Source organism: Rattus norvegicus, chromosome Y (assembly GCF_021556685.1).
Source record: "Rattus norvegicus strain SHRSP/BbbUtx chromosome Y, alternate assembly SHRSP_T2T, whole genome shotgun sequence".
Taxonomy (NCBI): domain Eukaryota; kingdom Metazoa; phylum Chordata; class Mammalia; order Rodentia; family Muridae; genus Rattus; species Rattus norvegicus.
Window position 1 is genome coordinate 68223852 of NC_141555.1, and position 69791 is coordinate 68293642.

Below are 69791 nucleotides of genomic sequence, written 5' to 3' on the forward strand. Positions count from 1 at the left end.
GTGCAGCCTGTAGGTGCCGGTATGTGTGAGTTCTTGAGTCGCACACTCAACAGAATCAGGCTTGATCCTTCTGTAGTTTTATTTATGGCTGGAACTCTGGCCTAGAAGGATGGGCAAGTAAATAAGAAATACCCAATTGAATAAAGATGGAATAAAAAAGACACTCCTTCTGGAAGAGGAGAATGTATGATTTCTTTTCAGGATCTGTGGGAAGACTTTGGACACCTGGGCAAATGTGGAATGACCTATAGATCCTTGGAAACATTTGGATAGTTACAGAAACTCCTGGAAAAGTGGAAGATCCAAGATCTCTATGGCAAGAGAGGAAGGTTTATGTGAACCTGGAATGTGTGAGGGAATTACCTGTCCAAGTTTGTCAGTAGAAGAGTCAGCAGAAGGAGGCCCAGGCACAGTGTGATCTTCTTTGAATCTTTCCCTGTTCTCTCCAGTACTGTGTTTTGTAGATGTTGCAGTCACTCTGGCTACCAACTCATCAAAGTCCACATGTTCTTCAAACAGAGTAGACATAACCCGTTTTTTTTGTTGTTGTTGTTGTTGTTGTTGTTGTTGTTGTTTTTTGATCTTTTTTCTTGTTTTTTTTTGTTTTGTTTTTTGTTTTTTTGTTTTTCACCTTCCCAAGAATAGTCACTAAAGATGAGGCCACTCTTTTTCTAGTAGCAGGATGTAAGGAGATACTCTGATATCCCTGGTCCTTAGCATCGAGATGTATTAAAAAAAAATTAAAACACTTGTTTTATGTGTTCCCACCAGACCTGGTATTTACAATGTGTGTCAAAGAATCCAGATTCACCCCTAGTTAAATACTTCTTTAGTTGTATTAATACGTAGCCCGTGGAATCTTATATTTCCAATTACTCCTTCCCATCCGCTCTATTTTTCTGTCTATTTTATATTTACTTCAGATGTGAACATATATTGCTATTGTTTCATGTTACAGAGCAATTATGACTGAAAATGTTAATTTTAGTCTTGTTTTAATTACTCTGTTCCTCATGCACTGATTTCTGTGTATGGATATGAATTTCTCACACATTATTTAATCTCCTTAAATGATACTTCTGTAACATTCTTTTTCAAAGTCTACTTTTTAATTTTTAATTATCTCTGTGTGTCTCTCTGTGTGTGTGTGTCTGTGTATGTGTGTGTATGTGTGAGTGTGTGTGTGTGTGTGTGTGTGTGTGAGTACACATATGAGCACGATGTCCAAGAAAGCCAGTAGGGGGAAGTAGATACCCTGGAACTGAAATAATAAAGTGGTTGTGGGTCATGAGACATGGGAGCCTGAAACAAAACACAGTTCTTCTGTAAAAGCAGTTTGCATTCTTAATTAATATGTAGTGACTGTGGCACTCTTTTAACATCTCTTCAATTAGTCCAGTTGGTTTAGCAATTCCATGAGATGTTGTCTGGAAAAAAAAAAAACTTTTTAAAATTTTTATCTTTAATAGGCACTTTTTTTTCTTCTGAGCACAGAATTGGACCTTTAGAGTTACTTATTTCGAAAGTGAACTTGTGACACCCTGCCTGTTTTGCAGTGGGCGTGATTTCAAGTATACACACAACTGTACCTTCTGTTTTGATTCTCTGTCCTTTTCCTTGTTTTTTTTTCCTCTCAAGCTTTTCCACTATCAAGTTCTTTATTATATAAATATATGATGATATTACTTATGTATCTCTCCAAGCTCAGCTTTTAACTCTCATGAACACTAAAGTCTGTGTCTGGCTATATTCTGAGTTCAGCACCTAGGACAGCTTCCGGGTCTCAGCAACATTAAGTGTTTGTTAAACAAAGGGGCTTTTTATTCTTATTTTACAGATGAGATGCCTCAGGCAGAGAAAGCTTATTGTAACGGAACACACTGGGATTCCTAACTTGGTTTCTGAGAGACTTAATGAGTTGAATACAGAACAGGAGAGCCTAAGGTTTCTTAGGGTTGTTTCTTAGGGTCTTAGCCATAGAGGATGAAAAGTAACACGTTCAGTAAGGCGAGAACAGCTCAGATTTAGGTTACTACAACTCAGTCTGGATCCACTCACATCAGCCCCTCCCCGTATGTGTGGCTTGCCTGGAAGAGTGTTAAGACAATTGTACATTGAATCCTGTTCTGACATGCAAGCATAAAAGTTGAGGACAAATAATCTTTCTATTATTATAGCTATAAAATTTTATTTTTCTTGTGTTTATTATATTTTATTGTATTTATTGTATTTTGTTGCACTTTATGTCTGAGACAATATTTTACAATGTAGCTTTTGCTGGCCTGGAAGTTGTTTTGTAGACCAAGCTGATTAGAAGAGAATCTTTAAAAAAAAGTCTGATTGATCTAATATATATGGTTTAAACCTCTATTGAGATTATTTAGAAAATATCAGGTATCCATTCTCTGTAATTAATTGCTTATCTCATATGATAAAGAAACAATAAAATTTTATTCTAGTCAAAATAATTCTCTATAATTTTAATATCTAAAGATACAGAAGAACATTAAGTTAATGTGGAATATTAGATCAGCTGAATTACAAGTTCATTTATTTAAGAATAACCAGAATCATTGAGATGTTTCTGGAACATAATATAGGAACAAAAAACAAAGCATTGAATAAATAGTGGCAGAAGAAGAGGGTCATTTTCTTAAATGTAGCTTACCTTCAGATCCACTTTATTTTCTTTTATTTGGTAAAAATTCAATTTAAATACTCCTCTTCAGTGTTTTTCATCCTGTCATTGACTCTATTTTCAAAACTCTATTCCATAACTAGCATGATTATTAAGTTTAAAACAAAGAATTTTGCGTGTGTCAATCACTTTCTGCATTTCCTAATTTTTGGTTTATTCTGTACCCAATGACCATTTTGTTTTGAAGTCAGGAAGAATTTCTGGCTCATTTGATGAAAATTTTCTGAAAGCATATATCATTCATAGTTGTAAAATGTAGTGCATATGTTTAATAGTACTGGATATTATAGTTAAAAATCATCTGGATAAGGAATTTTCCATGAATATCAAAGCACGCTAAACTACTAAAGAGAAAACATAGAAGAGCTGGATTTTATTAAATATTTTTACTCTTCTAGAGTTTGTAACTTTACAAAATATGAGCAAATCACTTATTTCTGTGAAATTCACATTCATGAGCTATTTTATTCTAGTCAAATTGCTGTGCCAGCTCCCACAAAGTTGGATTAAATGCTAATTGCAATCCAAAATGATTGCAGTAAGTGGGCAAATTATTTGTCCGCATGTACTAAGCAAGCATGTAATGTAAGCATAGGTTTGCTCTTATTGACATAAGAACTACCAGATATAATGTGAAAAAATACATCTATTAAGGTAAATTTTTTGTTATATAACATCTATTAATTCATGGTCTGAGTAATGGCTTAAATCACCAAACCTTGATCAGTAAATAGGAATTTCTAGTGAGTTAGAGGTTCTCTCAAGCATCTTCAAGTAAATCGATCTAAAATATATTCCTTTAAAATTCTCCTAAATACACTTATCATGAAATATTCCACATCACAGTAAATAACTCCAACATATTTTATTTGCTCAAAACAAGACATTTTCTTTCTTCCGGCCCTCTCCATAATAAGTCTACTACCAAACACATAAATTTCCAACATAGCTGTCTGATATGAATCTTTTTCTTTATCACTGACACTACTTCCAGATTGACTTCAAAAACATTCTTCAAATCATTCTGTGTATCATTCCATAATACATAAGTAACCAGACTCCCTTAGTATGTACATAGAGAGTTAAACAAACTTATTCAAAACTATTCAATGATTTCTTAAACATTTTCCATAAATAAAAATGTACATCTCTCATATTGTTTCTGTAAGCCCATATGTGATATCTAAGCTTCAGCTTTATTTGGTCCTCTCTTCCATTACTTAATCTATACAAACTACTTTTCACATATTCTTTTTCAATATGCAAGCTCTTTTCCTTTTATTGACCTTATATTTATAGTAATATTGCCCAAAATATAGCTCAATTATTTTTCATCTAATTTAACTTAGCTGTTATTTCCTTAGGACAATCTCCATGACCTTATTTCTAAGATAGATTCTTCAATTATTTCCATACAATCAATTCAAACACACTGATTTATGCATTCATCTTTCTTTTTTCTTATATCGTAATGTAAATTTTATAAGAGGAAGATCATAATACCTTTCATTATTTCGGAATCTATACCACTATTATGGAGCCTGGTACATTAATGGAGACTTATCGTTTATTACATGATTCAGTAAGCTGTAAAAATAAACTTTATACTGTTCTTCGTTTTAATGAATATGCATTCCATGCATTGGTTAAACCATCAGTAAGCATTTATGTGAGTTCTTCAATATATTACAATTCAATGACCTAGATGACATTGTGTAAATATTTTTATTTGTCAATGATAGTCTATTTCATATTCAACAAAAATGCTTAGTTGAGTGAGCAATTATCTCAGTTAAGAATAAATTTGACATGAAAGAAAAAGATGCCTAATTTTAATTGATAACACCCATGTAAAAATGCCAGGTGCCAATCATTTGTGGTCCCATCTCTGAAAATACAAAGAGATGATCATTCCTAGGGGCTTACTGGTCACGGAGTCAAATTTCATTTGTGAGCTCTTTCAGTGAAAGATTAAAAAGCAAGAGGACCCAATGCTGTGTTTACAGAGCTGAACCTTTACCTCATCTCTCTCTCCCCATATCCCACCAGGAAATGGCTGGACTTCCAGGAGTGATGACACACCCAAATTCACAAGAGACACTACCAATTTTCAGGGGGAACTGCCTGGAGCCCTCAGAACCCAGGAACAGTCTGTTACAGGACACTTCTTGTTTCTTTCTATTCCTTGTCACTGACCTGATCCACAGCTCTTGGTACACAAGATCCTTCAGGAGAGAGCTAGTGTCCCTGGAGTCCTGACACATAGGCTTACAGAAGGATCAATCCATAATCAGAGTCAGTAAAACCAGCCAACCCGAGAGATAACGAGATGGTGAGAGGGACGTATAATAGCCTAAGCCATATAAACCAAGGTTACATGACATCATCAGAACCCAGTTCTCACACAAGGCTAGGATACCCTCAACACAACAGTAAAGAAGAGAAATGTTTGTACTTCAAATCACTTAACATGATGATGTTAAAGGATTTTAAGAAAGACATAAATAATTCCATCAAAGAAATAGAGGACAACAGATGTAAAGAGATAGAAGGGGGAAGAAAATTATCATTGGAGGCAGATGGAGGAAGGATGCTATGTGGGAGAGGGGAGTTAAATGGAAAAACAGGAGAGGAGGATAAGATGAGGGAATAGACAGGAGAGAAGCAAAGAGGACCAGGAGAATGAGTATAGAAAGAAAGAACATTGGAGGATGGGGGTAATCTCAAGAAAGTCCCAGATACTAAGGATGCAACAGGTTCTCTGGACCCAACAGTGATGACATTAGCCAACATCAATAACAACAGTGAAACTGAACATGAAGATACCACCTGGAGTAGATAGACATGACCACAATGTAAGGATGGGACCACTCACCCATCTCTTATTAAATCAGAGATATCCCTGCCTAGTTGAAATGCAGAGGTAAATATGGAGCAGAGGGTGTAAGAAAGGTCATCCAGAGATCTGCAGACATCAAAATGGACACTGTTGCTGATGCTGAGATGTGCTTGCAAACAGGAGTCTGGTATGGCTGTCCTCTGAGAGTTTCTGCCAGCACCTGACTGATACAGATGCAGATATTCACAGCCAACCATTGATATGAGCCTACATATCCCAATGGAAGATGTAGGGGAAGGGATGATGGAGCCGAGGGAGACTGTAATTAACAACAATATCAATTAACCAGACCCCCTCAGTGCTCCCATGGACCTAACCACCAACCATAGATTATACATGGTCTGGTACCCTAAATATGTAGCAGAGGACTTCCTCATCTCACATCAGTGGAAGGGGAAGCACTTGCTCCTTTGCATGCTTGATGTCCAAGAGAATAGTGATTCTAGAGGGATGAGGAAAGATTGAATGGGGCTTGGAGAGTCACGACCTTAGAGACAAAGAGGAGGAATATGTGGAGGTGGGGTTTATGGAAAGGGGGTAATATTCGAAATATAAACAAATACAAGGGTTAATAATACTACTAATATAGGAGTGGTATTTTCCAAACATTACTTACTGCACAGGTAAACTTGGAACATATATTTTTGCCTAGATGCATATTTCTTCCTAACGTACCTGATATCTTGTTCCTCTGAGGAGTGTAGCCTTAGTTCTTCCTCTTCATTCAAAGAACGCATAACACTTAACTCATTTCTCCGAGCAAAGGTGATTGTAGATATGTGTGTAAAAGGCAGGAGGCATTTGTACAACCTAATTGGGGGTCACCAAAAGAATTATTCACAAGGAAAGCTTGTAACACAAACAGTTTGTGTTAAATAAACTTACCAGTATTGAAAGCATCGCAGAACTTCTGGCCAGGCAACTGCATACATGTGTATTCATCAAGACAAGACACAGGAGCAGGCCACAGAACTGAAAAAGAGTAATCAATGCTTGTGAGCCACCATGTTGGTGCCAGGGTCTGAACTCAGGTCCTCTGCAAGAGCAGTAACGGTTCTCAACTACCAAGACACATCTCCAGTCACATACAATCATTTTTTATACAACCCCCCAAACACAGCACCACTTGATGTGTGTAAACAGGCATACTAGAATTGCTGTGTGATTTATTTGAGTTAATGTTCAGTCAGGGTGATACAAATGCTCTTGTATTCATAAATTTTGTCATAGCCGTTTACCTTAGGAGGTTCTCTTCATTCTCAGCTTTGGTGTTTACTTACATCTTCAAGAGAGGAACTGCCCTGACAGCCTACACCTGCCTCCCTCCCCCTTTGCAGCTATGTCTGCCTTTCTTCACTAAGTTAAACACCACCTCAGACTCTACTCTTTCATTTTGTTCAGTGTAGTAGACTCTCCAAAACCATAAAATGGAATTCCAGATGTCATTTCTGTTTGTTTTTCTGTGTTTTACTTTGTTTGCTTTTAGTTGCTTTTTCCCACTTCCACTGGTTTGAACTTGTGTCCGATTCAGTGGCAAGTACTTAATTCAGCCACCATTTTGAGGGGGCTTTGGGTGGAGTGTGATAAAAGGAAAATTACTGGAGAGAACTCACTGGGATTTTGACAATAAATACAAAGTGTTTATTGACTTGGTTTTTGAGTTACACAGAACACTGGACGGCACTGACTCGAACTAAAACTTCACATCTGACAATTTGCTCAGAGGAAAAAAAAGCCTTAAGACAAAACTGATCCAACAAAATAACCTCTAAGTTGTAATGATTGACCCTCTATAAAGAGAAACTTTAATTTTTTTAAAAGACGATTTTGATGTTTTTGTTTAAAATTTTCATATACTTATATAATGAGTTTAGTCATTTCCTTTCTGTATTTCCCTTCCCAACTCCCCTCCCTCAATCCCCTCCCTCATTCTCCCATCCCGTCCTTCAGTTCTCCCTTGCTTCCTCCATCCTCCTCCTCCGTAAACGCCTTGGTCAACCCCTTCTATCACACCATTCCCTCTCCAATTGACACCTATATTCTGAATAAGTCCCCCCTCCTATTTCATGTCTACTTTCTGCGTGTAATCCCTAAGTTTAATTAATTACATGATTACGGAGGAATTTGACAGAACAACTTATCTATGGGTATAGGAATGAAGAAGGTAGTGAAGCAAAATTTTCAGGTTTCTTTGGAGACTCAACTGTGTCATGGATATTGATCTGGAAACTGTCTTAGGAGAGGATATTTTGCTGAGAAAAAACACATGGTGTTTCTGGTAGCTGCCCGGGAAAAGGGCATGGATGTTTAGAAAGGGTACGAATATAATCCTGGACAACAGTGGACAACACCGTGGCATTGGCTTGCCTTGCTGCCCTTTGCTGATGCTCAAAGGACTTTGATGACTCTGGTCTTCATTGACCATGCTGTGGCATTGGTTCATTTTTCCTTCTTCACTGACCATTGTTTGTCATGAATTTGTAGAGAGAAAAGCACCAGAGAACTTCTTGTGTTGACATTGCGGTGGCTTCTTGTTGCCTCCTGGAACCCAGGCCTATTGGAAGAGCTCAGCAATTTCTTCTGGGTTGAACTCTCCTTGGTGATTAGTGAATGGTGTTTGCAAGTAGATCGAACTAGCTCTGCTGATTCATGTCAACTGAACTGATATCCTGATGATGAAGATTGAAATTGCCCCAGAGTACTATTTCTAAGCAGGTCCACATCATCCTTTCTTTGCCCTATTATCCTTTCCTTTCCACTACCTCTGGTGGGTGGCGGGCTAGAGGAAGGTTAAAGGGTTTAAGAACTCTTATTAACGTAGGTCTTGAAAAATCTAAGCTTGCAGGATAGAACACCTACTCCAATAAATGTTGGTTGCCAAGGGAGCGGAGGTTCTTTATGGCCTCTCCCATCTGTAATGAAGTGTTGAGGGGCCCAGTCTTTTGCCCATGACCACAGCCACCATCAGTTTAAGAGTTCAATGACTAGGTTCTATCTCAAAGATATCCTTTTGCTGTCCACTTCCTCATCTTCTGGTTCTTCTATATATCCTTCTACCCACTCTTTCATGATGTTCTCTCAGCTGTGGAGGAAAAGACTTAGCTGTCCTATTTCGACCTGAACAGTTCAACACTACTGATTCCCAGCACTTTGTCCAGCAGTACGTTGCTGCCCATGGTAGTCAGAGGCTTCTTCTCTGATGAGAGCTGAGTGCAGCACTAATCTATAGATACATATATGGATGTTTGGAAGGAAGTTTGACAATGAATTTACCATTAGGTTATTTCATAGGGCCTATATCACCCTAACCATGGGTTCTTGACCAATTTACAGAACCTGGTGTGTATTCCATCGTGTGGAATATGCCTTGTATCCAATTGGAAAGCCACTGGTTACTCCCATGACTGCGATGCCACTAACACATTAGGGGCACATCTTGCCTGACATTTTAGCTTGAATGGTTCACCCCCGAATAAGGTTGTAGATGATTTTCTCCACTGGAAGCCTACATAGCACTTTCTTGAACCAGGAAGGCTAGCCATTATAGAGGATGCTTCCACCTCAACTTCAGATTGACTCTTCTGTGACCTGTGACCAAAAGGAGTCAGTGTCCTCAGCAATAGTGTCTTACCATCAAGTTCTGGAGGGCTACGAAGAACAATGGAAACAACCTGTAAAGTAGTGAGGGCTTTTGGGAACTCGCTGGTCCGCAAGTTTCAGGAAGACATCCCACATCTGGCACTGTGATTTTTGCTTAATTTTGGTTTTCTGTGGCTCTGATAAATACACTCACCAAAGCCAGCTTGGGAAGAGAAAACTTTATTTTATCTTATCTGTTCCAGCCCATCATCAAGGAAAACCAAGACAGGATTGTGAAACATAAACTACAGAGACTGCTCAGTGGCTTGCTTCTAAGCTCACATTCAACTACCTTTACAGAGTCCAGACACACCTGCATAGGGCGGTGCTGCCCACAGTAGACCAGGCCAACATCAGTTAACAGTCAAGGAAATGCCACCTAGACATAGTCAAGACCAATCTGATGGAGGAAGCTCCTCAACCGAGGTTCTTTCTTCCAAGACTAGCCATCACAAGATATCAATGAAAATAAAAGAAAAAAAAAAAGAAATCAATAGCTTCAGGGGGAGCATGGCTTATCCATGGACGGTGCCTCCATTTGAGCTCAACAGTTGATCTTGTAGATATAGTCTGTAACACTACGTTTTATAATCCCTCTCACCAAACCCTGTCCTAACCTAATCACCTAACTTGAGATGGAGTGGAAAGTAAGTTTAAAAAAAAATAATTGGAGCAGAACGAAATGCTTCTTGGAAATAAAGCAAAAAAGGAAGCATTTCTGTATCCTAGATGCTTTCCTCTTATCATCTGTGCAAAGATAATTAAAGCATTACATTCCAGGTACAATAATTTTCAATATTACAAATCATATAAATAATACTGCTTATCATTCATAAAACACATTGGCACTAATCGTTTTGATGTGTTTTCCTAACTAACTCCTAATGTAGAACTGAGGAACTGGAATTGTTCGCCTGCTCATGTATACATGAGGGAAGTGAGGTTTAAACGTCGAACCAATTTCCCAATACTCTAAGCTACTAACTGGCAGAGTTAGCCAGCCACACTTTCTCTGGATTCATGGTATGGCCTCGTGAGAAATCCAAGTCAGGTTACATTGGCAGGAAATTCCAAGTATCAGTACATGGCAGCTGAAAGTTTTCTTGGATGCAAGACTGGGAGTAAGGATCAATTCAGCCAAGCCCCAGCTCAGGATTCCAGAAACAGAACACCAGAATAAGTTAGAGAGACAGGAGACTAAACTAAACATCTGGGAGTCCTCATCAGATTGTACAGATACAGGGCAGAGGATTCATAAGTATGTTGGTCTTTGTGGGGGTGGAAAGGAACACTTATTTAGATCCCCACCTCCTACTATGTGCTACTGCAGTAGAGGCAATGCCTTAAGTCCAAGGTTTTTTGTTTTGTTCGTGTGTGTGTGTGTGTGTGTGTGTGTGTGTGTGTGCGTGTGTGTGTGTTTGTGTGTACATACATGCACATGGAGTGTATAATGTAGGGACTAATCCATTTTCTCTTCTACCTTATTCATTGAAGCAGCATTTATCAGTCAAACCCAGAGTTCACCATTATGATTAGTCTTGACAGCTATCTTTCTCTGGGGGTCTGCCCGTTCTCTACCTTCCTGGACTGTGATTGTGTCTGGGCCACAAAGCCTACCCATCATTTACCTGAGACCTGTGAGCCATCTCCTCAACTGCTAAGGTTCAAGTCCCGGTGTTGGACCCATCTCCTTTACTTTTGTTTTCTTTTATTTTTTTTTGTCTTGGTCATAATATCAGTACCAGGATAAGGTATGACTGGCTCACTCAAACAATCACTCAAATTCCTCCAAACAAATGTGTTCTAATAAGGAGGAGGACCTTGCTAACTCTCTGTTCAGTAAAGTCTTACCTTAACAGATGAGTTAAAGGATGGGATTATTCTAGTAGGTGATTGTGGATGCTGTTGTTGATGTTGAGGGAGGCTGGCAAATGAGAGGCCACAGCTGAGTCACTTATAATAACAGATACAAAGCTGAGTGTGGTAGTGCACACCTATATTCTCAGTACTCACGAAGATCACAAGTTCAAATCCAGCCTGGGCTACATAGTAAATCCAAAGACAGCCTGGGCTACATCGTAAATCCAAGGCCATCCTGGGCTACAGAGTAAGTCCATGGCCAGCCTGGGCTACATAGTAAGTCCAAGGCCAACCTGGCCTACATAGAAAGTCCAAGGTCAGCTTGGCCTACTTACATCACTCTTCTCCAAAGAACAACAGTTTTTTTCCCTTTTTGTTTCTGTCTCTCTTATTTCCTCTACACTGATACCAGTGCTGTAGTTTGGGGGTTTGAGGGAGAACCTTCGTCATGTCTGATGGACCGGGATCTCCCAAGCAGCACGCAAACCAAACAGTGCAGCAAACAAGTCTGTTTAGATATTTTCAGAAAAATATGACACAGCTGAAGTGCTGTCTGAAGAAATGGCTCTAAGATGGGACAATGACTGGGGAGACTGGGCTTGGATCTTGTGCTAGTTTCCTCGTGATAAAAACAATGATGTTCCCAACCAGAGTCTTTTTTGGGAATACTATGCTGTGCTTCCATTTCAACACTGCATATCTCCATATGGTAACCCTGGAAATCTTGTCTGATATTAAACTGATTATAGGAGAGACAGGTTGAGAATAAACACTGTCATTAAAAAGGGTTTAAACGATGATTTTTTTTTAAATTTTTGTCTGTTGTATCAGGTTCTGCATAAACTCTAAAACACGGCAATTTCTTTTTTTGTTATTTTAATCGCCAAACAGAATGGACCTTATATTTTTCTACCTAGGTCTAGTTGACACGACAAAATACCATTCTTTGCTTTAAAACAAGAAAACTAATTGTGTTTCATTGGCTTTTTTTTTGTTAATTTCTTATTTTTAGTGTTTTGTTGTTCATTTTAACAATTATTTTTTTCATTGAATTAATTATTTTCTTATTTTCTAGTGTAGATTAAAATTTTGGTTGCTGGTCTTTGTTTCTAATCTTAGAATTAGTGTTGTAAATAAAGTTTCCTCTTAGCACCTTCATAGTTATGTCTCACACATTTTGATAGTATGTTTCCTATCTTATTCTTTTTTTCTTACTGTTACATAGTTTCATTATTTCTTGATATATGTATTACTTGTGTATGTGTAATTTAATGTTTCTGGACTGGGAGACAACTGTGGTCTCTCATTGAAGACTTTTATTTTAGTTTTGTTGTAGTAGCAGAACACATCACAAGGGGCTGGAGATGCAGCTCAGTGGACAGAGTGCTCAACTGGCTCTCACACAGATCTGGGCTCCACCTACAGTACCTCATAAGCCTGGTGTGGTGGTACATGCCCATAGTCCCTTTACCAGGATGAGAACCAGGAGTTCAAAATCATCCTTGGGTGCATAGTTTGTTTGAGGCTAGCCTGGGCTACATGAAACCTGTATAAACAAATATGTCCCACAAGACATGTTTCTTAGGCATTTGCCACACTTTGTTATGTGGTTTCTGAGTGTCTGAAAAGTCCAGGGGTACTTGAAGGAAAAGAACATCCTGGTGCTATTAGAGACTGTCAGTCAGAGACATTGGCTGGTGAAGCCATTTCATCCTAGCTGGTTTTCTGCCTGCTTCTTTTCCTGATGGGCTGATCCGTGTCCACAGCTTTACTCATAATCGCCCTGCTTCCTTTTTAGCTGTACCCATTCTTGCTTCCTGCTGAGGCTGTGATGGAGTAGTGACACAAAGAATTCGGGTCTCCTTCCAGCCCACTGATTCTCTCAACAATAAGTTCTTTCTCTGTAGAAATAGTTTCTCTGTTGCCTACATTATCAGAAATAAATATAACACTCTTTTCTGTTTTATTTTGACACTGGGTTTCATTATGTAGGTAGGACTGTCCTGAAACTCACTGTATAAACCAGATAGGCATTGAACTCATAGAGATCAGTTGCTTCTGAGTGATGGGATTAAAGGAGGATACCTGGGTCCTTCTTTCTTTATTTTTTTTTAAATTTAGATCTATGGGCTGTGTGTGTGTGTGTGTGTGTGTGTGTGTGTGTGTGTTTATGTGTGTGTGTGTGTGCGTGTTTTGACCAAAGAGTCCATCAGATCCTCTGAACCCTGGTCCTCTGCAAGAGCATCCAGTGTTCCTAAGCAGTGAGCCATCTCCCCAGCCCCTTCTGCCTGTTCTAAACTACACTTCATTGTTCATCTTGCCAAGACATGTCTTTAATTCCTACTCTTACTGTTTGTTTTAATTCAGTGAGTTCCTATTCGATTTTCTCTTGTTTCTTCTATTACCTCAGCAAGATTATGTGTATACTTTGTTTTGGAAGTTTTTCATTAACGATGCTTGAATCCTGGCTTTAAAATACTTGCTGACCATTCTGACAATGGTTTTCTCTTGGTGCCACCACCAGGGAACTAGTTTTTCTCCTCTGCTTTTCATTTAGGGGGATCGTCATGGTGTGATGTGATTTCCATTTTGACATCATTTTTCTAAGATGCCATCAATCTTGACACTGTGGGTACTGTGGCTGTTTATCCTTCATAACCTTTTGGAGGTGTTTTGGTTTTTCTCTATTTGTCTGATTGAATAAAAGGGATTTTACCTCCATTCCGTAACAACAGGCATATTTTAGAAGGTTCAGGAAGAATGGTTCTCAACCTTCCTAAACTAACCTTTATATACAGCTCCACCAACTGTAAAATTATTTCATTGGTACTTCATAACTATAATTTTGTTATAGTTATGAATTGTAATGTAAATGTCTGATATACAGGATATTTGATATGTGACTCCTGTGCAATGGCCATTTGAGCTCCCAATGGGGGTCTCAATCCAAGGTTAAGAACCACTGATCTGGACTTAGTGGGATGCCCTTACCGTCATAGATGGGTTACCCAGTGTTGCCGGGGAGAAGTCTCCATCTCTTGAAGGCAAAGGGTCTTCCAAGATCAGTCTTTTTCTGAGTCCCTCTGTAATAGTGGACACATTCTTGATGGTTACTGATGTATCTGCTGACTCCAGGCAGTTTTCTTTTACATCCTCGAAGATGAGGATTCTAAAATGGGTTCTGCGAGCCAAAAGCAGTGGCTGAAACTATCTCTAGCAATCCTCCCCTTTACCTAATGGCTCCTTGTCCCCACAAGGCCAACAGTAGATGTCTGAGTGCCTCCCAAGCTGCACCTTTCCAATCTACACACTGTGCTGTTCCTTTCACGAAGAGCACACATGCTAACCCTGAAGCCATCTTGTCTTCAGTCAGCACTAACAACCTAGTCCTCTCTGCAAGCTTTGATTTTGCATATGACCCACTGCTCCCAATTCTGAGGCATGTTCACGCTTGTATGGACAAACAGAATGGCACCGATTGGCTAGTCTATAATACCCCAGAATCTGTATGATTCTGATTCAGAAGCCTGTAAATCCAATATGAAGAGACCATCGGCAGAGGAAGAAGTTCTTGTGGGATGTTGTCACGACAGAAGGGATCCAATGGGCTAGGATGACAAGAGAGGGAGCCATACTCCCTTTCATAATTTAAACTTTTTCCACAATAGCATCATTAATGGATCTTTATTTGTAGGTTGCACCCCTCTTGACCTAATCAATTCTTCACAACTACATTCCCAATGGGGATTAAACTTCAGAAAATTATTTTTGAGTGAACACATTCAAACCAGAGATGAGAGTGAATATGTGGATATCTATAGTGGGGGTGGGCATTATTCTTCCCACGTCGTGTACCCGTAAGGTCTCTAAATATCTCCTTTCCCATGGTAGCCTCACTGATTGACCTGAATTCCGGGTGATTATTGAGGTACAGACACCAAAGCTCATTGCCATATCCTGTCACCATTATCAAGCTTGAAACAGCAAGAGCCACCTGTGGGAAGGAAAAAATGAATGAACTTTACGGTATCTCTAAAGTATAAACCCCCAATTTAATCAAAATATTTTTTTAGACTCAGTTCTCTTATATCAATGTGCTTTAAATGTACAAGTTAGTGGGCTTGCTTGTGACTCCTTGTACAAGTTTATACTGTACATTAGCCATCTTCATCTTCACAACTCACCTCCATTTCTACCTGCACACACACACACACACACACACACACACATACACACACACACACACACACACACACACACACACACCCTGCTGCTCCCCTTCCTCTTCCTAAATCCCCCCTTTCACTTAATATCTCTTACTAAAATCTAAATTTCCCAATCGTCTGAGTCTGGCTTGTTTTACTTAACATATTGTATTTTACAGTTCCTTCCATTTTTCTGAGAACAAAACCCTTTGCTCTTACACATAGATGAAAATCACATCAATGTATATCACATTGTTTAGGCCATTAATCCAGTGATCAACAGCTAAGGTTATTCTAATGGATTGTCTATTGCACACAGTGTGGCAATCAGAATGGATGTATAGGGGTCCTGGTTAGTTACTATTGTCAGTTTGACTCAACCTGGGAAGAAGGATCCTCAGCTGAAGAATTGACTCCATCAGATTGGCCTTTGGCCACATCTGCAAGGAATTTTTTTTGATGGTTGATGTGGAAGTGTCTAGCCCACTATGGGTAGTGTCATCCCCTATGAAGATAGCCCTGGATTGTATAAGAAGGAGAGAAAGCTGAATAGGTCATGGATAGCAATCCAGTACTCAGCATTTCTAAGTTGTCTCTGTTTCCTTTGTTGCCTCTAGAGTCCTGCCTGTGTTCCTGCCCCAACTTCTCTCAGTAACAGACTGGTACCTAGAAGCCAGAGTGACACAATATCTTTCCTCCTCAAGTTGATGGCTATGATGAGATTATTCTTCTTGTTGCCTACTTGTTCTTCACTTTTTTGAAAATTGTCTCTGTTTATTGTTCATAGAAAGATTACATGTTTTCTCATGGGCTCTTTGTCTCTCTCTGTGACTCTCTCTGTCTCTGTCTCTCTCTGTCTCTGTGTTTGTTTGAGTGTGTATATGTTTATGTTTGTGTGTGTGTTTGTGTGTGCATGTGTGTGTGTTTCTGTGTGTATGTATGTGTGTGTTTGTGTGTTTGTGTGCTTTCCAGACTTAAAAAAAATTCCCAAGGCTTTAAATCTCAGCAGGTGCCTAGAGAAGGAAGTTGAAGGGGTGAAAATAGGGAAAAATCATGTATTTGAGTTAACCCCACATTGAGGTCAGCCACATAGTGGACCAACAGGCACATAATGGCAGAGAAGTAATAAGAGCAGAGAGAGAGTAAAACTCAAAGTGTGGTGGAAAATGTGCTTGAAACTAAGATAGAAGGAAGGAAAAGAAGACGGTGCACTTAGAAAAGTGGAGAGATTTTAAAAAGCTGCCATAAGTTGTTAATCTCTAAGTATATTTAAAAAATTTATAATGTTAAAGTGGAAGGGAATTATTGGGAAGAGGGAAGGGATGGTCAGAGTGTAGTGGGGACAGTGGAGGGTTCTGAAAAGAATCCTTTGGAAGATCTGAAGAAATATGTGACACAAACAATTAAAGTGCCCTGTAATTTACAGGTAAATTCCATACTTACCTGCACCCAGTATTCTGTCTACCCATATTTCAAAAATAAAATAACCTCATCTATTTCATCCTGTTTTGCTGCATTTATCTAATAAATTCCTTGTAACCAGAAGTGCTGGTAAATTTTAAAAACATTTAAAATATGACTGGTGGATATCGGGTTTGTCATCAGTTTATCCCGACTTTGGAAGAGGGTCCAGGAGCTAATATTTTCTCGCTCTTTGCAAAGAATCCATAATTCATGATTGCCATTGACTTCAATACAAGATATTTAATCCTGGCAAATTCCAGCTTTGTTTGAATAAAAATGGCTCTCCTCTAATTGTGGGTTTTGATAAAGCTAATTTTGGTGTACTCTACAGTGGGCTGCCTCGGAGAGAGAGAGGCTAGCAATATTTCTGATACAGAGAATGGCTTAAAGATAACCAAAGGAAAGATAGGAGCTGGGAAAATAACCACCAAGGATGTTGGTGACTCAGAAACCAAAGAATTTTTCAGAAAAAAAATGCATGAAAAGAGCTATTTGGGCAGATTGTGACTCGATTCATCAGAATATTTGGGTGGGGACTTTATTTTGGGTCTCCAGGAGGCTACATGAGAAGCTAAAACCTAGATGCTGGAAGTTTCTAAGCGTTACTAGGGAAGGAACTGGCCTGAGAGGGCTTCTATGACATAAGCAGAGCCTGGATGATGTCACAGAGCACTGGGCTGAGGTTGCACATCTCTTCCACTTGGGGCGCTTGACTCCTTGAAGGTGGGTTCACTAGTTTCGAAGTGGTGTGTGAAAGCCAGTTCATCTCCTGAACCCCACAATTGTTCCACAGGCTTTTAGTGCCTGACCGCTTTCAGAAGACAGAATCTGGACGACTAGGACATTTTCTTTCGGTAAATACGTTTATGAAGATAACTGGGACCCTGTAGCACAGAAAGCTAATAGTTTTCCCTCATACAGCGAGTAACTTTATGTTCTAACGTCTTCCTCGTTTGAGAGATAGGCAGATGGTCTAGGCTAGTCAGTCTCCAGAGTTTATTATCCTTTGCTAACAATATCTAATTCATAATTCTACTAAAATGCCAAAGCGCCTCTCTGTGCCTGTGCATTTTAGGAGATAATATTTCTTTTTTGATGTTGTTTTTTCTTTTTTTTTTTTTTTTTTCGGAGATGAGGACCGAACCCAGTGCCTTGTCCTTGCTAGACAAGTGCTCTACCACTGATCTAAATCCCAACCCCAGGTGACATTATTTATAAATGGCTGTTGTTGCCTAGACAAAAGACTCTTGTTGCGGTCGAAGATGCAACAGCTTCGTGGAATAAACCTGGGGGGGCGGGGCTAGGTATGGAGGCACAATACAGAAAGTCAGTGGACTGGTGTGCTGTGTCTCTGGGCAGATACTTGTGGATGTTGCCACATAGCTCACAGTTAGAGGGTAGAAGAGGGGTGTGGCCACCCTTCTGGATCCTTTGTTATCCTTTCTCCTTTGTTATCCTATTGTTTCCTTGCTTAAAGTGGGGGACAGGGATACTTAATCCCACACTGACCTAGCCATTGAAGGAGAGGTTCCTCAGCAGAGGCAAAGTCTGAATATGTTATTCTGAGCTGTAGAGAACTATTTGTTCATTTCCCTTTGAACTTTAGATTTTGGTTTTTGAAACAGGGTTTTTCTGTGGGTAGCTTTGGCTATCCTGGAACTCACTCTGTAGACCAGGCTGGCCTTGATCTCACAGAGGTCTGCCTCCCTCTGCCTCATGAGTCCTGGAATTAAAGGTGTGCTCCACCATTGCCCAGCCGTCCTATGAACTTCTGATTATGACAGAATGAGATTCAGATGCTCAAACCTGTTTACCATCACCTTCTTCACCTGCTCCAAAGTTCTCTTAGACAAGAGCGTTGGTCCAGTGCCCTCCCCACCCTAGCCCCATTGTTCTTGCAGGCACTCATATGACAGAGGCAACAGCATTGTGTCTGGTTTAAGCAGGGGAGCTCTTCAAACCCAGACCATGGGCAAGTATGAAGCCTGAACACAGAACGATAGCCACAAGACAGTGGACCAGGAGTGCCGTGGCCTACCACACTAGGTCTACAGCCATGAAGAAGCAGATGTCTCTGAGGAGGATGAGCACACCATCCTTCCAAAAGCGGAGGAGGAGGAGGCCTTCTCCCCAGGCCCTGGGGAACATTTTGGGCTGCAGAATTTCTCATGGATGGAAGGAAGGTGATGATACCATCACTCAATGGAAGGCCATTGTTTTAGATCAACTGCCAACAAATCCCTCTCTCTATCTGGTCAAGTATGATGGAATTGACTGTGTCTACACACTTGAACTTCAAAGCGATGAGAGGATTTTAAACCTTAAGGTCTTGCCTCACAAAGTAGTTTTTCCTCAAGTGAAAGATGCCCATCTCGCAGGTGCCATGGTTGGCCGAGCTGTGGAGCATAAATTTGAGGGCAAACATGGCTCTAAGGACATCTGGAGGGGGGTGGTCCTAGCCCAGGTGCCGATCATGAAGGACTCGTTTTACATCACGTACGAAAAAGATCCACTCCTATACATCTACCAGCTACTGGATGATTACGCAGAAGGTAACCTCCGTATCATTCCAGAGACTCCTCCAGCAGAGGTGAAGTCAGAAGTTGACAGCGATATCTTAACAGGTCAATGCGTGCAGTACACCAGAAGTGACGGGTTCAAAAAGATAGGCAAAGTCATTTACCAAGTTCTAGCCAAGCCTTCTGTTTACTTCATCAAGTTTGATGGCGACGTCCACATCTACGTCTATAATCTGGTGGAAAAGATCCATTAAGGTGAAATTCACAAAGTGTGGGGGACCTGGATGGGAATTTATAGGATTGGGGGAAAATGTTTGTTTATCTGTGTTTCAGATAGCCAAGGGACTTTGACAACCCCAGTATCTTTTCCAGTGGAATTTGTTTTGCTGTAAAAATTAAAATGTGAGATGTGACGTGTTGTTTGTGAACACTTTGGTGGAGGTGACGGGCTTTGGTGGTTGGAACATGGAGGGGAAGCCGGAAAGGTCAAGGCTGTAACAGTAAGTCTAATGTCACATAGGCTAAAACAAGCAGGACTGAGCTGTTCTGGTATTTAGGGAGAGAAAAGAACTGGAGATGAGGCTTAGAGGAGAAGGGATGGCACAGGAAAAAAAAAAGATGGATGTTTAGGAAGCAGTGGAGAGGGCCCCGAAATAGATAGACTCTCTGTGGTGACGTTTGAGGGAGAAACAGACAGTTGGGGAAAGAGCGGCAGGTAACAGGGAGGTGGTCTTGGAACTCAAGTGGAAACCCAATAAACTGATCCAAGCAGACTCAGAATCAGAGAAGATCAGGTTTTGTTTACTAACGAAACCTAATGAAACCTGTTTCTCATATGTAGATGTATTATTTTTAATTATGTGGGTGGGGGCAGGGCATGAATAGAGGAGACCACAGAGACAAGAATAGTCAAGTCCCCTGGACTGGAATTAAAGGTGGTTGGGGCCCATTGGACATGAGCTCAAAGAACCAAATCCAGGTCCTATTTCAAAGCAGACGAGCTCTTGATCCATTGGTCAGCTCTCTGGTCCCCTAAAGTCATCTATTTAAATAAATCAAACCTTCACATGCAGAGAAGAGACCATGAAGAGGGTAAGAAAGATTAAATTGATGGTGTTGTGGAAGAAAGACTAAAGATACATGAGGGAGTAGAGGACACTGAGGGACGAAGGAATTCCAAATGGAGTTCTCAATAAGTTTAGCAGGAGACCCAGGAAGAACAGAAAGGGTCTAGAATTAGTTGAACTTGGGCCGCATCCATATTGGTCTCTTTGGTTCCTTAAAGAACAGCCACGCCATCACTACAGAAGGTGGATGTGAGGTGGAGGCTTCCCCAGAGGACATTTTGACGAGGATAACTCAAGAGTAGTGAATGCCAAACTAAGTTTATATCTATCGATACCTGAAAGTATCATAACGTCCATTATTTTGTATGATCAGTAAAAGGAAATTTAAAAGGGAAGATGAGGATGCTGTGAACTTCTGTCAGGTGTTACGTGGATCCTGTGTTTAGCTTCGCTGAGCACTGTTTCCCTCTGTTGCATCCTGTAATATGTTTGAGGTCTCTGCTCAATGCCCCTAGATGACCACAAAGAGCTCCTGCACTGGCTTGTCTTGCCTGGCTCTTCTTCGACTGGTTTCCTTCCTACACACATGTAGGACCTGTTACCCTATCTAGCGCAAGGAAGTTCCCGTCTTTTACTCACATGTAAGCTTATCCTCAGAAAACTCTTGACTGTGCCTCCAATGCAGAGGTGCTGAGGTCTTTCCTATGCCATTTGTTGTGATTTTAAAACGCTTTGTGGTTCCTGACCATATAGCTCTCTCCTCCAGAGAAGCCTCTGTGCACTCCATGGGGTCACCCTTAGCCACATCTACACTCCAAGAATGTATTTCGAGGCATCCTTTTCATGGACTCATTTATTGCTATTTCTTCTCTCAAGAATAAGTTTCTCACTGCAGGACTTGAAAATACTTTCTATCGTTGATTATTTCTGCTATTTGGTGGTTTTTATACTGGCTGGTTGTCTGATGGTTTCAGTGCTGCGAAAAGACATCATGACAAAGGCAACTTATAAGGGAAAACATTTAATTAGGGCTCGCTTACCGGTTCACAAGTTCAGTCTATTTTCATCAAGGGAGGAAGCATGGAAGCAGATAGACAAACATCATGTTGGAGAAGAAGCATATCACCCCCACAGTGAAATGCTTCCTCCAACAAGGCCACACCTACTCCCACAAGGCCAAACCTCCTACATGTGCCACACTTCCCATGGAACAATCACATTCTAACCACCACCCTGATTATGCCAACTTGACACAAGCTAGATTCATGAGAGAAGAGGGTGCCTCAGTTGAAAAAATGCCTCCATAACATCCAGGTGTAGGGCGTTTTCTTAGTGTTTGGTGGAAGAGAGCTAAGCCCACTGTGAGCGGCACCATTCCTAGGCTGGTGGTCATGATTTCTATAAGAAAGCAAGCTAAGCAAGACATGAGGAGCAAGAGAGTAAGCAGTGCCACTCCATAACCTCTGCCACAGTTCCTTCATCCAGGATCCTGTCCTGTTTGAGTTCCTGTCCCAACTTCCTTTGGTGATGAGCAGGAATGTAGAAGTGTAAGCTGAATAAACCTTTTCCTCCCTAACTTTCTTTTTGGTCACAGTGTTTACTTACAACAATAGAAACCCTAAGTAAGACAATTTCTTATAGAAACAATATGTCTAGTAGAGCAACAGATGCTTACCTCATAACCACAAATAGAAAAGTACAGACACTTTGTTTTAATTTAAAGGTAAATGTTGCTCATGAACTCTTTTGTGAAGTTCTAATTTGCTTCCTTCTCTCTTTGATGAATGCCATGATCAAAACTAACATGGGGTGGAAAGGGTTATTTGCCTTACAGGTTACAAACCATCACTGAGGGAAACCAGAACAGGAGCTTGAAGTGGTAACAAGGACCACTGCTTGTTGGCTTGCTCCCTGTCTCAGTCATTGTTCTGTTACTGTGAATAGACACCATGGTCAAGGCAACTACTATAAATGAAAGCATGTCATTGGAGGCTAGCTTACAGTTTCAGAAGTCTGGTCAATCATCATGGCAGGGAGCATAACACTGGAGCAATAGAGAGCTATTGCTCTGTAAGCAGAGAAAGAGAGAGAGAGAGAGAGAGAGAGAGAGAGAGAGAGAGAGAGAGAGAGAGAGAGAGAGAGAAACACTGGCAAAGCATGGGGCTCTTGAAAACTCAAACCCCACCCTTGTCGACGCACCCACTTCCTCCAATGAGGCCAGACCTCTTAACACTTCTAATCCTTGAAAATACAGTCACTCCATGCTAACTAAATATTCAAATATATGACTGTGGGAGCCTTTCTTATTCAAACCACTACACTCCCCATGGCATGCTCCGATACTATTTCTTACAGCCTTAAAGACTATTCTTTTTATACATAACTACTGATGAACTTGCCCACAATTGTGGGCCCTCCCACAACAATCATTATTGAAGAAAATGTTCCATAGACTTACCCAAAGACTAATCTAATGGAGGCAGTTCCTGAATTGTTCTCTCTTATCAGTTGACTCCAGATTGTCAAGTTGGGAAAAAAAAAAGAGTGAGAGACCCAGCACTGTAATGTTTCTCTTACTCCATGTTACATACTCACCACCAGCCACTCTCTTCTCTCAGTGTATAGACCCACTTCCCTGTATGGCAGAACTGAAGAGTAACTACTGTCACCAACATGAATACTCGAGGGTATGAGACAAGAAATGAATACATTCTACAGATCCCAATGCCAAGCAAAAGAATTTTAGTGTGTGTTACACTTACTGGGAGACTGTCAGTCACTGGCCATTTTATGGGTCACAGTAGACCACAGAACCAAAAAGTCACAACATATATATCATCTCCTCTCAGCAGGAGACATAGCCCTTTCCCAAATCCCATGAATCTATCTGTAGGCTTAGATTTATCAAAACCTACTTTATTTAGTGTTCTTAAACACTTCAAACACCCTTCTATCCCACCAACCAGAGGTAGCAGAGAGAGAAATTTAATAGGAAAAGGCAGAGAGTTGTGGACCTATTTAGAAGTAATTCTTTGGGGCAATTCCAATCTTCATTGTGCAGTACAGTCCAATAGCAAACACAAAACACGAATCAGTAACAGTGGCTTGATCTGGCAGAGACCACAAGGCTTTACCACACCAACAAGAAGCAGCAGAAGCAACCAGAAGCAGCACAAATAGCACAGGTTCTTTTGTGCATTTCTCATTATTGAACGAAGACCAGCAAAGACCATCGAAGCCTTGCAAGGTGTAGCAATGTAAAAATGTCCTCTCCCTCTCTGTGGGATTACATTTATGTTCTCCATAAACATCCTGTCCCCCTTCAAGCATGTGCTCCAGCGAAATATCACATGCCTTTTCATGTGTCTGCTTCAGCAAAACATCCTCTCCTAACATAGCTTCCAGAAAAACATCCTGTGACACAAATGAATTTCCAAAGAAAACAAAATATTTCCACTTCATCTAGCCTTATCTCACACTCGGCCGTGACATCACAAAACATATAATGGCAGTCTTGCAAGGGTCCTAGCACCCAGCTCCATCAGCCGCTGGAGCTTCTGCAAATGCACTCCATGAAACTCAACCCCTTTCATGAGCACAACCTTTAGTTATCCCCGTAAACATTTTGCTCTCTCCATCTTTGCTCTCAGGCAATAGCTGTCCAACTTCTAGCCAACTCAGCTGTGATGAGAAAAACCCTCATAAGAAAGCCAATGAATTTGACCTGATTTTTTTTCCCTGACAGAACGGAGTGTTCTCCCTGCATGGTTACACTGGTTTCTGAGTCATCTGTATTAAAACCCACTACTATTAAGAGCAAAGTCACAGGAACTATGACAAAGAGCAAATCACATGACAAGCATCACAGTTGACCAAGCCTTTTCTGTAGCTTTATTGAAGTATAATTTACATACTTAAAAAATCCTTTATTTTAAGTGTAATTTAATGATTTTAAAGCAAAATTCATAGCTTCCTTCTTTTTTTAATACTCATTTCCCACTAGTTCATATGATATCGAAGTCTATTAAAAACACAGAAATGAAGTCAGGAGAATGATCAGAGTGGGAAGCAGCAAGGTCTTGATTTGCTAAGACAACAGATACATTGGCAGAATCGTCTGGATAAAACCACTTGGGAAACATTGGGTCTTCTCTTAGCGTGCAGCCTCCAGACAAAGAGTTTAAAGGATTAAATCATGGGTCCTCCTACACCATATCCGGACCTGAACTGGTATGGTCAGCAAAACTTTTGGCCACATTCATGTTAATCCCATTCACCACTCTAACAAGTTGCCTAGCAACTCACATAGTTAACAAACTTACTTTGGTTCACAGTTTTATAGGTTTTGGTCCATGGTCACATGACCATGAAAGGGGCACGATAGAGCTCAACTGCTAATCTCATTGGCAACCAAGAAGCACCAACACAGGAAGAGACCAAGGACAAAAATCACCCTCCAAGACATGTCCCAAATGACCAAGTTCCTTAATTTTCTATCTCCTAGTTTCCCGCCACCTTTATACACATCCATCTACAGATGAACTCATTGATGACAGCCCACAGTGTCCAATCGCTTTTCATAGTCCCAACTTTGAACATTGTACTGGGACAATATGTACCTTAAACCCATATGGTAGGGCCAGAAGCTTGTGTTAGACGTCTAAACTACACGTCACACTAGGAACAGCTGGGTAGATTTCTCAACATCTCTTATTTCTTTCTGGTACTGAGCTACACCATGTCTGCATTGCAGCATTTTGTTTGGGGTGAGATACAGTCAGCAGTCATTTTTAAAGATGCCCCCCCCATGTGTTTGCATTAATGTAAAATGGGACATCTATAATATAGACACACACGCATATACACAGACTCACAGAGAGAGGCAAAAATGGAAAGAGTTGAGTCATAGGAACGCTCAAGGAAGAGGGAGTGAGGTCATTGTAGTGCTGTAGGTTCCTGAAGTATTGGATCTGGTCAGTAAACCAGTGTAGATGTGGATTGTAGGATGGCGTCCTGCCTGGTGGTATCTGGACCAGCACAGAGGTGCAGGGATGAGGAGCGAAGATGACCAACATCTTTCCTCCCCAGTGTCAACTAGAAACTGTGCCCAATACCCAGCATTACCTTTGCTCGCTTAGCTACCCAGTTCTGGTTATGTTAACATAGAGTGACTTCTGCTGCTTTTTAACCTACATGAATGTCTAGCAGCTTATGTTACATGACCTATCCTGGGTAGACCAGAGCAATGTGTGTTCACCTCTTATAGACCTCCAAATACAAACTATTAATGCCAGGTGTACATTATCATGGCTATTCAGGAGCAAACGAGTGGCTCGGACAACTCTATCAGTGGAAAACCCACTCCAGCATGGGTGACACTCAAAATAGCTACATCCTGTAGCTTTAGCCCAACTAGCAGGCAGCTCCACCCAAGAAGCTTCCTTCTACATGGCTGCCTTTGACCCCCAGGGCAATTGTTCTCATCTTATTGCTCTTTGGAACAGGACCTGAGCGTCATAACCTTCGAGAATCCTAAGCCTTTTAGGTTTCTTAAGCTTCCTGAAACTTCTGACCTTCCTTCTTCCCTCCAGAAGGGAATGCTTCCATTCCAGTGGATTCCCAACACAAGCCATGAATAAATAAATGTCCAGAGGTCCTGAAACAACATTCATTCAGTCAATGTAACTAAAGCAGAGCAAAGAACGTTCTTGCTGAGTGCTGTCCTTTGGATACCAAATGTCTCCCAAGGTCCAGTGCTAAGGGAGGGAATGCTGTAGCCGATGGCTGTTGTTTCCCCAGCAGCACATCCTAAGACCTTAGGTGTGCAGTGTGAAACAGCCAGGATCCCTGCCCAAGTCCCCGGCCTCAAAGGAGAAGATAAAAGAAACTCAGAGAGGAAAATAGCTAAACTTGCAAAAACCTCGCCCGCCGCTTACAAATTTGTGATTTACTTGAACAGAAGAAACTACATATCCCAGCTCCACCCCTTTCCAGAGGTTACTTTAGCATTAGCTCAAAATTTCAAACCACAAGCAAAGGGGGCCCAGAGTGATGCTACAGAAAACTGAGTTGAGCAAACAAAACTGTGTAATGAAGATACACCGGAAACACAAGGGAGCGTGGAGCAGACTGGGCTCTGTTCTACCCCTCAGGCTATTGCCCCCTCCCTTCTCCACAGAGTGGACCTGCCTTTGCAGGAAGAAATCCACAAGTTCTGCCCCTCTAAGCAGCTCTGACAAGCTCCCAGGGGAGTTTAGAAGGACTTCCTACACCACCAGCCATGTCTCCACTGTGCTGACATGAATGAGACATGAAGCTTTGGGGAAGTGGAGAGAAGAGAGGCTCGCCTGGCAGAGAACAGTTCTCTCAGCTCTGCACATAAAGACCCATCCTGAATTCTCAGATGGTGATAAACAGAAGGGGAGGAAGAAGACCCACACTGAGCAGTCCGGAGGCTGAGAGGATTTACCTTGTGTCTAGCACAAAGACGGAAATAATCCCATAAGTTCAGTGCCACTGTCCATGGAGAAACTAAAGCAGTGGCTCCGGCAGCAGACATCCCACCAAGAGTTGGCTGATAATACTATCAAGAATAGCACTTGCTTAAGAACAGGGTCCTGACTACAAATGGGCCCTGGGATATATAACCACTCAACCCAGAGAACTGAGAGCTGTGACTGGAACTACAGGGGTTATTTCAGGGGAAGCATCTCCCCTTCTGTGTGGCCATTTCATCCCCACTGGACTTGGGCCAAGTTGAGAGCAGCAAGGGATTCAGTGTGAGTGCCCTAAAGTGGCTACAACACATGCCCATACATGGGGGATATCACAACAGATGCTCATTCTGTCAGCATTCTGGAAGGTGAGTGTCTAGAGCCTAAGTGTCAGTAGGGCTGTGCTTGCGCACTCACGTGCGCATACACACACACACATACACACACACACAGACACACAGACATACAGAGAGAGAGAGAGAGGGAGGGAGAGAGAGAGAGAGAGAGAGAGAGAGAGAGAGAGAGAGAGAGAGAGAGAGAGAGAGAGAGCTCCCTGCCCTCCCACTTGATTCTGCAGGATGCCACCACCCTTTGGCTTGTGGACACATCGTCCATCCCTGCCTCCTTTGTCACATAGTGACCTCCTCTGCTTCCCATTCTTCTCATGTGCTCAGAAGACAACAGCAATGGAGCAGGAGCCAACTTCAGTCCATATGGGATCAGCTTCACTCAGTTTCAATGGTTGAGGCCCTGCCTTCCAATCAATGACAACCACAGACATTTGCATGAAAAGATGTCAACTCATCATTCTGAAAGGAGACAACAGAATCTTCACCAACTCTTCACCCAGCACAAAGCCAGATCGGTACCTTTGGCTTTCAAGACTGCTTCTAGTTAGTTAAACTGCTATTCATTGTGCTAATCAGTTCCCTTACTGTCGTAACAAAGTACCTGACAGAAGAAAAAAGAGGCTGACACTGTACACCAAGCTCCCACAATATAGAGAACCAGGCTGGAGTCAGAGACAGGCAGGCCATGAATCTCGCAGTCTGCCTCTGTGGTTCTCTTGTCCCCGTGTCCAGGATGTTCCACAATCCCTTAGCAAATTAGTGCAAGCAACTGAGGTCCAACTGTTTAAACATGTGTGCCCTTTAAATGAGAATTTCTAGGAAGAAGCTGTCTGCGAAAGCTGACTGACTGGTTAGAACTGCAGTGGTGAGGAGATGTTGGAATGCTGCTGATTCAGAGACTAGTTACCTGGTAGTTTTTGTTCCCAGATATCTTTGCCTACATCTTTGTCAAAACTAATCTATATCATAGATTTAAAAAAAAGATTTTCGGAATCTATTAACTTAGTAAACCCCTAGCTACCACCAATCCAAAAGCTAAGAATGTCATCGGATAGCATCCTGTGGCCATAGAAAAGATCCCCCCAATTGGCTTTAACTGCCTTGCAGTGTGCCCAACAATGTATACTTTTCTTTGTTATGTAAAACTATGAAACTTCATGAAACTGTGTCCACACTGGAATAAGGGGTGACCTAAATTTGTGTTCTTGGACCATGATCAGTCTACATGGCTGCAGAATAAATCATCCTTAGTCCCTTATGGTGAGAGCTGTGTTTCTGCATTTACAATCTCTGAGGAGCATTTCTCATTCAAGCTATCTGAGAAAGGGAGGAGGTGCACCAGAGGGAAGCAGGGACCAATCTCTTTAGCTGGAATGTTGAGTATCTTTGTCTCCTGTGTGAAGTCATGTGACTACAAGGACCAATGACATTGCCTCTGTAATTTTTAATAGTAAGATGTTATGAAGCAGTGGTTTTCACAATGGAAAAGAAGTGGGGAAGGATGGAGGACAGGAAGGGAGGGCAAAGAAAGGAAGTAGCAGGGATGGGAGGGGTGGGCAAAAATCTCAGGGAAGGCAAATCCAGACATCAAACATCAGACAAAACTGCAGTTTTCCCAAGTTCACACTCTCCCTCGACTTGAATCACAGCATCTTTTCTGCTGTGACCTGCTCTATGCTACCTCCCTGAAGTAAAGAGAAAGAGTCTAAAGGGCAAACCTTGGAGGCCAGACTCCAGTGAGAAGATAATGAGCCAGAGTAATAATCAGCCCCTAATGGGAATGCAAATAGCAGTACCGACACCCTGTAAAACAAGTCTGCAGAAGGACTGGAGTTCTCTCATGGAAATCCAGAGAAGCCATGAGCCCTAAGCTGTCTGAGTCATACCAACACCCAGAGTCCTTGAGCAAATGCAGAAATCCGAGAGCTCACCAGGACAATCCTCACCAAACACAAGAGCCCTCTGGGTTTGACACTGGGCTGGGGACAGGTATCAAGGGGACTGAAGGCTTTTCTGAAATGATAAGAATTTGCCTCCCACCAGGCCTAGTTAGACACTTAAAATGGAAATAATGGGGCATTTCCCAGACACTAAGTGGCTAATATTCCCACTAATCCCCAGGTCTTCCTGAAGGGCCAATGTGAGCAGCTCAGACCTGACCCAGGGCTTCCAAAAAATCCACACTTCTCTAGAAATTTCCTGTAACACAGACTTTGCAACAAGGGAATTGGAAGGTAGGGAATGAAGGGCTGGATTTGAACAAATATGCCTTACATTCATCTATATAAATTCTCAAACAATAATAAAAGAGATTAAAAAGAAAACACCTGGAGTTGGGGATTTGGCTCAGTGGTGGAGCGCGTGCCTAGCAAGCACAAGTTCCTGGGTTTGATCCCCAGGTCCGAAAAAAAAAAGTAAAGGAAAAGTAAACACTTCATTCAAGGCCCCCTGCCTCCTTTGGTCAGCATTTTGCTCCAGGCTTGTGAGATGCTCAGCAGGTCATGGCCCTTGCTGCCAGGCCTGAGGACCTGAGGTTACACATGTGCATTGGCGAGCTCACACACACACACTAATTAATTAATTAACTAATTAATTAACTAACTAATTAATTAAAGTAAATTACCATTTCTTAATAAATAAAACATTATAAAGCTGTCGCTAGCATGAAAGGGTCAGCATTATTAGCTGACCCCTGACCCATTCTCTCTCAGGCTCACCAAAGAGAGAACCATGTGGGACTATCACCACCCTGTGCTTAGCACCTGACAGAATCCTGAGTGTATCTCTCTGAGGAATGAAGGGCACCCTGGGCATGCAAAACACCACACAGGTCCAAGAGAGAAGGGTGCCTCAGTATAGTATGCAAAAGAAAAGTTCAGATGAGTTCACGAGAAACCATGAAATAACACACAGTCCGCATTGTCAAACCTGAGCTTTCCCAGAATTAAAAGAAGCCTGATTCTACCTAGTGTTTCCCCAGAGGACCAGCAACCACTTCTTGTTTTGTTCTCGTCCTTTCTACTCTATTTCTATTTTGTTTAATAATAATTATAAAAAATACTAAATATTGGAGAAATACCCATCTATCAAACAGGAATAAACAAGTATCTCTTGTTAAATAAGATGGTTTTAATCTTTCCTGGTACTTTTAGAACTATTTGGGGGATTTTGTTGTTTTGTTTTTGTTTTTGTTTTCAACTTAATGCACACTGCCACATCATGGAACAAAGGCTTGGGGGGAAACCCTGCAGGTTTTGGGTTTGCCCTTGAGAAGCATCTACAGAGTTAGGCAGAGAACACTCTGGCTGTACTCTCCTTTGTTCTGAGAGGAAAGAAGGGAGCTCTCTGTGGTGATTACAAATACTTGTTTCTCTTTTATCTACTTGTTGCCAGATCCACTCTCCCTGCCTTCTACATCAATATCCTGTTCTGGAATTAAACGAATGAATAGATACATGTGTGTGGTTGCATAAACATAAGCATGGGAGCTCAGAGGTCAACCTTAGGTGTCTTCCTCAGTCTCTGGCTCAACTCCCTTCAGTGGTCAAGTTGACACAACTGGGAAGAGGAGACTGTAGCTGCTTGTTTTCTAATACTAATTGGGTTCCCCAAATTAGTTTGCAGGAGAAAGTCTGCACCTAGCTTCTGGGAACCTGCCTGCAGTTAATTCTGATTGGTGAATAAAGATGCTAGCCCCCAATAGCTGGGAAGGAAAGAGAGAGAGAGAGAGAGAGAGAGAGAGAGAGAGAGAGAGAGAGAGAGAGAGAGAGAGAAAGATGGGATTTAGGGTTCCCGGGCTTGGGTCCTCGAGCAAGCAGGACAGAGAGGTCTGCCATGCGTTAGGGGAGTGAGGAGGAGGGGAGACATAGGCTGCCATGGAAGGGAAATAACATGCAGAAGGGCAGAGCTGCTGTATAAAGGGGATAAGAGATCATGGCCCAGAGAGCTGCTCCTTGGAGTCAGGAACAGCCAAGATGAAGCATAGAAATTAGTAAATAGTAAGTTGGAGATATTTCTGGGAGGTGGATTCTAACAGCATGGAGGGTAGGCAGCTGCCCAGCTATGGGCTGCTTTAGATAAAGAGCCTGGGCGTGTTTCTTTCATTCGGGAACAGAAACCATTGAGGTGAGAAACCTCGAGTCAGGATTTATTATTATTATTATTATTATTATTATTATTATTATTATTATTATTATTATTTTACTACAGGGGAACTCAGCTGAGGATTTACCTCCATTGCATTCGCCTGTGGACAGACCTGTGAGGCATCTTTTGAAATAATGATTGGTGTGTGGAGGCCCACTGTGGATGGCGCCACCTCTGGGTGGGCGGTCCTGGTTACAGAAGAAAGCACGTTGACCAAGCAATGAGCAAAAATCCAGTAAGCAGTTGTACCTCCATGGCCTCTGCTTCAGTTGCTGCCTTCAAGTCTCTGCCTAGAGTTCCTGCCCTGACTTTCTTCTGTGATGGGCACTGATCAAGCTGAAGTTAACCCTTTCCTCCCTGAGATAGTTCACACAGTATTTCATCAGAGCAAAGAGAAGGAAGTGAGACAGTTCTACCCTGCCTTGCTTTGTTTTCTTGCAACAAAGTCTCACACTTACACCCCAAACATACTAGTCAAGCTGGTGGACCAGAGAACATCGGGGATCCATCTGTCCACCTCTGTGGTACCAGGATTCCGGGCCACCATGTCTGACTTTTATTTTTTAACGTGGGTCCTAGGGACCGAACTCAGACCCTCATACTTTCATGGCAAACACTTTACTGCCTAAGCAAGCTCCTTAGCCCAAGAACCCCACCTATGAACCTTTGAAAGCCATTCCTCTGTCAGACCACAGTCTCTCTTTAAGGTGCACATTCCTTCCTTGACAATGCCATGTGGGTTGAATTTCTAATCAGAAGTCAGGAAGCCATGTTGAGCTATGGAGGATTTCGCATTGTTTCTGAATAGGGCAGCATTTTGCATTTGTAAAATATGAAGTTTCTGGAAGAAACCTTATCTTCCTTATGCTCCACCAGAATAGGAAATACCTTTAGTCCATGAAGTATAACTTAACACCCACAGTAATCATGAAGAAGGCTGTGGTGGATATAATCTGTGTTGTGCGGTCCTGAGAAAGGTCACATATTAAGCAGATAATTATCAAACATTTAACGGGAAGAGGGGGAGATAAAAGAATGTAACGTTAATATTATATTGACTTAACTCTTCTTTGGGCAGAAATCATTTTAAATAATATCTCACTCTCCTTCCTGGTGTGTGTGTGTTTTAATTGTTGCATCACATCCACCTCCTGGGACATTGGCCCTTATTTGAGTGTGTGGTTGCTAATTGCTAAGGAGGGCCTGGGGAGCGGCTGGCAAATTGAGGTTCTGGTAGGACAGAAGATAAGTTCAAATGAGGCTGGCAATAATTCTGGCCTTAGAAGGGCAAACACAATAAATATATCTGCTGGGAATGTGTCTGTTCACAGTAATATAAAACCAACCAGTATCCCTTAATCCCATTGTGTGATTTACTTGGGAAGAAACACCAAAGCACACACATCATCAGTTCAACAGCCCAGCCATCCCACAGGACTCTTGGCTCATCCATCTTTCTCATCTTACTGCCCTCAGCAGATTGTCACAAGATGGCTGCTGCATCTCCAGAGAACACATCACACTCCTCCACAGCAGAACTCCAACCCTGGATGGGAGGACGAGGAAGAGAGATTAAACTGTCTTGGATAGCTCCCTATTTTTGACAGGCAGAAAAAAAATTTTCCTCAGAAGATTTTTGGTGTATCTCAGTGAGTCTTCTGATGAACCTCCACACCAGTGACATACACAGAACAAAGCTAGCATGACTGATTCAAACTAATCAGGATGCCCTCCGTGGATTAAAGGACAGAAAGTCAGTTATACTAATATCCAAATGAAACTGGCTATTTGCAGTGAGAATTTTGGTGTATTTAAAAACATAGAAATATTATGAGTTTCTTTTTGTTGTAATCCAGGCTGTGGGGTGTGGGGTTGCTTCTGATTGTCAACAGTGGCTGACTATGATTTTCCTGGTACACTTGCAGGGGCGTGATTTTACCAGCGTCAGATAGATTTTGCAAGTGTGTAACATTTGGAAAGCTGGAGACTTTTCAGAGTACATATAAAAGCTAGAGACCAATAGGTGGGCTGCTGTTGGTTGCAGTTTGTTAAATAGTCACGCCAAAAGAAGAAATTAAACATCCTGATAATGAAGACAAAGTTGCCCACCAAAGTACTTGATGCCCCTAGTCAACAGGAGATCGTCTAATGGTTATAGAACCCCTTTCCCTCTCTCCTCTTTTCTCTCCTATCTAGTATTAGGGGGTTGAATGTGAAAGAAAGGAGAACCTTCAAAGTAGCAAAAGGACGGCTAGAGCTATTGAATGAAGGTCCATCATCAGCCACAACGTATAAGGCTTGAGTATCAGGTAAAAACAGAAACAATTTTAGGAAACAGGCCAGTTGGATGCCACTGTGATTTTAATGGAATTTAGCAGCTCGGCAAAGAGGTATCTTCCCTTCACTATCATTTGGGGACATGTTACAATTCAAGGGGATATCCTTGTTTCTTCCACATGTCTCAGTCTCTCTCTCTTTCCTCACACTCTGGTGTCTGAAGTGGAAATTTGTGGTTTTCCTGTGATGCAGACTCATGTGGGGTTTGTTTAAGGCGAGTCATGTGATATTTGGAGAGATTACGAGTATGACTCAGTAGACAATGATGGGGTGCTTGCATTGTTTGCCCTGCAATCCCTTCTTGGTCTTGATTCTCACTTTCCTTCACTTTATTGAGGTGTGGCAAAGAGCTCCTGGTATTCCAGCTGGTTCTGGTCACTCCTGCTGACTAGTGCCAGTTTGGTGGAGGCCTGACTGTTTCTGCCAGATTGTGCAAACAGTGATGATTTGTGTTTGGTTACATTGTTTTTTCAACTGGACAATTGGTATCCTGACACTATGGAACTGGACTGCTGGGGTCCTGACAGCTCAGATTGGATTTGCCCCAAAGAACTACTTCTAAACAGGTCCACATCCACTTGCCCTATTTATCATCTTTTCTCCCCTACCTATGGTCAGTGGGCTAGAAGGGAGTTCTAAGCATTTGAGATCCCTTATTAAAGTACGTTTGAAAAAAATCTTAGTCTACATGTATCCACATATAATGAAGAGGTGTCAGAGTGGTTTCCATTACAAGTTTTTTTCCCTTGCATCTGTTTTTGCAACTATCTCCTCTTTAAAGAAAGTGCTCTGGGGGTTTTCTGAGGAAAATTCGTTACATGCATGGATGTTTAATTACATGTTTTCCAATTTGTGTGTATGCATATATGTGTATGTGCTATGCGTGTATGTTCTCATGTGTGTGACATACAGCCCAGAGGACCAATTTACCTTGTTTTTGACCCAGGGTCTCTCTGTGGCCTGAATCTCACAAGTATAGGCCAGAAGGGCTGGAAATAAATCCCAGGAATTCTCCAACTCTTGGTACAAGAAGTTATATCCATGCTTAGCTTTTTACCTTGTGTCCAGTCCCTCAGACTCCACCCCAAGCTGTCTCCCTCATCCCAAGGAGTGTGTTGGAAAAGGAAACATTAACTAACTATTAGGACTAATGGCCTGACCAGAGTGATTCAAGCACCATAAGGGCATTACACACAAAGAGTGGGATTTCGGAGCATTGAGATGAGAATGTTAAAAGGATACATGTGACAGCTTTTAAAACCTTCAGGACAACACAGAGCCTATTAGGGAAAGCTGAAAACTGTGTCTTCATTCACTCAAGACAAGAATGATTAGAAACCCAAGCTTCTGTCAGCCTATTTCCTATGAAACGGCTTGTTTCTTATTTAAGAGGCATAAGCCCTTTTCCCTCTGATGTTGTCCCTACTACGCAAAATGAAGTGTGGAATGGCTCCGTATAGCTGTGGGTTTGTGTGTAGACCATTACCAGATTGTCTCTCATCCCTACCACCCCAATGTCATATTGGCACTTCCCATTGACCAGGTGACAGCAATGGTTGGCTATCACTTCTGAAGAAAAGCAGGAAGGTGCAAGGTCATAGAGCAGAATGCATTGATTTTCATCCTGAAATTGGAAAACATTGCGTTCCCATTTCCTATATTGTTAGATGGGAAAGCCTTGTGCATACCCGGCCCTATTAGAGATGTGTCTCTCTTTGGACAATAGAACAAGAATTGCACTAAGACCAGTATTATCTTGAAAAAGATCTACATGAGACTGGTCTCCATGACAAGTGGGGTGTGTGTGTGTGTGTGTGTGTGTGTGTGTGTGTGTGTGTGTTTCTATGTGTGTGTACACTCGAGACTTGTGTATGTGCATGCATGTAGAGGTCAGAGGACAATTTTGGGTGTCATTCCTCTTTTAAATAGTTTTACTTAGTCGGGGGAGACACATACATGCTACAACACATATGTAGAGACCAAGGGACATGTTGTAGGATTCAGTCCCATCTTCCACCTGGTGAGTCATGAGGATTGAACTCAGATCCTAATGCTTGGTGTCAAGTGCCCTGGCACGCTGAGCTATCTTGCCAGTGCCTGTCTTGGTTTTTGAGGTACGCTTTTCTCACTGGGATCTGGGCACTGATGCCTGTGATGGTTGGGGTGCCTACATGCGTGCCTGTGTGCCTGTGTGTGTGTGTGTGTGTGTGTGTGTGTGTGTGCATGTGCGTATGTTCAGCCCAGGGAGTGGCAGGTTTAGAGGGTATGGCCCTGTTGGAGTGGATGTGGATTTGTTGGAGTGAGTGTGTTAATGTGGGTGAGCCCTTTAACACCCTCATCCTAGCTACCTGAAAACCTGTATTTTCCTAGCATCCTTCAGATGAAGAGGTAGAACTCTCAGCTCCTCCTGCACTGTGTCTGCCTGGATGCTGCCATGTTTCCACCTTGATGGTAATGGACTGAAGCTCTGAACCTGTAAGCCAACCTCAATTAAATGTTGTCTTTATAAGAGTTACCTTGGTAATGGTGTCCGTTTATAGCAGTATAACCCTTAGTAAAACATTGACTATGGAGTGGCCAGTGAACTTCAGAGGTCTCAAGGTCTCTGTCTCCCTGATTCTGAGGTCAGAGTGCATGTTAACACTTTAGATATGTAAGTTGGATCTGGGGATCCAAGCTCAGGTCTCCATCCATGTACAGCAAGCAGTTTACCTACTGACCCATGTCCTTTAGCTAACAAATGGGTTTAAAAGGAGATAGAGGTAGATCCCAGGTGCCTGACATCAGGGAAGCTGAGCTCTGATACACACAAGGGCAGCTGTTGCAGGGTGAGGGTCATAGTACAGGGGACATTAGGGCCAAGGAGACATAACAGGGAAATGCGTGGGACTTACATTGCCTTTGCTGCATCCACACAGAAGCCTGATGATGCCAGTGCAAGTTGGAGGAGAGCCATCTCCAACGGTAGAGGTTGCTGTAATCTAAATGTCTCCCCTACCCCACTCCTAGGGAGATGTCACCAAAGATGACATCATTGGGAAGCAGCACTTTGGAGGGTGTGACTTCAGTGATAAAGATGGACTCCTCCTCTGTGTTATTGGTGCACCTATGTTTAAAAAGAACCCCCAGAGAGCTTGCTGGACCTTCTCAACCCAGTAAAATATAGGCAGAACACACCATATACAAGCCAGGTTGCAGGCTTCAGTAAATTTGCCAGGGCTCTGATCTTGACTTGAAGTGTCATTATCAGCCATCCAGTCTATGCGACTGTAGTGACAGCAAGATGGCTGGTACCTGGGTGAGGCAGGGATTAACCAGGAGAGGGGTGAACATACAATGTGCTTCTTGATTTCTAGTGAGAACAGAATGCAAATGAAAGCTTCAAAGCTAAGCAATATGAGTGGCATGGATTGGTTAATCTTGGGCCCAAAATATAAAGCAAACAAGAAAAATAAATTGTATGAGAGAGTGGGCAGACATGGCCACTAATCTTGGTAGCTGACTTGAGTGGCTCTAAATTCAATTAAAATAGACGCATCGGGGCACACTTGTGAGGGATTTTCTAGATCAGGTTATTTGAATCAGGAAGATATGCCCTAAGTGTAGGTGGGACCTTCTGGTGGCAACCCAGATTGAAGAATGTGAAAGAAGGAGGCATTGATTTTTGTCTGCCTGCCTTCACTCTCACTGGCAAATTCATCTCTCCTGTGGCTTCTGCATTCCTTTGCTAATATTCAAACGACCTTCTCTGATATCTCATTGTAGACTGCAGACCAATGCCTCCAGGAAACTCACGTTCCTTCAGCACCAGGTTAAGATGGCTGAGGTATCAAGCGTCATAGAATGAGCAGCTAATGGTTTTCTCAGTACTCTTCATGAGACAGACATTGCTAGATTATCCAGACAGTGTCCTGTAAGTCAAATTACCTTTTATTGTGTTTGGTGGTTTGAATAGGAGTGGGCCACCATAGACTCATGTGTTTGAATGCTTGACCTATGAGGAGGGATACTATTAGGAGGTATGGCCTTGTTGTAGTAGGTGTGACCTTGTTTGAGTAGGTGTGGCCTTGTTGGAGTAGATGTTGCCTTGTTGGATTGGGTGTGGCCTTGTTTGAGTTTGTGTGGACTTGTTGGGGTGGGTGTGGCCTTGTTGGAGTATGTTTGAATTTGTTGGAGGAAGTGTGCCACTGTGGTGGCTTTGCTTTGAGATTTGTATATACTCAGACTATGCTCAGTGGTACAGACAATCCTTTTCTGCTGCCTGTTCATCAAGAACTTTGGGCTCCACCAGCACCAAGTCTGCCTGGATGTTGCCATGATTCCTGCCATGATGATAATGGCTTGAACCTCTGAAACTGTATGCCAGCTGCAATGGAATCTTGTCCTTTATAAGAGTTAAATTTGCTGCTGCGTCTGCAGCCATGAGCATGCTCAGGTTACAGAAGACCCTTGCCTCTAGTGTCCTCCACTGTGGTAAAAAGAAGTTCCAGATGGACCCCAATGAGACCAATATAATCGCCAATACCAACACCCCTCAGCTGATCAGGAAGCTGATTAAAGATGGCCTGTTCATCTGGAAGCCTGTAACTGTCCATTCTCAGGCTTGCTGCCAGAAAAAACACCTTGACGTGCAGTCATATGGTCATAGGGAAGAGAAAGGGTACTGCCAACATTTGGGTGCCTGAGAGGGTGACCTGGATGAGTAGGATTTGGATCCTGCACCGGCTTCTCAGTAAATACTGGAAATCTAAGAAGATTGACTGCCTGTACCTGAAGGTCAAAAAGAATGTATTCAAAACTAATGAATTCTTATGGAGCAGATCCACAAACCGAAGGCAGACATGGCCTGCAAGAAGCTACTGGCTGACCAGGCTGAGGCTCACAGGTCTAAGACCAAGGCAGCAGAAAAATGCATGGGAGGAGCGCCTCAAGGCCAAGAAAAAGGAGATCATCAAGACTCTGTCCAAGGAGGAAGAGACCAAGAAATAAAGCTTCCTTCACGTCTGTGCATAGTGACCTCACTGTGGCCTCATATAATCAGTCATGAAAATAAAACAAGCCTTAAAATAAAAAGAGAGTTACCTTGGTTATGGTGTCTGTTCACAGCAATGGAAATCTAATTAAGACAATGTGTAATCATTCTGCCATTTCTGTTTCTCTGGAAACCCTAATACAATAGTGCTCTAGAGAGAGGAACAAGTCCCCAACAGACAACATAACTTCCAATTTACTTTTCTGGTAAATATGAATTGTTGTGGTTTTAAAAAAAACAAAAACGTGTTGGGTTTTTTTTGGTTTTTTTTGGGGGGGTTGTTGTTATTGCTGCTACTTTTTTTGTCATTGTTGTTGTTGTTGTTGTTGTTTTTGTTTTTAAAGAAGAAACACATTAGCCTCAACATCCCTGACTGGCTGGCAAAGCCCAAATCAGCTAAAGCGATTATGGTATTAGGAAAGTGTGTACACAAAAACATAAAGTTATTCCTGTCAAGTTCAGATGAGAGACAACATGGGCCATGTGGGCAAGCCTAGAGCCTCAACTATTTAATGCAGACAAATCAGGACACACTGTCAGCAGCCTGTCGAGCCAACAGAGACCAGGGCCTGCGTGTTGTGTTGTTATTTTCTTTTATGAATTTTTGAAGCCACCCTGCTCATTAATCATGTTTATAATGTTAACTTTCACACTTTTTTCTTGGCTCATCAAATATTTCCTTATTGAACTGGCAGCTCAACTCCCCCCATATCCATTGTAATGACTTTCAAATTAAGTTCATCTGGACCACGGTGGTTTTTAGAACTTTATGATGACAGAAAACACAGAGAAAAGAACGTCTTTCACTGTATTTGAAGAAAGACATAGTCATTCACCTGTTGCCTTCTCCCAGTGCTGACTGTTCCCAAGCTCAGTGCTGAGACCTCTGCCTCATGGGCACCATCAGAGCCGTGAGATGAACATTTCCAAACCAGAAGGCATTATACTGACATGACCATATGGTTCTCCCTCTTCTACAGCCACCAGGTTCCAAACTACTGGTATCCCTACTACCCTTAAAAGAGAGCTGTTGGGATCCACGCTCAGCATCACCCATGCCCATATTCCAACGCTCATACCTTTTAAAAATCAGATGTGTTTATATTGTCGAATGTGTGAATGTTCTGGCTACATGGAACTGTGTGCACCATGTGTCTGCTTGATATCTGAAGATGCCAAGAGAGGGCATTAGATCTCCTGAAACTGGGTAACAGTTCAACTGTGAGCCATCATATGGATGCTGGAAATAGAACCTGGGCCCTCTGCAAGAGTATCAAGTGTTCTTTGTGCCTGAGCCGTCTCTCTAAGCCCCTGAATCTGTGCCCTGTCCCTGGAGATGCTTTGCTACCCTACAAAACCACATGGGAGACTTGATGCCCATCCTTGAGAATAGACATCACCCTATCAATGAAGAGGATGCCATGGCTGGTGGCATTGTACAAACTAGGAGAGTTTGAGGGAAAGTGCCTTGTACAGGGGATTCTTGTGAGCACCAAGACTGGAGGAGCACCCTGGATTGGATAGAGATTGGGTTGGGCCATTGCAGAAGATAAAAGAGTGATGGTGCCAAGGACATTTGAGCAATCCCATGAACTATCCAGTATGGGGTCTTAGTTAGGTTTCCACTGTTGAGAAGAGACACCATGACCAAGGACAACATGTAATCGGGACTGGCTTACAGGTTTAAAGGGTCAGTCCATTATCATCAAGGCAGAGGGCATGGCAGTGTGCAGACAGACATGGTGCTGGAGAAGGCGCTGAGAGTTCTATATCTTCATCTAAAAGAAGCCAGCAGCAGAGTGTCTCCCACATGGCTGGGAGAAGGATTTCAAGAACTCACCAACACAGGGACACACCTCCTCCAAGAAGGCCAACCTTCTAATAGTGCCATTTCCTTGGCAGTGCATATTCAAACCACTACAGGGTCTCTTCACATATATGATAATTACACCATTGTTTTAAAATCTTGCTTAAAGACTCATGATGTTTGCATGAAGAACATACGTTGGATCTGCGTGGCTCCAAAACCCCAAGAACATGAAGTCCTGTATCTCCCTGAAGTATGAAATTGTCATGTGTCTACAGCCCCTCCTATCCTCTGCATATCATAATGTTAAGTGTGTAGCTCCAGTGTGCAGTCTCATAAGTGCCGGCATGTTTGAGTTCTTGAGCCACACACTCAACAGAATCAGGCTTGTGCCTTCTGTACTTTTGTTTATGGCTCGGAACTCTGGCCTAGATAGATGGGCAAGTAGTCCAAGAAGGAAGATTACTGGGTGCAGCCAAAGCCATGAAGGTATGTGATTTAATTACAGAGCTGAAGGAATCTGGCTCATTTTTTCCTGTACCACATGACAGACGAAGTCACTCTGCGCAGCCAATTACAAAAAAAAAAAAAAAATCACAAAGAAATGTCACATAGGATGCTTGTTTTAACTAGACTAGATCATGAGCCCTGATCAGATTTAAATATCCATATGTACAGAGGAATCATTGCTTTTTGGTGCAGAGATGCCTGTCCTTTTTAAGCACCCAGGTCAAGATCAGCCAGATCTGGGTGTTTGGTGTGAGAATACCTCTCTTCCTGTGGAGTGCCCCTCATGACAACTAAGGTGGCCACATGACGTCAAGTTCATCAACATTCTGCTCAGCCCCATAACAGATGAAAGAGAACACATGATTTGGGGAGCTTAGATTGGCAGATATTAGACCATCTCCTATGCACGGCAGAGAGTAGCGTTGAAAGGACTGGAGAAGACGTTGGCTGACCCCAGGCCTTTTCTCACAGAAACAGCTGACAAACCGCCCCACAATGTTCCAGTTATGGGTGTTTACTTCAACAACAGAGGGTTTAAAATAGCACACTTGCCTCCCTCTCCCTCACCCAAGTGATGGGCGATGGGCCCATGGGCCACCAGGCTTCCTGTAGGAGAAACCTCTCTGCTTCCCTCAGAGCAGCTCTCCAAGAAAATAAATAGCATGTGCTCATTATTCAAATGAGGCTTAATTAATGCAGAACTCGACCCAAACTTTCCAAGACACCCATGGTAATGAGCTCCCAGCTCTCTTCCCTTACAGTTTGTGATTTCAAGCTGAAGAGCTACATGTAACAGAAGCTGGGAAGCTGAAAGCACTTTGACTCCACAGTTTCAAGCTTGCAGAATAATCTCGACCCCAAAGACTGTCTTTAGCCATCCTTTCAGGGGTAAAGGTGGTGTGGGTGGTGACGTGCTCCCCTGAGAGCCTCTAAGGTTATAAAAGAGGCTCAACTCAAGAGACTGTGAGGCTGTCTCTAATTTACACACATGAACCAGCCCCGGCCCTAATTCCAGACAAAACATTTCATAAATAGTACAGCAAAAGGCACTGAGTCACACACTCCTTTATTCATAGCCTAACGTCCTTGCTCAACCGATGAGAACACACCTCCAGAGTCCTGGAGGAAGCAGCATTGTCCCTGTGGTTCGAACAAGACAGGATAGAGGAACTGGAGAGTTAAGGGTGACGCTAAAATGGAGAGAAGCTATCTTCTGGGGTCTAGCCTTTGTCTCCTGAAGGCTGAGCATCAGAAACATCAATGCAACCGACCCAGCCAAGGCTGCCTGCAGAGATAGTGCACGTTTTCCTAAAGATATCTCAGTCGAGGCTGAGAAACACATGGGCCTGAAGAGATAGCCCATCAGTTAAGAGCATGTTCCATACTCTCAGGGAACCCAAATTCTGTTCTTAGGATCCACTTAAGCAGCTCACAGTTGTCTGTAAATGAGCTCCCAGGAACCTGAGGTCCTCTTCTGTCCTCCAAGGGAATCTGCAAACAATACGCATGCGCGCAGTCGTACACACACACACACACACACACACACACACACACACACACACACACAATTGAAACTGTCCTTACTGAGGATCAGGAAGTATATGGCCTCTGGTTTCATGCTGTTACTAATCCACTCTCAGTGGAAGTCAAGTTTTAGATATCTTGATGGTCACTCTTGCTTTGGGATCAATGTTTGGGGGATGAGATTTGCAGCAGTGTCTGTGAGGATGTCTTAAAGCATCAGACATACCGAAAGTGAATCTCGTGAATCCCTCTCTGCCCTGCCCTTTGCTGTGTGGACCTGAACAAAGACATCTCTGAACTTCAGTTCCTTCTAGCCCGGAGACTGGATGAGGACCTCTTCACTGTAGACTTGGGACAAAGACTGTATACTATCCTATACCTGCAGGTGGCTCAGAGAGCACCTGTAGAGACACGAGCCTGCAGCCACCCCAGCGCAGCTCCAGTGTGGATTGTTCTGCTCAGGAAAAGAAATGCTTACTTATCATTGATCCAACTAATGGCTTTGTGTGGCTAATCAGCCTGAACTCCATCCTATTATTTGTCTGAATTTAGATCTAACTGTTGATCTAATTACCCAGGTCTAGAATTAGACTATCACCCGGAGCTGGGAGAGCTGCTTCAACCATCTAATCCTTCTAATGGAAACTCTGAAGCCTCAAAGTTGCCTTGAGATAAAATGGCAGGTAGCAAAGGAAATCTTATTTTCCCCCAAGCCCTAACTAGTTACGGGATGTCATCACAGCCCTATTAGTATTTACCCAACAATGTGCTGATTCCTGGTCCAGCCAAAAGCTTAACTGCCATTTAAATGGAGCACAATATTTAAATCTTAATTTCATTACCTGCTGGTAATAATCTTACAAATATAAATCCAAAGTATCACTCGGAATACATTTGCATACATAAAAGAATCTGTCCTCATTTTTGCTCCATGGCACACATGACTGTTGGTTTGACTTTCAAACCAGAAGTGAATATCCTTTTATGGAGAAAGAGATAACAAAATATTTCCCTGCATGGAAGCCTGCTTGTAGAGGGAGGGAAACACACCCACATCATAAAAGGGCATCTGGGCAAGCACAAGTGCCATGCATGTCACCTGTAAGATATGAGCCACCTCTGTGTGGTTTACTGATGCTCTCACATTTCTGCTAGCAAGGCAGTCGATACAACAAAAGCCACTTCAGAATTCCCAGACATTCAACACTAATTGTCACAGAAGGGGCAGTGGAGACTGTCAACCTCTGCAGAACTCTCAGGCTGCCATGGCCTCAATGCCTATATCCTGGCTGTTATATCTCTAGGGTAACGTTCTCCCAGAGGAATGGAGGATTTGCGGGCTTATCAGCACACATGTGTGCACATGCACAGAAAAGAACCATCTTGGCAGCTGGGAGTCCTGCACTAGTGGAAGGGGAAGTCTCTGGTCCGGCCAAGACTGAACTCCCCACTGAATGGGATTGTTGGGAAAGGGCAGAATGTGGGAGCGGATCAGGAGAGGAACACCCCTATAGAAGCAGAGTGGGAGGTGCTAGGGAGATGTTGGCCTGTAAACCAGGAAAGGGAATGACATTTGAAATGTAAATAAGAAATACCAATTGAATAAATATGGAATAAAAAAAGACACTCCTTCTGGAAGAGGAGAATGTATGATTTCTTTTCAGGATCTGTGGGAAGACTTTGGACACCTGGGCAAATGTGGAATGACCTATAGATCCTTGGAAACATTTGGATAGTTCCAGAAACTCCTGGAAAAGTGGAAGATCCAAGATCTCTATGGCAAGAGAGGAAGGTTTATGTGAACCTGGAATGTGTGGGGAAATTACCTGTCCAAGTTTGTCAGTAGAAGAGTCAGCAGAAGGTAGGCCAGGCACAGTGTGATCTTCTTTGAATCTTTCACTGTTCTCTCCAGTACTGTGTTTTGTAGATGTTGCAGGCACAATGGCTACCAACTCGTCAAAGTCCACATGTTCTTCAAACCCAGTAGACATAACCTAACTTTTTTTTTCAACTTCCCAAGAATGGGCTCTAAAGATGAGTCCAGTCTTTTTCTAGTAGCAGGATGTAAGCAGATGTTCTTGTATCCCTGGTCCTCAGCATCGAGATGTACTAAAAAAATTAAAACACTTGTTTTATGTGTTGCCACCACACCTGGTATTTACAATATGTGTCAAAGAATCCAGACTCACCCCTAGTTAAATACTTCTTTAGTTGTATTAATACGTAGCCCGTGGAATCTTATATTTCCCATTACTACTTTCCATCTGCTCTAGCTTGCTGTCTATTTTATATTTACTTCAGATGTGAACCTATATTGCTATTATTTCATGTTAAAGAGCAATCATGACTGAAAATGTTAATTTTAGTCCTGTTTTAATTACTCTGTTCCTCATGCACTGATTTCTGTGTATGGGTATGAATTTCTGACTCATTATTTCATCTCCTTAAATGATTCTTGTGTAACATACTTTTTCAAAGTCTACTTTTTAATTTTTAATTATTTCTTTGTTTGTCCGTATGTGTGTGTGTGTTTGTGTGTGTGTGTGTGTGTGTGTGTGTGTGTGTGTGTGTATACACATATGAGCACGATATGCAAGAAAGATAGTAGGGGGCGGTAGATCCCCTGGAGCTGAAATAACAAGTGGTTGTGGGTCACAGGACACGGGAGTATGAATCCAATTCAGATCTTCTGTAGAACAGTTTGCATTCTTAATTACTATGTCATCTCTGTGGCACCCTTTTAACATTTCTTCAATTAGTCCAGTTGGTTAGCAATTCCATTAGATGTTGTCTGGGAAAAAACAAAACTTTTTAAAAGTTTTATCTTTAATAGGCCCTTTTTTTCTTCTGAGCACAGAATTGAAACTTTAGAGTTATTTATTTCAGAACTGAACTTGTGCCATCCTGCCTGTTTTGCAGTGAGTGTGATTTCCAGTCTAACCACAACTGTACCTTCTGTTTTGATTCTCTGTTCTTTTCCTTGTTTTATTTTTTTTCTTTAAAGCTTTTCCACTCCCAAGTTCTTTATTATATAAATATATGATCGTATTAATTATGTATCTCTCCCAGATCAGCTTTTATTTCTCATGAGCACTGAAGGTTGTGTCTGGCTGTACTCTGTGTTCAGCACCTAGGATAGCTCCCGGGTCTCAGCCACATTAAGTGTTTGTTAAACAAAGGGGCTTTTTATTCTTATTTTACAGATGAAATGCCTCAGGCAGAGAAAGCTTATTGTAACGGAACACATTGGGATTCCTAACGTGGTTTCTGAGAGACTTAATGAGTTGAAGACAGAACAGGAGAGCCTAGGTTTCTTAGGGTTGTTCATATAAGGTCTTAGCCACAGAGGATGAAAGGTAACACGTTCAGCATGGCGAGAACAGCTCAGATTTAGGTTACTACAACTCAGTGTGGATCCGTTCACATCAGCCCCTCCCTGGATCTGTGGCTTGCCTGGAAGAGTGTTAAGACAATTGTAAATTGAATCCTGTTCCGACATGCAAGCATAAATGTTGAGGACAAACAATCTTTCTATGATTATAGCTATAAAATTTTATTTTTCTTGTGTTTATTATATTTTATTTATTGAATTTTGTTGCACTTTATGTTTGAGACAAGATTTTACAACGTAGCTTTTGCTGGCCTGGAAGTTGTTTTGTAGACCAGGCTGATTAGAAGAAAATCTTTAAAAAAATTCTTAGGAGCAAGTAAAAGCTAGCCTGGATATTGCCTTGCAATGATGGACTTTGCCCTGGCAACCCATGATAATACAGTTCTGTGTGGAAAACATGATTAACTGTTATTGATCCTCCTCTATTACTCTGCCTGGAAGGAACCAAAAGAAATCTCACAGCCACCATACAGCCAGGCAGAAGCAAGGACTGAACTTGAAATCTTGAAAGAAGAGAGTAGGGACAAGAGCTTGTATCCTGAATCCATGTGTATAATCCAGGAAGCAAAAACTAGACTATAGTGATAAAGGCATCATCATGGTTTGAATATGCTTGATCCAGGCTTGTCCCAAGGCTGACATCCTAAGTTTGATATGCAGGACCCACATGGTGGAAGGAGAGAGCTGACCCTTATAAGTTGTCCTTTGACCTCTGTGTTTGTGCGCTTACAGATTAAAAATAACTTGAAAATTAAAATAAAGAAAGAAATAAACACCATCCATATCCCTGATGTGTCTTAGTGCATTCTGCCACATGCCGTAAGACCTGCACAGTGTTTTGTTCCTATGACAACTGATCCTATGACTGCTTAAATCTGGGATCTCTGGATTTTTCTGTGAATATTTCTTAGCAGTATTCTTTCTTAGTCTCTAGTGTAGGCAGAGTTTCAGTTGGGAAAAGTCACAACAGACAATCTCAAACTGTCCGCTGCTTGATGAGGCAATAGCAGGCCACATACAGGAGGGTAGACCCAGGATACACTGTTTCATCCGTTCTGAATGGAGAATGAAATTAACGTCTCCTAAGATCACCTAGGAGCCATCCCCATATATCATAGCCCCCCCTTTGTGTCTTTTATCCTGGGATAATGGACTTGCAGAAGTGTAATAACTTGACAGTAAAAATATTAATCTCTAACGGCAGCTTTCACAATATGACATTTTTTTTCTGTTTTGTTGTTGCTACTGTTTTACACTGTTTTCTTTTTAATTCAAATATTGGTATAAATAAATTTAACTATTCTATATGTTTTATAATTTTAAATATATATATATATTACATAACTTCTACCATCCCTCCTCTCCTTTCACCTCTTCCTACATTCTTTCACACCATCTCAAATTCATTTTTTTCTTTTTTCTTTTTTTTATTAACTTGAGTATTTCTTATATACCTTTCTTTTTTTTTTTTTTTTCCGGAGCTGGGGACCGAACCCAGGGCCTTGCTAGGGCCTTGCTCCTGCTAGGCAAGCGCTCTACCACTGAGCTAAATCCCCAACGCCCTTATATACCTTTCGAGTGTTATTCCCTTTCCCGGTTTTGGGACAAACATCCCCCTCCCCCTCCCCTTCCTTATGAGTGTTCCCCTCCTCCCCCTCCCCCCATTGCCCTTTCCCTCCAACAATCACATTCACTGGGGGTTCAGTCTTAGCAGGACCCAGAGCTTCCCCTTCCTCTGGTGCTCTTACTAGGATTTTCATTGCTACCTATGAGGTCAGAGTCCAGGGTCAGTCCATGTATAGTCTTTAGGTAGTGGCTTAGTCCCTGGAAGCTCTGGTTGCTTGGCATTGTTGTTCATAAGGGGTCTCGAGCCCCTTCAAGCTCTTCCAGTTATTTCTCTGATTCCTTCAACGGCGGTCCTATTCTCAGTTCAGTGGTTTGCTGCTGGCATTCGCCTCTGTGTTTGCTGTATTCTGGCTGTGTCTCTCAGGAGCGATCTACATCCGGCTCCTGTCAGTCTGCACTTCTTTGCTTCATCCATCTTGTCTAATTGGATGGCTGTATATGTATGGGCCACATGTGGGGCAGACTCTGAATGGGTGTTCCTTCTGTGTCTGATTTAATCTTTGCCTCTCTATTCCCTGCCAAGGGTATTCTTGTTCCCTTTAAAGAAGGAGTGAAGCACTCACATTTTGATCATCCGTCTTGAGTTTCATTTGTTCTAGGCATCTAGGGTAATTCAAGCATTTGGGCTAATAGCCACTTATCAATGAGTGCATACCATGTCTGTTTTTCTGTGATTGGGTTACCTCACTCAGGATGATAATTTCCAGTTCCAACCATTTGCCTACGAATTTCATAGAGTCATTGTTTTTGATAGCTGAGTAATATTCCATTGTGTAGTTGTACCACATTTTCTGTATCCATTCCTCTGTTGAAGGCCATCTGGGTTCTTTCCAGCTTCTGGCTATTATAAATAAGTCTGAGATGAACATAGTGGAGCATATGTCTTTTTTATATGTTCGGGCATCTTTTGGGTATATGCCCAAGAGAGGTATAGCTGGATCCTCAGGCAGTTCAATGTCCAATTTTCTGAGGAACGTCCAGACTGATTTCGAGAATGGTTGTACCAGTCTGCAATCCCACCAACAATGGGGGAGTGTTCCTCTTTCTCTGCAACCTCACCAGCATCTGCTGTCACCTGAGTTTTTGATCTTAGCTATTCTCACTGGTGTGCGGTGAAAGCTCAGGGTTGTTTTGATTTGCATTTCCCTTATGACTAAAGATGTTAGACAATTTTTAGGTGTTTCTCAGCCATTCAGCATTCCTCAGCTGTGAATTTTTGTTTAGTTCTGAACCCCATTTTTTAATAGGGTTATTTGTCTCCCTGTGGTCTAACTTTTGAGTTCTTTGTATATTTGGGATATAAGGCCTCTATCTGTTGAAGGATTGTAAAGATCTTTTCCTAATGTGTTGGTTGCCATTTTGTCCTAACCACAGTGTCCTTTGCCTTACAGAAGATTTGCAGTTTTATGAGATCCCATTTGTCACTTCTTGTTCTTAGAGAAAAGCCATTGGTCTTTTGTTCAGGAAATTTTTCCAGTGACCATGTGTTCCAGATTCTTCCCTAGTTTTGTTTCTATTAGTTTGAGTGTGTCTGGTTTGATGTGGAGGTCCTTGATCCAATTGGACTTAAGCTTTGTACAGGGTGATAAGCATGGATCGATCTGCATTCTTCTACATGTTGACATACAGTGGAACCAGCACCATTTGCTGAAAATGCTGTCTTTTTTCCATTTGATGATTTGGCTCCTTTGTCAAAAATCAAGTGACCATAGGTGTGTGGGTTCATTTCTGGGTCTTCAATTCTTTTCCACTGGTCTATCTGTCTGTCTCTGTACCAACCATGCAGTTTTTATCACTATTGATCTGCAATACTGCTTGAGTTCAGGGATAGTGATTCACCCTGAAGTCCTTTTATTGTTGAGGATATTTTTAGCTATCCTGGGTTTTTTGTTATTCCAGATGAATTTGCAAATTGTTCTGTCTAACTCTTTGAAGAATTGGATTGGTATTTTGATGGGATTGCATTGAATCTGTAGATCGCTTTTGGTAAAATGGCCATTTTTACTATATTAATCCTGCCAATCCATGAGCATGGGAGATCTTTTCATCTTCTGAGGTCTTCTTCAATTTCTTTCTTCAGAGTCTTGAAGTTCTTATTGTACAGATCTTTTACTTGCTTGGTTAAAGACACACCGAGGTACGTTATATTATTTGGGTCTACTATGATGGGTGTCATTTCCCTAATTTCTTTCTCGGCTTGTTTCTCTTTTGTGTAGTGAAAGGCTACTGATGTATTTGAGTTAATTTTATACCCAGCCACTTTGCTGAAGTTGTTTATCAGCTTTAGTAGTTCTCTGATGGACCTTTCGGAATCACTTATATATACTAAAATATCGTCTGCAAATAGTGGTATTTTGACTTCTTCTTTTCGGATCTGTATGCCCTTGACCTCCTTTTGTTGTCTGATTGCTCTGGCTAGATCTTCAAGAACTGCACTGAATAAGTAGGGACAGAGTGTGTAGTCTTGTCTAGTCCCCGATTTTAGTGGGATTGCTTCAAGGTTCTCTACATTTAGTTTAATGTTAGCAACTCGTTTGCTGTGTATGGCTTTTACTATGTTTAGGTATGGGCCTTGAATTCCTATTCTTTCCTGGACTTTTATCAGGAACGGGTGTTGAATTTTATCAAATGCTTTCTCAGCATCTAATGAAATGATCATGTGGTTTTGTTCTTTCAGTTTGTTTATATAATGAATCACGGTGATGGTGTTCTGTATTTTAAACCATCACTGCATGCCTGGGATGAAGCTTACTTGATCATGGTGGGTGATTCTTTTGATGTGCTCTTGGATTCAGTTTGCCAGAATTTTATTGAGTATTTTTGCATCGATATTCGTAAGGGAAATTGGTCTGAAGTTCTCTTTATTTGTTGGGTCTTTGTGTGGTTTATGTATGAGAGTAATTGTGGCTTCATAGAAGGAATTCGGTAGTGCTCCATCTGCTTCAATTTTGTGGAATAGTTTGGATAATATTGGTATGAGGTCTTCTATGAATGTCTGATAGAATTCTGTACTAAACCCATCTGGATCTGGGATCTTTTTGGTTGGGAGACCTTTAATGACTGCTTCTATTTCCTTAGGAGTTATGGGGTTGTTTAACTGGTTTATCTGTTCCTGATTTAAGTTCGGTACCTGGTATCTGTCTAGGAAATACTCCATTTCCTGCAGATTTTCAAGTTTTGTTGAATATAGGCTTTTATAGTAAGATCTGATGATTTTTTTAATTTCCTCTGAATCTGTCTTTATGTCTCTATTTTCATTTCTGATTTTGTTAATTTGGACACACTCTGTATCCTCTCGTTAGTCTGGCTAAGTGTTTATCTATCTTGTTGATTTTCTCCAAGAACGAACTTTTGGTTCTGTTGATTATTTCTATGGTCCTTTTTCTTTCTACTTGGTTGATTTCTGCTCTGAGTTTGATTATTTCCTGCCTTCTACTCCTCCTGGGTTTATTTGCTTCCTTTTGTTCTAGAGCTTTTAGGTGTGCTATCAAGCTGCTGACATATGCTCTTTCCTGTTTCTTTCTGCAGGGACTCAGCGCTATGAGTTTTCCTCTTAGCACGTCTTTCGTTGTGTCCCATAAGTTTGGGTATGTTGTACATTCATTTTCATTAAATTCTAAAAAGTCTTTAATTTCTTTCTTTATTCATTCCTTGACCAGTTTATCATTGACTAGAGCATTGTTCAATTTCCACGTATATGTGGGCATTCTTCCCTTATTGTTATTGAAGACCAGTTTTAGGCCATGGTGTTCTGATACCCCGCATGGGATTATTTCTATCTTTCTGTACCTGTTGAGGCCCGTTTTTTGACCAATTATATGGTCAATTTTGGAGAAAGTACCATGAGGAGCTGAGAAGAAAGTATATCCTTTTGCTTTAGGATAGAATGTTCTATAAATATCTATTAAGTCCATTTGATTCATGACTTCTCTTAGTCTGTATACGTCTCTGTTTAATTTCTGTTTCCATGATCTGTCCATTGATAAGAGTGGGGTGTTGAAATCTCCTACTATTATTGTGTGAGGTGCAATGTGTGTTTTGAGCTTTAGTAAGGTTTCTTTTATGTATGTAGGTTTCCTTGTATTTGTGGCATAGATATTTAGGATTGAGAGTTCATCTTGTTGGATTTTTCCTTTGATGAATATGAAGTGTCCTTCCTTATATTTTTGATGATTTTTAGTTGAAAATTGATTTTATTTGATATTAGAATGGCTACTCCACCTTGCTTCTTCCGACCATTTGCTTGGAAAATTGTGTTCCAGTCTTTCACTCAGAGGTAGTATCTGTCTTTGTCTCTGAGGTGTGTTTCCTGTAGGCAGCAGAACGCAGGGTCCCATTGCGTATCATGTTTGTTAATCTTTGTTTTTTTATTGGGGAGTTGAGGCCATTGATGTTGAGAGATATTAAGTAATAGTGATTATTGCTTCCTGTTATATTTATATTTGGATATGAGGTTATGTTTGTGTGCTTTTCTTCTCTTTGTTTTGTTGCCAAGTCGATTAGTTTCTTGCTTCTTCTCGGGTATAGCTTGCCTCCTTATGTTGGGATTTAACATTTATTATCCTTTGTAGTGCTGGATTTGTAGAAAGATATTGTGTAAATTTGGTTTTGTCATGGAATATCTTGGTTTCTCCATCTTTGTTAATTGAGAGTTTTGCAGGATACAGTAACCTCGACCTGCATGTGTGTTCTCTTAGGGTCTATATGACATCTGTCCAGGATCTTCTGGCCTTCATAGTTTCTGCCGAAAATCTGGTGTGATTCTAATAGGTCTGCCTTTATATGTTACTTGACCTTTTTCCCTTACTGCTTTTAATATTCTTTCTTTATTTTGTGTGTTTGGTGTTTTGACTATTATGTGACGGGAGGTGTTTCTTTTCTGGTACAATCTATTTGGAGTTTTGTAGGCTTCTTGTATGCCTATGGGTATCTCTTTTTTTAGGTTAGGGAAGTTTTCTTCTATGATTTTGTTGAAGATATTTACTGGTCCTTTGAGCTGGGATTCTTCACTCTCTTCTATACCTATTATCCTTAGGTTTGATCTTCTCATTGAGTCCTGGATTTCCTGTATGTTTTGGACTAGTAGCTTTTTCTGCTTTACATTATCTTTGACAGTTGTGTCAATGATTTCTATGGAATCTTCTGCTCCCGAGATTCTCTCTTCCATCTCTTCTATTTTTTGGTGAAGCTCGTATCTACAGCTTCTTGTCTCTTGTTTTGGTTTTCTATATCAAGGGTTGTTTCCATGTGTTCTTTCTTGATTGCTTCTATTTCCATTTTTAATTCCTTCAACTGTTTGATTGTGTTTTCCTGGAATTCTTTCAGGGATTTTTGCGATTCCTCTCTGTAGGCATCTACTTGTTTATTAATGTTTTCCTGTATTTCTCTAAGGGAGTTCTTCACATCTTTCTTGCAGTCCTCCAGCATCAAGATCAAATATGATTTTGAAACTAGATCTTGCTTTTCTGGTGTGTTTGGATATTCCATGTTTGCCTTGGTGGGAGAATTGGGCTCCGATGATGCCATGTAGTCTTGGTTTCTGTTGCTTAGCTTCCTGCGCTTGCCTCTCACCATCAGGTTATCTCTAGTGTTACTTTGTTCTGCTATTTCTGACAGTGGCTAGACTGTCCTTTAAACCTGTGTATCATAAGTGCTGTAGATCTGTTTTCCTGTTTTCTTTCAGCCAATTATGGGGACAGAGTGTTCTGCTTTCGGGCGTGTAGTTTTTCCTATCTACAGGTCTTCAGCTGTTCCTGTGGGCCTGTGTCTGAAGTTCACCAGGCAGGTCAGTTGCAGCAGATATGTTGGTCTTACCTGTGGTCCTGAGGCTCAAGTTTGCTCGTGGGTGCTGCCTATCAGCTCTCCGCGGTAGCAGCAACCAGGAAGATCTGTGCCGCACTTTCCTGGATCTTCCGTTTACCAGGGTTCCAGATGGCATTTGGTGTTTCCCTCTGGCGTCAGAGATGTGTGCAGAGTGCAGTCTCTTCTGGTTTCCCAGGTGTGTCTGCCTCTCTGAAGGTTAGCTCTCCCTCACACAGGATTTGGGTGTAGAGAACTGTTTATCCGGTAGGTCTCTTCAGGTTCTGGCAGTGTCGCAGACGCAGTGCTCCTGCTGCTCCTGGGCCCTCCTCTATGGGAACCCAGAGGCCGCATACAGTTTCCTCTTGAGTCAGGGATGTGGGCAGGGGTGGGCAGTGTTGGTGGTCTTTTCTGCTCTGCAGCCTCAGGAGTGCCCACCAGACCAGGCAGTGAGTTCTCTCTCCCCCGTGGTTTGGGAGCAGAGAGCTGCTGCGGGCCGGGATCCGGGGGTTTGGGACTCCCGTTAAACACTGGAAGAGCCTGGTCCTAGAGGAATTTTGCCTATGTGTGTCCTGAGTTAACCAGGCAGGTCTCTTGCAGCAGAAAAGTTGGTCTTACCTGTAGTCCCGAGGCTCAAGTTTTCTCTTGGGGTGCTGCCTACGAGCTCTCCGCAGCAGCAGCAACCAGAAAGATCTGCGCCGCCCTTTCTGGGAGCTTTTGTGCACCAGGGTTCCAGATGGCATTTGGTGTTTTCCTCTGACAATATGACATTTTATAAGCTGTTTTACACATATTGGAAGATGAACGTGACACGGCTTGGTCTTTTTCTAAGCTCCGTGCATTTGGCCTGTGCTCTTCTTACATGAGGATGGATAGCATTTGGTTTTTGATGCTCCTCTTGAGGCTCAGAGAGCCCCTCAAGCATCATTTAGATGAATGACGGGGGCTGGAGAGATAGCTGAGCAGTTAAGAGCACTCGCTGCTGTTGCAGAGGACTTGAATCCAGTTTGCAGCACCCACAGAGCAGCTCACAAGCATCTCTAACTCCAGTGCAAGGGGATCTGATGTCATCTTCTGGCCTCTGCAGGTACTGCACCCTTGTGATGCACCCCCACACAGGCAGAGGAAATGCTCATAATACTTTTTTTTTTGATTAGATGAATGATGGAAATGGGAAGTTGTTTTTTACATGGTTATGTCTTCTTTGCCTAATGAGCTCTTACTCCATGTTGTAATCTCAGTTTCTAATCAGACTGCACCCTGGGATTCCAAGGTCACATACATTCTTCTTTGGGTCCTCCATGCTTCAAGCTCTGTATCTTTTACTGGTCTTTTTCCATCTACCATTATCGACTGAATCCCATTCATATTTAGTATATGTGTGTGCATGTATGCACGTGTGTATGTGTATGTATATGTAACTGTTGTATGTATGTGTATGTAGTATGTTTGCTATGTTGTATATATCTGTGTATATATTTATATGTGTGTGTGTAGTATGTGTGTTTATGTGTGTGTATGTATGTTGCATGTTGTATATCTGTGCATGCATGTATATATGTCTGTATATTGTATATGTCTATGTGTATGTATGTCTATGTGTATGTGTATGTATGTTTGTATGTTGTATGTGTATATATTATATGTTTGTATATTGTATGTGTGTTTATGTGTGTGTATGTATGTTGTATACCTGCGAATGAATATATATATGTCTGTATGTTTATGAGTGTGTGTGTGTGTGTGTGTTGTATGAATGCTGTGTGTGTTGGTATACACACATGTATATCCCTCCTTAGGTGCTGTTTAACTTGTATTTTGAGACAAGTTCTCTTACTGATCTGGAAACAACCCCAACCCCTCAGTTTTGAGACAGAATCTTATACTAGCCTGGCTCTTGCACATAGGTTTGTCTGGCTAGTCAGGAAGTCACAGGAATTTACCGTTTTCTCTCTCCACAGCTGTGAGATTACAAATACCTGCAACCACACCTAACATTTTTCTTCTTTTACAAACTTTTTATATTTACATTTATTTTTATGTGTATGTATTTTTGCCTGCATGTGTTCCCTGTGTGTGAAATGCCCACAAAGACCAGAAGAAGGTACCAGATTCCCTAGACTTGGATTATAGTTGGTTGTGAGTCTCTGTGTGGGTGATTGGAACTGAACCTGGGTCCTCTGGAAGAGCAGCCAGAGTGATCAGCCACCAACTCATCTCTTTAGCCCTCTTCTTTCCCATGTTGTAAAATGTAAGTTATGGGAATTGCTCTTGGGTCTTCACTCCTGTAAGACAAGCACTTTTCTGACAGATCCCATCACCTCATCTAAGGGATTTAAGTTCTTAAGACAAAAATTCCCAGAGCCAGTATGTCCCTTTGACAGTTAAGGTGGGGTTTGGGGTGGGTTGGTAGCAGCTGAAAAGAAAGGTCAAGAATTCCTCACAGGAATTTGAGGTTTGAGCTCCAGGAAGGGGGTATCAAGAATGTTCAAGAAATGGCTGACCAGTCTTTGAGGCAAGATGAAGATGACTTTAGTTTGACTCAGACAGGATGCCGTGTTCTCTGTGGTAAGTGAGTGGAGTCCAAGGGAGGTCATGCGCTCTTGAAGCGAAACCTATCCCAGCACAGTGGTCACACAGAAGGGGAGAGCTTCTCTGTGACAGGCTTTGATCCTTTCCAGAGAATCGTATGGATGGAAGTCAGATTTGCCATTGTGGGCCCCGTGGAAGATAAGATCACAGCCTTCAGTCCTGTGCCCTGCCCCACAAGTGCTGAGCCAAAGACTCACATCTTTCTTCCCAGTTTTCCAAACTGCGTCTCACTGTTTACACAGATTAATCCCATCTGTTTTCCAGAGCATCCCATGAGCCCTTAGCCTACCAGGGTTTTAATCCAGTGCAGAGCCCTCTTGAATTTCTTTCAAATGTTCCAATTTATGGCCTGAACAAAGCGTTTTCTTAGTAACATTAATACCTTTTATGCTTCTTCAAATGTGGCACCAGAGTGGAATAAGACACACCTGGGGCTTGATTACGGTGGTTTGAGCGCATAAGAAAAGGTAAGATAAGGAAAACAGCGGCCTCCCAAAAGGTAGATGGGGTTATGCAGCTCCATTAAATTATGTTTATGGTTGAACTTGTCAGTATTGTATAACACAAGACGGCTATCCTGCAGTCAGTCTATCAGTGATTTGTCATTTATTAGTGCCTACAAATTACTCTTTGTACCTGTCCTGTTCTTCTGGCTCCTTATAAATCAGAGCTGTTGTGGTTCATGAACTTCTACAGATGTCAAGACCTGTGTGTACCGTGTCTCTTGCTGATGTGTCTCCATAGAAGACCTCATACGAATACTATCCAAACTATTCCACAAAATTGAAACAGATGGAGCACTATCGAATTCCTTCTATGAAGCAACAATTACTCTTATACCTAAACCACACAAAGACCCAACAAAGAAAGAGAACTTCAGACCAATTTCCCTTATGAATATCGATGCAAAAGTACTCAATAAAATTCTTGCAAACCGAATCCAAGAGCACATCAAAACAATAATGCACCATGATCAAGTAGTCTTCATCCCAGACATGCAGGGATGGTTTAAAATACGGAAAACCATCAATGTGATCCATTGTATAAACAAACTGAAAGAACAAATCCACATGGTCATTTCATTAGATGCTGAGAAAGCATTTGACTAAATTAAACATCCCTTCATGATAAAAGTCCTGGAAAGAATAGGAATAAAAGGCCCATACCTAAACATAGTAAAAGCCATATACAGCAAACGAGTTGCTAACATTAAACTAAATGGAGAGAACCTCGACACAATCCCATTAAAATCAGGGACTAAACAAGGCTGCCAACTCTCTCCCTACTTATTCAATATAGTTCTTGAAGTTCTAGCCAGAGCAATCAGACAACAAAATTAAATCAAGGGGATACAGATTGGTAAAGAAGAAGTCAAAATATCACTACTTGCAGATGATATGATATTATATTTTAGTGATACCAAAAGTTCCACCAGAGAACTATGTCAGCAATTTTGCTGGGTATAAAATAAACTCAAATAAATCAGTAGACTTCCTCGACACAAGAGAGAAACAAGCAGAGAAAGAAATTAGGGAAATGACACACTTCATAATGGACCCAAATAATAAAGTACCTCGGTGTGACTTTAACCAAGCAAGTAAAAGATCTGTACAATAAGAACTTCAAGACTCTGAAGAAAGAAATTGAAGAAGTCTTCAGAAGATGGAACGATCTCCCATGCTCATGGATTGGCAGGATTAATATAGTAAAAATGGCCATTTTACCAAAAGCAATCTACAAATTCAGTGCATTCCCCATCAAATACCAATCCAATTCTTCAAAGAGTTAGACAGAAAAATTTGCAAATTCACCTGGAATAACAAAAAACCCAGGATACCTAAAATTATTCTCAACAATAAAAGGACTTCAGGGGGATTCACTATCCCTGAACTCAAGCAATATTACAGAGCAATTGTGATAAAAACTGCATGGTACTGGTAGAGAGACAGACAGATAGACAAATGGAAGAGAATTGAAGATCCAGAAATGAACCCACACACCTATGGGCACCTGATTTTTGACAAAGGAGCCAAAACCATTCAATGGAAAAAAGATAGCATTTTAAGCAAATGGTGCTGACTCAACTGGAGGTCAACATGTAGAAGAATGCAAATCGAACCATGCTTATCACCCTGTACAAAGCTTAAATCAAAGTGGATCAAGGACCTCCGCATCAAACCAGATACAATCAAACTAATAGAAGAAAAACGAGGGCAGCATTTTGAACACATGGACACTGGAAAAATTTCCTGAGCAAAACACCTATGGCTTATGCTCTAAGATTAAGAGTCGACAAATGAGATCTCATAAAACTGCAAAACTTCTGCAAGTCAAAGGAAACTGTGGTTAGGAGAAAATGGCAACCAACAGATTGGGAAAAGATCTTTACAATCCTTCAACAGATAGAGGCCTTATATCCCAAATATACAAAGAACTCAAGAAGTTAGACAACAGGGAGACAAATAGCCCTATAAAAATGGGGTTCAGAGCTAAACAAAGAATTCACAGCTGAGTAATGCCGAATGGCTGAGAAACACCTAAAGAAATGTTCAACATCTTTAGTCATAAGGGAAATGCAAATCAAAACAACCCTGAGATTTCACCTCACACCAGTGAGAATGGCTAAGATCAAAAACTCAGTTGACAGCAAATGCTGGTGAGGATTCGGAGAAAGAGGAACACTCCTCCATTGTTGGTGGGATTGCAGATTGGTTCAACCATTCTGGAAATCAGTATGGAGGTTCCTCAGAAAATTGGACTATACATGGACTGACCCTGGATTCTGACCACATAGGTAGCAATGAATATCCTAGCAAGATCACCATGGGAAGGAGAAGCCCTTGATCTTGCTACGACTCAACCTCAGTGAACGTGATTACTGGGAGGGGGCATTAATGGGAGAAGGGTGGTGAGTTAAACACCCAATAAAAGGGGAGAGGGAGTGGCTAGGGTGATGTTGGCCGGGAAACTGAGAAAGGGAATAACAATCGAAATGTAAATGAGAAATAATCAAGTAAACAATGGAATGGAGATGTGGTATTGAAGGAGACACTTAAATGAATCAACATATCAAAGTTTTGGAAATAATTAATTTCAAGTATATATTGAAGAAGGAGAAATAGATCACACCTACAATAGTCTTAATGTACCTCTAGAAATTTTAAAATCAAAAAGTTGGAGATCATCTAGAATCTTTCCCAAACTGAACAAAGATGCTTTGCATACTTTCTTGCTTCTTACAAAGAAAATATTATGGAATGGGTTTTGAGAAGGCTTTATTTCCCAACAAAGGAGACTCACTGAGATGCAGGTCTAGGCTAAGAAGGTTTGTTTGCATGTGTTCCATTACGCATTCAGACATAGTTACTGTGTTTCTATGACTCTTCAAATGTGGGCTTGATTAGATTAGGTACACTGTTAATTGAGGACATTTTCTCATTTGTGACATAGACTAGGTACACTGATAATTGTGGATATTATCTCATCTGTGACATAGACTAGGTACACTGATAATTGAAGGACACTTTCTGATCTGTGCCATACACTAGGTACACTGATAATTGAAGGACATTTTCTGATCTGTGACATAGACTATGTACAGTGATAATTTGAGGACATTTTCTGATCTGTGACATAGACTATGTACAGTGATAATTTGAGGACATTTTCTGATCTGTGACATAGACTATGTACACTTATAATTGAGGACATTTTCTCATCTGTGACATATTGTAGGTACAATGATAATTGGAGGACATTTTCTCATCTGTAACATAGACTAGGGAAAGTGATAATTGGAGGAAATTTTTTTGATCTGTGACATACTGTTCTTCTGTCTCTTGCCAGAGTATGTCCTGTGCAATGGGAACCTCTCTCACTTATTTCTTCATTTCAGGAATGCAGTTGCCTTCCCTATGATGTTTAGACATAGCACCTCCTCTGACGTGTGATGTGCAGTGAGGCATTTCCAAAGAGTATCACTGTGACTTGGGTTGACAAGCAATCACTGTGATGAGCTGTCTGAGGAGCTGTCCTCACAGATGTGAGGAGCTGTCCGAGAAGCTGTCCTCACATATGTGAGGAGCTGTCCTCACATACTCCATTACAAGATGGCACCGGCATCCGGCAGAACGCACCTAGTAAAAAGGGCAATACGCAGGCGCCTGGTAACTTCCCTACTCAAAGGGACAAGTACGTTTTGGCATGTCATCTGGCATAATTGGTAGTGACCAGTCAGAGAGTGACACGTCCTAGGTGAGGATAGTTTCCTATATAAGGGACGGTTATTCCTCACTCGGCGTCTCTGCATTGTAAGCTTATGCTCTCCCTCTCAAGATGCATTAAAGCTTTTCTGCAGTAGGATCCTGTGTGTGCCGCGTCGTTCCTGCTGGCGAGACGTAGCGCCGGACAAATCACATTCTGCTACAGTAAACCATTCCTCATCTAGCATGATGCCTCGGCACTTCCAATGCAATTCCGTGTGTGGAATTTATTTTTATACTAATGGCCAGCACTGTAACTACATTTCACGACTTTCTTTATTCTGTCATTAGACTCGGGACAAGATTTTAGATTTATAATTTATGTTTCAGTCTAGGTCTCTGAAAGTCTTTTATGTCAACTATAACATCAGAAACTTCCAAATCTACCACTAAAACATGCATTGGGTTAAGGAACCCAATGAGCCTTTTATTATTTTGATCATTTGTACAAAGAATTTCTCTTCCAACTAACTGATAAAGACATGAATTGCACTGTTATTGTGTTGCCTCGGTATCCCCTACTGCATTGCACCTGGACAGAGGGTTCACAATAGTCCAGTTCTTTAGCAATTCACAATATTGCATTTCCAAATACAAAAGAATCCAATCCCCTCTCCTTGAGTTTCTCACTATCAAACATTCTGTTCTATTCCTCAAATCATATTGTATTATAGGCCGCATATTTACTAAAATCATCTTGAATATTTCAGCATTTTAAAATAAACTTTATAGCAAGAAACAGAAGGGCAGGTGATGTTACCATTTGGTAATTATAAAAAACAACAAACTTAAAAATATACATAATGAAAAAGGGACATAACTATTTCTAACCATGCAACGTAACTCTGTTATGCCCTGAAATGATCACAATGTTTTTATATCAAATATTTATTTTTATTTATTTCTCAATATTTTAAGCCATGTTTTAATTTCTGATTATGTGGAATCAATAAAGAATGTATTATTCTTTAACTCCAAGGAAATAAAATAACTTACCTTCTGATATATAACCCTGAATATTCTACATTTTCATGAGGAATAAAATAGCTTATAGATAAAATTATTGTGTCTGTAGGTAGATTAGAAATTAAGTCTGTTATAAATATAAAGTTGGGACCAGACTTACCTTACTGTGAAAGGCAAACTAAGCTTGTGTGTCTCCTATGAACTAAGATGCATCATTATCCTTTCTCATGTGTAGGTCTGATTTATAGACACCATTGCTAGTTTTTTCATGTATGGACACGAAAAAAAGTGAAATTAGTGTCTCAAATTATTATCTTATTTTAATATAAAGTATGTAGACATCCTGGAAATATATACTGATACATTTAACTTCACACCATTTCTTTAGTGGTAAATTAATTTGCTTTTAAAAGAAATGTTGGAAAGGAGTTCAAAATGGATTTAAGGTAAGAGTAACTGCTGTGCAAGTTTCATGACATCATTGGGTCCATGACTCGATGTTGGAAAGTTGGACTCTAGTTATCCACCTGTGAAGTGTGACATATACATGTGCAGACATATATGCAAATAAACATAGAGATGCACACACATCCACACATGAAGGTACACACAAAAAAAAAGAACATATACATTCAAAGGTGGTTTTGTTCTGTTTGCTTTGCTTTGTTTTCATTTACTAGTAATGACTCATACCTTTAATTATATCATAAAATCGGGGAAGGGGATGACAAGTAGGAGGCCAGAGCTTCACATGTGAGAGCTTCAGAGCAGTTAGTACATGGCTAATATGAAAAATGTGAGAACTTTTCTCAAAATCCTAAGAGCTTGAAGTACAGATCAGGGCCTCCCTGGCATAGAGTACATTATGGCTTTGATTTTCACAACTGAAATTTTCATTCAAAATTCAGGTACTTCTCTATTGAATGATTTTCAAATAACCAAATTGTGATTAATTTTTAGAATTCATTTTATGTTCAAATGTAAATCTCCTAAACTCTAACCTTTATCTCTGACTTTCTAAACCAGAAAAGGCATAGGAACATTCAATATATCTGGCCTTATATGTTGTATATTTTCATTTTAAATGGCTTTTTTATAGCATTATAGTTTTCCTGGGATTTACAGATTACCTCCGTGGAATATTAGGGGATACAGACTTAGAACCATTGGGTCAGACCTTGACTAGTTCTTTCACACAATTTAGCATTACTCTTTCTGGAGACATAAGGAGCTGTTGCTGAGCTGTGGCTAAGACTGAGTGTGGATTACAATAGTGTCGACATCCTTCTCCAATGTGAAGCCATACATGTTCCTTAAACACATTCTTGAAAGATAGTTTCCATAATTCATGGAGTTTTCATTAGATAGCTACATACTTTCATTTTGGAGGATGTTTTTGAAGACTATTCTGGCATTTAAGTCAATTGCTATCCCTCTTTCGTGGGAAATTTGTTTCTTTTCTGGATGCTTCTAGGAACTGTGTTTCTGCTGTTTGCCGGGTTCAGTTTGATCACCTGGGTTCAGATTTCTTTTTATTTATAATGCCTGACATTTGTTAGGTTGAGTATTTTATTGCTCACATTCTACAATTCCTTTATTGTTGTGCCTGCATACTTTTCTCTTCTTATTTTGACTTTTCCACCTTTTAATCTTCTGTAAAGCCATGGCTCTTCCACCAGTATGGAGCCTGGGTATTGCTCATCACTGTTTCTCATGTATGAGCTGTTCTATAGTGTTATCAGTTTTCAATGTCTAAGAGTATAGATTCTAGTTTTTGGTATTTATGAAATTTGCAGAACATAACTTCTAGAATAAAATGATATCCTTACCTTTTCATTTTTTAGTTTTTCTGGAATGATTAAAATAAACAATTTATAGAGAATAACAAGCATAAGAAAACTGTATATTGTGAACATATTTCTGCAAGAGGTCTCATGTACTGATGCAGCTGAAATATCGAGATTTGCCATGTTTTCTGTGACTGCTCCCTCATCTCCCTTCTCCTTTCCCCACAGTGATAGTATTTACTCATTTACTTTTCTTCTCCCCTTACATTTGTTATTCATTAGTTGTGTGCTCAAATGCTACAGTATTCTAGTTAGTTGAGAGGACAATTTTCAGAAGTGACTTATTAGCTTCTGCGATGTGGGTCACAGGGATTGATCTCAACAGTTCAAGCTCAGCTTGGCAAACAACCACACTTAGCCAGGGAACCTTTAAGCAATCCCCAAATTTAATATTTCCAAATACTATCTGAGAACATTTCTATGACTTCAGAATTATTACCTGGATTATTTTAGTGGAAAGTTATTATTTGGGAATTAAGTTTGTACATTATAGCCACAGTGCTATAATGCTACCCATTCTTCTAATTTATGCACTACTCATTACATTTGTATATATGTTAAAAAAAACCCTACTTAGCCAACAAGCACAACCTCTGCTGATAGTATTATAGAGCTTCCTTATATTGATGGCTATGTCTCTACATCATTTTATGCTCACTGTTTTGGCATACTGATTTCTCTTTAATTTATATTCATGATGCACATCATGAAGACCCTTTTGTTTTGGCTGTTTGGATGATAGTCATTTCCCTGGTATTATTTCATTGAGGACACAAACACTTACTGAACATTGACATATTTACATTTATACTGTATAATTTTGTCTGGTGATTTGACCTTACAATTTATGGTGAAGCGGAAAGTAATCTCTAGTGAAGTAAAAGTCAAACTGTTCAAAAAATTGACTACCTGTATTCTTTTTGTTTATCAATTATTTTCAATAGTACGATACAAAGAAGTCTCTCTCATCCTAGTATTTACTCTTACTTATGTAAAAAATTAATTAGCAAATTAATTAAAATTATTTTAATACAGTAGTTTTTCTATGCTTACAATACCTAGATGTAATACTTTAGCCATGTCCTTCTGAACTCTCCTGCATACTATAGAGTAAATATACTTATTGTGCACAAGAACACATAAGAGGCTACAAAAATACCTCAGCTGTTAAAGGCTTGTGACCCAACCAAATTGTCAATGAAACTGAAATTACTCACTGTATATTAGGTGTTTGTATTGAAATAGTCACATAGTACCTCTTTCTAATTCTCTACATCATATCAGGTCAAATTATAATGATAGTGAATCCATGCCATTACAAAATTCACCATTATATCAAATACCTTATTTGAATTATTTAACATGAGTTTTGGTTTAATCTTCATATTCTATACCAAAGGAAACATAGTGCTCTCCTATAATCAACGAGCCACATTGTCTGCAGTAATCTAGTATATTAGTAAAATATCAAATATTGGTTTCTTTAGTTCATTTACTTTGCAGAGATCTAACCTCAGCAGAAATGCTGAAATGAAATATAAATTAAGTAAACTCACTGAATAAAATATAAATCTTTTTAAAAGAAAAATGATAATGTAAAATGAGTTATAAAACACAGATAAATCACAAAATTCAAACTCAGATTACCCCCACCAAACACCCAGCTCACTGAAAATAAATAACATGGACCCATTATATAAGTAAGTACCTGTGAGCACATGCTTGACAACACTCTAAGTTCTTTCTCTCCCTGTACATTAAGGGAGAAGGGTTAATGGTTTCCCCTAAGTTCTCAGAATTATCTATGGTTCTGGTTAAGATGCAACGAAAAACCTAGAATGCCTGTTTATGGAAGATGAGTTTTTTTCTTATTTGCATCCTTAATGTATCATAATTGATGATATTCTAGATGCCTAGTGAAGACGTGTTATATAAATAAATGATGAAGAAGATTCAATTTAAAATTATATTATGTTTATTAGAAGAATTTTTCCTCTCAATTTCATAACCATTTTATATAATACACACTCTGTCATTCTTCTGCATAGATTCTAGTCAGGATGTATCTTAATAATCCATGCTTATTCAAGTGTAGTTTGTATCTATTTTTATCCATCTCCGCATGACAACCCCCTCAATATATATTTCATATAGAGGAAATGCCTATCCTGATATTTCCATTTATTATGATGACACTATCAAGAAGATACAAGGTTAATATTTCTGGCTGCGCCCAGAGATGAAATAGTACAAAAGCTCACTGTACACATATTCGGTGGGGGAGAAAGCTGGACTCCCAGAATCATGGACAATTCTGAGAACTTAGGGGAAACCATTACCTCTGCTCACATTCCTGTTCTGAGAGGAAGCTGTTTAGAGCCCTATGGATACAGGAACCTAGGAAGAATAAGGGGTGGGATCCTTCCAGTATCTACCTGTGTCCAGATATGAAAGTCAGTGGCCCGGAAAAGTAACACAACTGAGAACACAGGCCAGATCAACCCTTCTGCTCCAAGCAACCAGGCTGGAGGCCTCAGGATACAGAAAACAAGAGCAGTCTGGGACAGGACACTTCCTGTTTCTGCCTGCACCCATTGCTGATCTGGTCCTACATATCTCTGTACCCACATCTTGGTGGGAGAAAAGAAGTCTATAGGAACAGTGACAAAGTGTTTTACAAGATGGTCAAGCCACTGTCACAGACAGCAAGACCATGAAACACCAAAGAACACCTGATGACAAGAGTCAGGCACAGGAACCTAAGCAACAGAAACCAAAACTACTTGGCATCATCAGAGCTCCCTTATCCAAAGAAAGCAAATATTGTATATCCCAACAAACTGAAAAAGCAAGATGTGGATTCAAAATCCTTTTTGATGATGATGATAGAGGACATTGAGTAGGGAACAAATAAAACTCTTCAAGAAATACAGGACAACAAAGGTAAAAAAGTAAAAGCCCTTAAAGGGGAAACACAAAATTCCTTCAAGAATCACAGGAAAACACAGTCAAACAGATGAAGGAATTTAAAAAATCTAGGATCAATAAGTGGAAATAGAAGCAATAAAGAAAGCACAAAGTGAGACAACCCTGGAGGTGGAAAACATAGGGATAAAATCAGAAGTCATAGACAGAAGCATCAGAAAGAGAATACAAGAGATAAAAGATAATAATCTCAGGGGTAGTAGATACTGTAGAAAACATTTACTCAACCATCAAAGAAAATGTAAAGCCCCAAAACCTCCTAATGGAAAACAACCATGAAATCCGGGACACAATGAATAGATCAAACAAAAGGATAATGGGTATAAAAGAGAGTGAAGATTCCCATATAAAAGGGCCAGGAAATATCATAAAAAATTATAGGAGAAAACTTCCCTAACCTAAAGGGAGCAATGCCTATAATAATAAAAGAATCATACATTTACCCAAATAGATTGGACCAAAAAGAAATTTCTCCCTTCACATAATAGTCTAAAAACCAAATGCACAAAACCAAGAAGGAATATTAAAGGCAGTAAGTGAAAATGTCAGGTAACATATATAGGCATATTTATAAGTATTACACCAGACTTCTCACCAGAGACTATGAAAGTCAGATCCAGAGTGGATTTTATAAACACAAAGAGAAAATATATGACAGCACCGGCTACTATCCCCTGCAAAACTTTCAAACAACGCAGCTAGTGAAAGATATTTTATGGTAAACTAAATTTACACAGTATATTTTCACAAGTCCTGCCCTACAAAAGATAATAGATGGGAAACTCCAACACAAGGAGGGAAATAACACCGTATAAAAAGCAAGAAAGTAATCCTCTTTAAACAAACCCAAAAGAAGAGAGTCACACAAACATAATTCCACCTCTACCAAAAAATAATAACAGAAAACCACAATAACTAATCCTTAATATCTCTTAGCATCAGTGGGCAATTCTCCAATAAAAAAGACATAGACTAACAGACTTCATACATAAAGAAGAACTAGAATTTTGTTGCATAAAAGAAACACAGCTGGGGTTGGGGATTTGGCTCAGTGGCAAAGCACTTGTCTAGGAAGGGTAAGGGCCTGGGTTCGGTCCCCAGCTCCGAAAAAAGACACCCCCAAAAAAAACACAGCTCAGTTGACAAAGACAGATAGTATCTCAGAATAAAAGTCTGGAAAAAATTTTTTCAAGAAAATGGTGTGTAGAAACATCCTGGAGCATAGATTCCAGTATCTAATTCATCCAAAAATTATCAAAAAAAAAAAGATAAGGAAGGACACTTCATTTTCATCAAAGAAAAAAATTTCCCTAGGGTCAATTCTCTCTTCTGAATATCTATACTCTGCATCCAAGGGCACCTATATTTATAAAGGAAACCGTACTAAAGCTCAGGCTAACGAAATAGTAGTGGGAGACTTCAACAACCCACTCTCAGCAATGGCCAGATCATGGAATGGGAAACTGAAGACACAGAGAAATTAACAGATTTTGGATTTAAGAAATATCTATAGAATATTTCATACTTGAACAAAAGAATATACCTTATTCTCTGCAACTCATGCAACATTCTCCAAAACTGATAATACATTTGGTCATAAAAGAGGCATCAAGGGGTTGGGGATTTAGCTCAGTGGTAGAGCGCTTGCCTAGGAAGCTCAAGGCCCTGGGTTCAGTCCCCAGCTCCGATAAAAAAGAAACAAAAAAAAAAGAGGCATCAACAGATACAAAAGAGTGAAATAACTCCATGCATTTTCTCACAATACCATGACGTAAGACTGGACTTCAATAACAACAAAAATGTCAGAACGCCCTAATAAACATGGATATTGAACAATATTTTACTCAGTGATAACTTGGTAGAGGAAGAACTAAAGAAAAACATTAGAAATGTTTTAGAGTTTAAGGAAAAGTAAGGCACAACAAACTCAAACTTATGGGACACAATGATGTTATAGCTAAGAGGAAAACTCAAAGCTCTGAAAGTATCCAAAGTGAAACTGGAGGGAGCATACATTAGTAGCTTGACAACAAATATAAAAGCTCAAAAACAAAAAGAAGCAGATACACCAAACAGGAGCAGAAGGCAGGAAATAATCAAACTAAGGTCTGAAATCAACTAAGGAGGAAAAAAATAACTCTACAAAGAATCAATAAAACCAGGAGCTGGGTCCAAGGGTAAATCAACATGATAGATAAACCTGAGCTAGAATGACAAAAGGGCACAGATAAAGTATCCAAGTAAAAAAATCAGAAATGGAAGGGAAACAAAACAACAAAATCTGCAGAAATTCAAAACATCATCATACCGTATTACTGAAATTTATATTCAAGAAAAGTAGAAAATCTGGATCAAATGATCATTTTTCTATACAGGGAGCAGCTTCCAAAGTTAAGTCAGGGTCAGATAAAATATCTAAACTGTACCATGATTCCTAAAAAATTAGAAACAATTATTAAAAGGCTCCCAACTTGGAAAAGATCCCAGGACCAGATGATTTTAGTGGAAAATTCTATCAGCACTTTCTAGAATCAAATACCACCATTGTCCAAAATATTCCACAAAATACAAACAGAGGAACACTACCCAATTCCATCGATGAAGCTACAGTTATGCTTATACCTAAAGCACACAAAGACCCAATAAAGAAAGTGAACTTCAGAAAAATTTCCCTTATGAATATTGACAAAAAATAGTCAATCAAATCTTTGGAAACAAAGTCCATGAACACATCAAAATGATCATCCTTCACTATCAAGGAGACTTCATAACAGGAATGCAAGGATAGTTCAATAAGGAATTCCATCAACATAATCCACTAGATAATTAAAATGAAAGATAAAATAACATTTTCATCTCATTAGATGCTGCGAAAGCATTTGACAAAATAAAACACCCCTTCATAGCCAAAGTCTTACAATTATAGGAATTCAAGGCCCCTACTCAACAACAGTGAGGTAATGTACAGCAAACCAATAGCCAAAAATCAAACTAAATGAAGAGAAACTTGAAGGTCTCTCTCTAATATCAGGGACTAGACAAGGCTATTCATTCTCTCCCTACTTATTCATTATAGAACTCAATGTGCTAGTCTGACCAATTAGACAACAAAAGGAGGACAGAGGGATACAAATATTAAAGGAAGAGGTCAATATATCTCTATTTGCAGGTGATATGATAGTATACTTAAGTGACTCCATAATTTCCAACAGAGAACTACTGCACGTGATAAACAACTTCAGCGAAGTCCTGTATATAGAATTAACTCAAACATATCAGTAACCTTCCATGAATAAACAGACCAAGAAAGAAATACGGGAAATGACACTCTTCACAATAATCGCAAATAACAAAAAATACCTCCGCGTAACTCAAACCAGGCAAAGGAAAGTGCCGTATGAAAAGAATTTAATTTCTCTAAAAGAAGAAAATCTCAGAATATGGAAAAACTTTTCATCTTCATGGATTGGCAGTATTGATATAGCAAAAATGGCCCTTTGCCAAAAGCAATCTCCAGATTCAATGCAATCCCCAACGTAATTTCAACAAAATTCTTCATACAGTTAGAAAGAGAAATATGCAAGTTCATTTAGAATAAGAAAAAAAAACAAGGAAGTGGAAACTATTCTCAAAATAAAAGAAATTCAACATCCCTAACTTCAAGTTGAATACCCAGCAATATTGATAAAAATATATGGTATTGGTACAGAGACAGGCAAGTAGAACACCTGTGTTGGTTCATCTACATGTCAGCATGTAAAATAATGTAAAT

At 40.7% G+C, this 69791-nt stretch overlaps 1 protein-coding gene and 1 pseudogene across 2 annotated transcripts; both read left to right on the forward strand.

Moving 5' to 3' along the window:
• Nucleotides 1-17459: 17459 nt before the first annotated feature.
• LOC147998085 (Y-linked testis-specific protein 1-like) lies at nucleotides 17460-19697 on the forward strand. Of its 2 annotated transcripts, none has more exons than XM_087601420.1 (2): nucleotides 17460-17619; nucleotides 18712-19697. In XM_087601420.1, the coding sequence occupies exon 2, from the start codon at nucleotides 18744-18746 to the stop codon at nucleotides 19536-19538; it is 795 nt and encodes a 264-aa protein (XP_087457546.1). In that variant the 5' UTR covers nucleotides 17460-17619; nucleotides 18712-18743; the 3' UTR covers nucleotides 19539-19697. The 2 variants fall into 2 exon arrangements, with proteins under 2 accessions (XP_087457546.1, XP_087457545.1); XM_087601419.1 differs by having other exon boundaries at nucleotides 17476-17619; nucleotides 18667-19697.
• On the forward strand, nucleotides 38099-38666 carry LOC103694720 (60S ribosomal protein L19 pseudogene; annotated as a pseudogene).

What these genes read in the sequence shown, in the direction of transcription:
- LOC147998085 (XM_087601420.1), top strand. Translation starts at nt 18,744, where the DNA reads ATGAAGCCTGAACACAGAACGATAGCCACAAGACAGTGGACCAGGAGT.